Source organism: Mustelus asterias, chromosome 25 (assembly GCF_964213995.1).
Source record: "Mustelus asterias chromosome 25, sMusAst1.hap1.1, whole genome shotgun sequence".
Taxonomy (NCBI): Eukaryota; Metazoa; Chordata; class Chondrichthyes; order Carcharhiniformes; family Triakidae; genus Mustelus; species Mustelus asterias.
The window spans coordinates 11246448-11318279 of NC_135825.1; the positions used below are offsets into that span (position 1 = coordinate 11246448).

Sequence of the window (71832 nt, forward strand, 5' to 3'; positions counted from 1 at the left end):
GTGCAACAAACTACAAGTAATGGGCTTTATTTGAAACAGAGACTTCTATAGCTAGAGTACAGGCTCAACAGAGAGCTTCAGAAAATATGTTGGAACAGATTCTTACCAATTGCGCTCGATATGTCTTTTATTCTTTATGTCATCTCCTTTTGCACCCCAATGAGGTAAATAATCAGGTATCGTGGCAGTAATTAAGTCAAATATAAAATAAATGAAGGGCATAGATCAGCTGGATCATCAATATCTTTTCCCAAAGGTAGGGGAGTCAAAAACTAGAGGGCATAGGTTTAAGGTGAGAGGGGAGAAATACAAAAGGATCCAGAGGTGCAATTTTTTCACACAGAGAGGGTGGTGAGTGTCTGGAACAAGCTGCCAGAGGTAGTAGTAGAGGCAGGTAAAATTTTGTCTTTTAAAAAGAATTTAGACAGTTACATGGGTAAGATGGGTATAGAGGGATATGGGCCAAATGGGACTAGCGTAGGGGTTTTAAAAAAAGGGCGGCATGGACAAGTTGGGCCAAAGAGCCCGTTTCCATGCTGTAAACCTCTATGACTCTATAAATGCTGCCCTCAGTAAGCTAATCTTCTTACTAGTGTTTGAGATCAAACCTCAACTCCAACTGAAAACCAGTAACTTGCCTAAACTATACAAAACATTTTGCAATTGATTGAGAGAGAATATTTACCAGGGCACCAGACCACTGATCCTCAAGTAGCGCCATAGTATCTAATATCCACTGCAACTGCCAGACAACACAACAGTTGAACATCTCATAAGGATGATGCCAATTTAAGGCACTACCCAAGTCGTTGATTATAAAAGATACAAGAGCACAACCCTGCACATTGAAAATAAATGGAGGGGGGGGGGGGGGTATTGGTGACAGTGAACAAGGGTTAGGTATTGGTGACAATGAACAATTAAATTAAACCACTATCACTCAGTTTTGTACCTGCCCCAATGGAAAAAAGGGTACATCAGAAAAATTAATGGAATCATATTTAGAATCAACAGTGGCCTACTCCTGCTTCTATTTTCTATGTCATTGGTGATTAGATTCACTTAGTGCAATTCCAGACTTTCTGGCCAATTACTAGCCAAAAGAACCTGTTTGGCTTTCCACTATCCCAGTTAGCAGCACATTGGGACTCCAGCTTAAATTTCGTACTTACAATTATACAGCCTTCTATCCTCATGTTGACTTGTTCATATAACCACACTTGGATCCTGGATCGCTAGAGTAAAGAAAAAAGGTATTTTAAGCTAGGAATAAATTATTTAAAGATATTTGAATTCCTGCTTGAATAAAACAGCACCCCTAAACAATGCAGTGCCCCCTCAGAAATGAACTGAAGTCTAGATTTTGTGCTCAAGTCTCTGGAATGGAGTTTGAACTCATGACTCTAGAACTAGTGTAGCAAAGTCATTAATGAGCTGCATTTATTTATCAGGGCAACGATTAAATATCACTACGCAAGGCTTAATTATGGAAAAGATGAAAATAAAATGACATGTACTTACATTTTGAAGGTATCTGAAAATAAGATTCTGTTGCATTTCCAGTTAAGGAATGCAGACACATTCAAGTTATACAGTAAGCCTCTCTGCAGCAAAATCTGGATATACCTAACACATTCTCTACAACCAGTCCATGGCATGCTCACCACCCGAATGCAATTATATTAGTGCTACCTCAAATTGCTCACAAACACAGCATGTGACCCAACTTGCCTATAAACTTCCCCAGATGGATTTATTCACATACATCGAGTGAGTGGTGGGAACCTATTCAGCTACAAAGACCATCACAAACTCAATGCTATCCTAACCCAACATCCACAGACACACATTTCCAGAAGGCATTGCTGGGGATCAGGAAGAGTAACTCAGACCACTTTCCTCTCCTTACCCAGCTGAATTAAATTCAACAGTCATGTCTATGCCTGGCTCTGGTCAAAGTCAGCAAAGCAAGGTTGTTCCTGATTTGTATTGGACAGCCACTCCACCATCTGGGTGAGATTCTGCCCCAATAACTAAAACAATTATTGTCGGAACCTAATCTGGCTGACAGCTTTTGATTCTGTATGTCCGAATTCGGTATGCCCTAGTCCAAGCCCACATTTATCACAGAAACGGCCCAAGTAAATGTGTCACCAACATAGAAACTTCCTAAGTAAAGATATCAACACTGCACTGTCCTATCTCTTCTGATGCCTTCATTTTGAGGATTGAAGGATATGACTAAAACACTCTTACATGGGAAGTTGCCTGTATAAACATGGATCTAGGAACTTATAATGCTAATATTGCTGACTTTGAAACGATGCAATTACTTAAATCTGCATTCCCTGTTTCATTCACTCCATGGCATTTAACCTAATTTCACCAAAAGCACCACTTCTCTTGATGAAAGAGCAACGCTCCAAAAGCTTGTGATTTCAAATAAACCAGTTGGACTATAACCTGGTGTCGTGTGACCTCTCACCGTGTCCATTTCAGTCCAACATCTTCACCAAAAGCCTATGCACTTTATTCATCCATCAACTTTGGCTCCCAGTCAAGCAATGTCATAGAATCCCTACAGCGCAGGAGGCCATTCAGCCCATCGAGTCCACCTAACCCGCACATCTTTGGACTGTGGGAGGAAACTGGAGTACCTGGAGGAAACCCACGCAGACACAGAGAGAATGTGCAAACTCCAAGCAGACCGTCACCCAAGGCCAGAATTGAACTCGGGTCCCGAGTGCCGGCAGTGCTGACCACTGTGCCACCGTGCGCTATTTAAGTGCAAACTGGACTCGGTTGGGTCTTGCCACGTGCAACCCAATAGCTGAGTGGATATAAAATTAATTTAATACTGAAACCTGTCCAGGCCTCTCCTCACCGAACACGAAACGTAGTCACAGAGCAATACAGCACGGAAACAGGCCCTTCAGCCCAATCAGTCCATGCCGACCATGCTGCCCTCCCAGCTAGTCCCAATTGACCACGTTTGGCCCATATCCCTCTAATCCTTTCCCATCCATGTAGTTATTCAAATGCTTTTTAAATGCTGTTGTTGTACCTGCATCAACCACTTTCTCTGGCTGCTTATTCCATATACGCATCACCCTCTGCATGAAGAAGTTGCCCCTCAGGTCTCTTTCAAATCTTTCCCCATCTCATCTTAAACTTGCCCCCAGTTTTCAATTCCTCTTCCCTGGGAAAAGACTATGTGCGTTCATCCTATCCATGCTGATTTTATACATTTCCCACGCTGCAAACCAAGTTATTTAACGTTTCGACATCAATCCGCTTCTCAGCTTTAAGTGGAAAATGGAGAGGCTCTTTTTAAACAAAAGAATGTTTAAGGCCCCGGCTTCGAGCTGAATGATGATGGAGTTGGTGTGAGGGGCAAGGCTCACTCCATCAAGCAGCTGGTTAACACACATGGATGAACGCACATAGTCTTTTCCCAGGGAAGAGGAATTGAAAACTAGAGGGCATAGGTTTAAGATGAGAGGGGAAAGATTTAAAAGGGAGCTGAAGGACAACTTCTTCACGCAGAGGGTGATGCGTATATGGAATAAGCTACCAGAGAAAGTGGTTGATGCAGGTACAACAACAACATTTAAAAAGCATTTGAATAACTACATGAATGGGAAAGGATAAGAGGGATATGGGCCAAACGTGGTCAATTGGGACTAGCTGGGAGGGCAGCATGGACCTGTTGGGCTGAAGGGCCTGTTCCCGTGCTGTATTGCTCTGTGACTCTGTTTAGTGTGGGAGTGAGGAGAGGCCTGCACAGGTTTCAGTATTAAATTAATTTTATATCCACTCAGCTATTGGGTTGCACGTGGCAAATCCCAACCGAATAGACAGGGGCAGAGAGCGCGGCTCCGGCTAAAAACAGGGCCCGAAGGCCCGGACTCCCCGAGACCCGGGCTTCAGAGGCCCAGCTACAATCCAACCTCGCCGTCCGCCTCCCTCAGTCTCCGTCCCCATCTCCCCCGCCCCGCCGCCGGCTGAAGGATACGATGGGCTGCACCATCACTTTCTGCACTTTCTGAGCCTGCCCGCGGTACGCCATGTCGCCGGGCTCCGGGAAGGCAACGAGGAAACAAAATGGCGGCGGCGGCGCTGGCTTCCTCCCGCCGCCCGCGCGAGGGACCCTGGGAGCGGGGAGGCGGGGCCCCGCGACCTCTGACTCCCCCCGCGCGCCCGCTGCCATGCCAACCAGGTGGGGGCGGGGCCTGAGGGAGGCACCCTCCAGGTGGGGGCGGGGCCTGAGAGGGAGGCACTCTCCAGGTGGTTCCATTGATCTGGAGTTGCCAACCCGCCCAGGAATTGGAGCTCAATCTTTCAGACACTGCTAGCTGCAATCCTGGAGAAACATTAAAAAAATAGTGTGTTTTGGTGACTTTGAACATTTCTCCTCGCCCAGTAATGCAAATGGGAAAAAGGCTGTTTTACTAACAGTAATGATGTGGAGATGCCGGCGTTGGACTGGGGTAAACACAGTAAGAGCTTTAACAACACCAGGTTAAAGTCCAACAGGTTTATTTGGTAGCAAATGCCATTAGCTTTCGGAGCGCTGCTCCTTCATCAGATGGAGTGGATATCTGAGTGGATGGAGAGATATCCACTCCATCTGATGAAGGAGCAGCGCTCCGAAAGCTAATGGCATTTGCTACCAAATAAAGCTGTTGGATTTTAACCTGGTGTTGTTAAAACTCTTACTGTGTTTACTGATAGTAAGGCATCATCCAATTGGGTAATGAGTTTTTTTTTAATGGCCAGGGCAGCATTCAATGTCCATCCCCAAGTTTTAAGTTTATTTATTCGTGTCACAAGTAAGGCTTACATTAACACTGCAATGAAGTTAGTGTGAAAATCCCCTCGTCGCCACACTCCAGCACCAATTTGGGCACAGAGGGAGAATTCAGCACGGCCCATGCACCTGACTAGCACATCTTTCACACCGTGGGAGGAAACAGGAGCACCCAGAGGAAACCCACACAGAAGTGAGGAGAACATACAGACTCCGCACAGTGACCTAAGCCAGGAATCAAACCCCGGGCCCCCTTGAGGTGGTGTTGGTGTGCTGTCTTATTTAACTGCTGTCCATGCGCTGTAGGGAGCTCCAGGATCTTGACCCAGCAACAGTGAAGAAATGGTGATATGGTTCCAAGTTAGGATTGTACAAGACTTGGAAGGGAACTCATAGCCAGATGGTGTTTCCATACATCTGCTGCCCTTGTTCATCAAGGTGATAGAAGTTACAGGGTTGGAAGGTTGTATCTAAGGAGGCTTGGTGAGTTGCTGCAGTGCATCTTATAAATGGTCCACACTGCTGTCAGTGTTTTGATGGTGGATGTTGTCAATAAAGCAGGCTGCTTTGTCCTGAACGGTGTCTCAAGTGCTGTTGGAGCTGTACTCATCCAGTCAAGTGGAGGGTATTCCATTACACTCCTGCCTTGTGGTGGAAAGGCTTTCGGGAGTCAGGAGTGGAGAATTCTCAGCATCTCACCTTCTTTTGCAACTACTGTATTTATATGGCTTGTTTAGATTAACACCAGGATGTTAAAAGTGTGGAATTCAGCAATCGGAAAGCCATTGAATGTCAAGGGCATATGGTTAGATATTTTCTTGTTGGAGATGGTCATTGCCTGGCACTTGTGACACCGATGTTACTTGTCACTTTTCAGCCCAGGTCTTGCTGCATATGGACATGGACTAGTTCGGTATCTAAGGATTGCCAAATAGTGTTGAAAATTGTTCATGGATGATCATACATGCCTACCTCTGACCTTATGATGGAGGAAAGGTCATTGAAGAAACAGCTGAAGATGGTTGGCTTGGGATACTACCCTGAGGAACTCCTGCAGTAATGGCCCTGGACTAAGAGTATTCACCAGCAACAACCACAATCATCTTCCTTTCTGTTAGGTGTGGCTCCAAGCACTGGAGACATCCCCCATCCCGATTCCCATTGCCTTCCATTTTGTTAGAGCTCCTTAATGCCACACTTGATCAAATGCTGCCTTGATGTCAAGGGCATTCAGGAAAATGACATTGGGATAGCTCAAGTCTGGACTTCACAATGGCACAGCAGGCTCAGCAGTCATATAGTCTTCTCGTTTTAATGAGGAAATAGGGAAGAGGTTTAAAATTGGGTAAAAACTCAAATGTGTAGTTATGTTTCTCCTCAGGTACGATAGTTTAGTGTGACATTGTGATTTTCAAGTACAGTTAGGAAAAAGTGACTTGATCCGATTTGTCACTTGATCCGATTTCCCAAGAATGCAAGAGGGTAGTCATAAACTACACAAGTTGAACAATATAGTCATTTTATTACAAAGAAAATGTTACATATTCAGTGTTTACATACACTCATAAATAAAATCACCCAGTAGGATGGATCATGTCAAACAATAAACCGAAAGAAAAGTACAACAGGTAAGTCAAAGGGCACAAGAGCAGAAATATTAGAAACACAGACCATTTCTCTTAAGTTCTAAACACATAAATGATATTAGTCAACCTAAATGCAGACCATAATTGAACAAAAACAAATATTTTACAATGTTTCATAAAGAACAGGTTGATAGCATTGCCTCTGCAGAATACAGACAGAGATGCTGCTTTAAAGAAGCAACTTAAGTATTTTACAAGACAGCAACTGCTCTGGAACACATCGCTGCATTTTTGTATGGACACGCGCTTCAGTGAAGTAAAATACATAGGTGTTCCTCAATCATCTTTAAAATATTCGTTCCTTATCAGTCAGAGACAGGTGTGGAGTCCATCATATTAAAGGTATAGGAAGCCGAGGAAGAAAGTTCCACCAGCAAACTGACCTTCATTATCACAATGGTACAATGGTTTAGTGTATTACCAGCAGCTTAAAAAGGTCTGTTTTGAAGCAAATCAACCAACCAGCTCTTGCACTCTGAGGGGACTGCAATGTTAGCACTCTCGTACTGTTCGGTTTCTTCCCAGTCCCGTACAATGTTAACAGTGACCCTACAGTGCAGTAGCTGCTGCCTTTTGAGCAGTGTTTCAGAATTATTTCTGGAGTGCAAAGACCAGCAGCTGCAATGTTCTGGTCTCAAACTTGTAATTTGTTGCTGATTGGGGGCCGGGGAAAACAGAGAGAACGAGAGATGCGGGGAAAGGAATAATCCATTTGAACTAGACATCAAAAATTAAACTATTTCTGCTGAGCAGACAGTGAACAGTTTAACTTAAGGCACTACATATATACCAGGCTTGGTAACAACTCCTTGAAGTGGAGCGAACAACTTTTTCTAAACCGCTCTGACTGCAAAGCTCTTACACGCAGTGGACATGTATGCTTCAGTGTGAACAGTTCTTCACCAATGACCAAACTAACTTTCCTCCTTGCAAGTCTCTTCAAAGTTCACATCCAAAATCCCGCAGGGTTAGATTTTCTTCGGCTTTACCAACTCACCACACCGTGATCAGACAATCAAAGGTTGACTTTGGCACTCCACGCAATCTGATCAATTGGATTGGTATAGTAGATTATTGGCTTTATAGATAAACAACAGCACATTCCAATACAAAGCCTCATATTCTTAGGAGTCCTTAGGATGTTCATCTTTCAACATTATGTTGAAAACAACAGGTAGCCTGGCTACCCTTAAAGTTACCATATAAAAGCTTCACTTCCTTGGACACTGTTGGATTCTTCATTGGCAGCATTACTACATCCTTGACATATCTCCAAGTTATAAACTCTGGCTCTTCCAGCATATCCAGCCAAGGGTAACATACAAATGTGGCCTGTATCTCTTCATAGTCCAGCCAAACAACCAATGTGGCATCAAATGTTTTTGATCATTCTGTTAGAGAGATTATTTTCCCCCTCCCCAAGCCAAAACATCCAACTGCATTTGAGACTACATCTCCAATAAACACCGGTAACATATAGCGGTCTTCTGCTCATTTAGCTGGTTTATTACTTTAAGTTAACTTAAGAGTACCCGTGATTCCTCAAACTTGCTGTTGTACCAGTTACGATGTGAATGCAATGCATTATACAAAGTAAAACTAGCTGATCCACTTCCACGGAGAGAACAGAATGGTCTGCAAACACCCAATTATTCTATTCGAATACCCGTATGTTCGGGCTGGAGACTTCCACAATTTAAATCGGACACACGCGGTGTGGTACAAGATGAAACTTGGGGCAACGATGGAAATATCTTAACAGTGGACTATAAACTGCTGATCAAACGTATGTTAAGAGATAAACACCATCTATGCAACAGTGATGCAAATTAACATGGTGCTAAATGTTCAGAACCACCTGGGAACCAAAAACATACATGCTTCTCAAAGTGTTAGAATAAATTTGAAGCAGTCCCAGTAACATTCACACACTGCATCAAACAGGTAGTTTGCAATGGTGTCCGGGACTCAGACATAAAGTTTACCCCTCTTTCAAATATGTGTTGGAGTCCTGAAATGCTGATTGCTGTGTTACCCGACAATTTGATGTGGTTAAATGTTAAATTTGTGATCATCTTTGTTAAGCATACAACATCAGAACTCTTGCGATTACTCAGTCTAGTGTACAATCAATCCAAAGTCATTTTTTAATACAAATACCTAGGCAGCACCATATACTTTTCACTTAGCCTTAGGCTAGGAATGGCTCTGCATATAAAACAAACATGCAGAGAACTAGCCTTAATATCATTATTACTGTTGGCAGGTGAGATTGGGATAGGTGGATGTCCCAATGAAGGAGCCAAGACCGAGAATGCAAATATTACAAAATAAGAACCAACACCATTATCGCTGCTGCACTGTTGGTGGGTTATGGTCAAAGTCCTTACATCAAAGCTGACAGAAAAACATCTCCAGGCTGTATCACTGGGTTTTCTTCAACTGTAAATCCAAAGGCGGGATAATAATCGCAGCATTTTTTCCACTTGTTTTTGGGAGGGCTTGGGGAAAGTGTGGCCAGCGATCACAAGGTTGTAATTAATCAGTTAATTCAGTTGGTCATAATACCAGCATGTGTTTAAAAACAGATCTGGCTTCTGTCTGTACACGATATGCAGACATAGCTCTGGTTACAGCTTTAAAAATGTGGACAGCCCGAGTCGAATACGAAAACGTAGGTCCAAATTAGTCTCCGCTTATCATGTGGAAAATTCCGTTTGAATCAGTTTGAGCACGTCCAAAAAAAAGACGCTTGACAGGTCCTTCAGCTGTCAATCATCTCGGACAGTTCAAGCAACAAGGCATCCTCATCCTTCCCAGGGTCCAGGTCGATTTCTGCTTCAAGTTTATCATCTGAGAATTCTTTCATCAGCTCTTCAAAATCATCCTCTGATGGTAGAGTCTTGGATGCAGTAGAACTCAGCCTCCGAATTTTAGAAGGCACTCGGGGAGGAGAAAAGCTATGGAGCTCTGGTTCCGATGTACCAGTTGGCTTGCTTTGTCCGGCAAGATTAACATTCCTGGAAAGAAAGGAATCAAGTCAACTGGCCAGATATATATTTTGGCAACCATTAACTAAATTGCTCCTTAAATTTTAAAACTAGAACTATTGGCGTTAACCGTAGAAATGCAAGTCATTTGTTGCTACACAACTCTTCAGGGAGAGGTTAATTCTTCCCCATCAATCCCATCTAGAAGCTGCTAAATTATAATATACAGCATCTACATAGCCATTCTTCCAGTCTGACCCTTGACAGTAAGCAATAAGAATCAAGTCAGCTAGGAGATCGTTCTGCTGAATGTGCGCTGCATCCCTGCCAGTCAACATATTTATACTTAGTGTCTAGAACTGAGCGCAGTACTTCAAGGAAGGATTTGGCCAAGGCCTTGTGCAACTGAAGCATCGCTTCCTTTCTATTCCAGCTCCCTTGTGGAAAAAAAAGACACCATTCTGCTAACTCTTAATTATCTTCTGTATCTGTAAACTTGGGTGTTTGTGCCTCCACATCCAGCCCACTTTCAGCCTCCCCAGTTCCTGGTCTCTTTCCGGGAAGTAAATATTCAGACCTGCCTTTAATGGAGGCTACACTTCCCAAAATTGCACTCCATCTGCCTATTTAATCTATATCTCTTTGTAACTTCCTGGTCTTATCTATATAGCTCATTGTGCTGTTATGTGTGTTTGACTGTACTTATCATTGCCGTGCTTCTTCCACCATCTTTCCTCAATTCTACAGCTCCACTTTCACCATTTCATAAATAAGTGTCAGCTCTTCCCTCCCACATTTTTCCATTGCCTTCAATTGCAGTCTTGTTTGCAAATTGTCCGATTGTATTGATATGGATTCAGGAGTGTGCCTGGGTGCAGCCCAGGTATGTCTTTTTTTGCAGGATTATGGAAACTTGGGAGAAAGCTTGCAGCTTTGAAACCTTCTATGCAAAATAATGAGACTGAGACCTCACCTTTCCGTGGACCTTTCTGGCACCTGCAAAGTTGGAGAGGTTATCTCTTCTCTCTGAACTGGTGATGCTGTAGACTAGAGGACAGAAAACGTAAAGGTGTGTCCATAACATTCGCTTCAGACACAGAACAAACATTTACTAAATTGCCAAAGAAGGCTGATGGCAAGCTACCTTAATAAGAAATGACAGGAAAGCTACATACAAATCACACCATTGAAAAAACTCTGAACAAGGACCACCGCAGTTTATTAGATGTTGAGTATCCTGGAATTCAGAATGTGGTACAAGGGGAATAAATGGGATTGGCACAAGGAATAAGGTGCCTGCTAATCCTGAGTTATATAGCTCAAGGACTCAGTTTGCCCACAATGTGAGGCAGAGTAGTAGATAGACACCATTACATTGCACCCAAAAACCTTCCAGCTCTCCCAAAACTTTTGATTTGATTTATTTTTGTCACATGCATTGGTATTCAGTGAAATGTATTGTTTCTTGCGCATTATACAGACAAAGCATACTGTTCAAAGAGAAGGAAAGGAGGATGCAGAACGTAGTATTACAGTCATAACTTCTAGCAAATTCCTCTCATTTCCTAGGGTGCATACACTGGTAGATGATGTGACCATGCAGCCCTGATTGCCAAGTGGATGATTTTTAAAAGGGTGTAGAAATGATTTGGGGTGTGTGTTGGTGCGCACGTGTGTGTGTGGGCAAGTGCGTGGGCATGGCAGCGGAATACCCATCATCTGTGCCCGCATCCAGGAACATGAAAGTTAGCTGCGAACTAACCTCTCTCAGTTTCCCAGCCTACATCCAATGTTCAGTCACCCCAAGGTAGCAGGGGCAAGACTGGTAAATTATATTGCGCAGCAGAAATAAAACCAGAATTTCCCCCTCTGGCATTGTCATGATGCAGTAACCAGTGCAATCCATGACCCATAGATATTAAAATGCATTTCACATTGAGATGAGGAACGATTCTCTGAATCTACAAGAACTCTTGAGATGCTTGTTCATTTTTGATACAAGGGCAGGAGTGAAGATGCAGGGAGGGGAGAAAAAGGTCTTCCAATTGTCCAGTTAATTTAGAGTAATTCTTTAGCCTGCCACGTAAAAATGAACAGAAGTGTGGCTGCATCATGTAAATAAAAGGCATCAACAAGAGGGTCTTACTGTAATAATCTTCTCCGCTGCTGGCTGCTTCGTTAGATCAGTAGTTACAGTGTTGAGCGGTTTAACTGCCATAATGCTGGAAGGATGGATGTCAGGGGATTTGCGTTTCTGGCTGAGCCTCACAGGACAAGAGTTCTTCACAAATGATGGTTTCACATTTAACTTGGGTTTCACTGCAAAAAAGAGAGAGATTAGGGAGCCAATGGAGTCAGAATACAGGAACTAACCTAATGAAAATGAGTCATTAGAAACTAATATAACAGTCTCCAACCCTCCTATGTTCTTTTCAATAATCCATTGATATATTAAAAAATGCATTAACCCTTAGCAGGAACCAGTGTCCAGCTCCCAGCACAGCAAGAAGCTCAGCTTGCCTCAGGAGTCCAGTCTCTAGATACATTACTAGACATTCCCATTGTTTCCTCCCGATTCCCCATTGTACACACTCCATGATCCATCAACTTGCCAAGCCATCACCACCAATAAACACAAAAAAAAATGGAGGAAGCAGCAGAAGAGACTTAGAGAAGGAAGATTGTGTTCGTCTCGGGTTAAGAAAAAAATAAAGTAAGATTTCTTAATAGAAAAGAATTTCAGCAGAGCTGTGAAGTTCTGAATGTTAGATAGGATTTGACAGAGTGTCAGCAAGCAAATATAATTTCAATGAGCAGCTCAGTTCAGAAACTTTATTGGTTGCTGCTGTTGGTTAGTTTGCAGAGACACGATGGGGAATCTTCACCAGTAGCAACTCAACTAGTCACCAGCAACTGAGCAGCAAATAGTTGGCATGGACTCATCGCTAGTGCTTGGAGCCAGAACAATTTTTTTTTAGTGACAGGCTCAGAGGCATAGTCTCAATAAAACACCTGTTTCAGAATTAATGGCTGTTCAAGCTTGCTGTAAATGTCAGCCAGGTAAAAGGACACCGTGACTCAAGGTGAGGAACACTTCATAAGAGAAGTGCAGGCAAATGCTCCAACTCACCTGTGTGTTGAATCATCCAGCAATACTGGAAGGAAAGTTTGTGACAAAAAGAGGAATCTTCATCAATATCAACTCAACTAACCACCAGCTGCTCAGTTTCTTGCTGAGCTTCTTGCAATGCTGGGAACTGGACACTGGTTCCTGCTAAGGGCTAATGCATTTTTCTCAAGCGTCACGGAACAGTTGAGCTCTCATGATCTTTATTGAAGTGAGGGAGTAGAAGAGGAATAGATGGACACTTTTATTGTGTGCTTTGGCTTGAGCAAAAAGAACAGCATATCTACTAATATGCTAGAAATCAGCACGCTTCATCACTAGCAACTGGAAAAGGCATGAAGAACCAGGCCAAGAACACACAGAGGCAAGCAGCCACATGTAAATGAAAACGCAAGACATGTACCTTTCAGAGCAAGTGGGGGTTCAGCCACTTCAGGTTTGGCAGCAGCCAGCTTCTCTTCCGTCTTAACGGTCGACAGTTCGGTTATGAGATGACTGTTTGGTTTCAGTTCTGCCGAGGCTGCAGGCTGCTTGTCCTGCTCAGCAGCCTGGCTCTCACAGTTCGTTTTGTTTGCAATCACCTCTTCTCCCAGCAGGGTTTGACTCGGCTGTTTCTCGGTTTCCTGCAGCTGCCGAAGGTGTTTCTCCTTCAGTATTTCTTCAAAGCTTTTAACTTGCACGTTCTGCAATCTTGGACATTCCTTTCCATTTGCAGACTGCAAGAGAAGTTGACAGGAATTACAGGGAATGTATGGCACAGAAACAGGCCATTCGGCCCAACCAGTCCATGCCGTCACTTGTGCTTCAATCGAGCCTCCTCCCATCTTTCCTCATCTAAATTTACTATTGTAACCATCTCTCATACGCTTGTCTAGATTTCCCTGACATACATCTACCCTTCGTTTCAACCACTCCTCATGGTAGCGAATTGCCGGAGTGTGGTGACTAGGGGATTTTCACAGTAACTTCATTGAATTGTTAATGTAAGCCTTACTTGTGATACTAATAAATAAACGTTTTTCAAGAGCTAAGAGACCCAGCCTCTCAATCCTTTCCTGACATGTATACCCATGCACTTCTTGGAATCATCCTTGTAAATCTTCTCTGCAACCACTCCAGTCCCAATACATCTTTTTTATAATATGGTGACCAGATCTGTACACAGTAATTGTAAGTGTGATGTAACCAAAGTTTGATACAGGTTTAGCATAACTTTGCAATTTTATTCCTCCAGAAACAAAGCCCTGTGCTTGGTTTGCTTTTTTAGAGAAAGAAAATCACCTTAATAACCGGCAATGCTATTTTTACTGTTCCTTTGCTCCTCTACCCCATTTACATTCCTATTTTCCAAGTAATTCCCGGCCCCTATTTTCCTGATCAAAATCCAACATCTCTCAATTGCTGAAATTAATTTCCAGATATATTCAAGGTTACTTTTCAAACTGTGCTACACTCTTCTCTCTCAAAAGATTCACCTGTGCATGTTTTCTGTATTCAGGATAAAATCTATTTGCAATTTTCTCCATGATTAGAGTCCAGTCTCAATAGATGATGATGAGAATCTCTTTCCCCAAAATAATAAAATATTTTCAATAAACATTTACTTCAGCTGCTGTGAAGAAGAAATAACTTTTAAGGTCCATAGAATGCCCAGTGTTCTCATCAGTTGCACCGACCTTACTAGTTTCCACTGCGTCTCCCTGGATGGCAGCATCCATTGATTGCAAGTCTGTTGGTTCAACATCTGCCTTTTCTGGCTTGACAGCTTCTGCTTAAAAGATAATATAAAAGTTCTAAATTCTCCTGAACACACAGTCAAAGTTAAAAAAAAATACCATTTGATCCAAACAGACAAACTGGTGTTCATTCTTCACATTGGGATTCGTCCTAACTCCATTTCCCATATCCCTTTATCCAGTTTTCTTTCGACCACCTAGCTGACCTTTTTTTAAAATGTTGATACGGTCCCTACCTTAACCAGCAACTCCGACAGCAACAAAGGGATGTACTTCTGAGGTTGTATAAGGCTCTGGTCAAACCCCATTTGGAGTATTGTCAGCAGTTTTGGGCCCCACATCGAAGGAAGGATGTGCTGGCCTTGGAAAAGGTCCAGAAGAGGTTCACAAGAATTATCCCTAGAATGAAGAGCTTGTTGTATGAGGAAAGGTTGAGGACTCCGGGTCTGCACTCATTGGGAGTTTAGAAGGATGAAGGGGGATCTTATTGAAACTTACAGGATACTGCGAGGTCTGGATAGAGCGGACGCAGAGAGGATGTTTCCACTAGTAGGAAAAACTAGAACCAGAGGGAACAACCTCAGACTAAAGGGATAATCTTTTAAAACAGAGATGAGGAATTTCTTCAGCCAGAGTGGTGAATCTGTGGAACTCTTTGCCGCAGAAGGCAGTGGAGGCCGGGTCATTCAGTGTCTTTTAGACAGAGATAGGTTCTTGATTAATAAGGGGATCAGGGGTTATGGGGAAAAGGCAGGAGAATGGGGATGAAAAAAATATCAGCCATGATTGAATGGCGGAGCAGACTCGATGGGCCAAGTGGCCTAATTCTGCTCCTATGTCTTATGGTCTTATATAAAATGCTGGAAAATCTCAGCAGGTCTGGCAGCATTTGTAAGGAAAGGAGCTGACGTTGAGTCCAGATGACTCACTACGCAACCACTGAAACAGTCCGTTTCTATAGACTATCACATTTCTTCATTTCTCTAAATATCTCAAATCAAAACACCGGTAACTTTTGCTTCAACAACAGCTCCAATCTTTCCAAGTCTCCCTTTGCATTCCTTCATAACATGCAACATCTTAATGCTTGCTCGAATATACAACTCCAAATTGCACATATTCACAGATATATCTCACCATTTATATTACCACCCCATGCTATAAAACTCCTTCAATCCTGTCAGCTTGTTTTTTTAAAAAGAAACTGCTATTCACACTTGATGTTGCTATTAATGTCTGTTAAACCAGAATCATTTTGTCCTCCACATCATCCAACCACCCCAAAGTATAATTAATTATGTATAGTTTTGAAATTCTACTACATCAGCCATAGGGACATGAACATTTGCTAACTTGGCTGCTGCCCAGAAATATAAAACTACAAGATTATCAGAACCGGTAATATTTTGATAACTGAGGTTCAATTTCCTATTTGGAGTTAAAAGTTGGCTATTAGTTCGGAATAATGTCCATGTAATTTTAAATCAAGAGGAGTGTGGACTGAAATCTAGAGTTGTGATGGAGGGGATACAATAAATGATTACAAGACAGATGGTCTTGTCAATTATTGCCCTGCTCCACTGGAACGACATTTAAATTGGCAATTTTCATCCAACTCTCAGCTTCTCTTCAAGCTCCCAGAACAATTACAGCACAGGAGGCCATTGGACCGAATGTGTCTCTGTGACAGCTCTCTGCAACACTATTTCAGGTAGTCCCACTCTCTACCTTTCTCCAGTGTCTTTGCACATTTTTTCTTTTCAGAAAAGTATTCAATATCCTGTGAAAATTATGCTTGAATCTGTTTCAGATAGTGCATTCCAGATCTGTGTTAAAAAAAAAAGTTTTTGCTCTTGCCGCCTTTGGTTCTTTTGCCAATCCTTTGAATCAGTGTCCTCTGGTTCTCGACCCTTTTGCCAATGGGAACAGTTTCTCCCCATCTACAATACACAGACCCCCTAGTCATTTTGAACCATCAAACCCCCTCTCGCTTTCTCTTCTCTGAGAAACAGCAGTGCCATTAAGATGCAATTGGAGTGCTGGAATATAACTGCAGCGAGAAAGTTGATCCAAGGACAAGAAGCGAATGCATATTAAATCAAAGTTCAGCATCTTCACCTGTAGGTTTAGTGATTCTCAGCAGTCTCTTCCGGGTAGGCAGAGTCTCATTCTTTGGCTTCTCGCTCTCTTGAGGTGTTGAGAGACTCTCCTGGTTCTCCTGCCTCCGCAGGGCCTTCTCACGTCGAATCTCTTCGAGAGTTTTAACTCTTATTTTTTCCAGTGGCTTTGGCTCAGTTAGGGCTTCATCAGGGGATGCCTTCCGCGCTTTTGCTGTAGTAGACAACATGGATTGAAAAGAGAGTGAACTCGAGGAACTTTCAATGATCTATAACGACAATCTCAAAGAAGCAAAATATTCTAGGTGAAGCAGCATTGCATTCCTCAAAAACATTAAGTAAACATGAAAATATAATATCCAAGGAAAATGGAGTTTGAATTATAACATATTAACAGTGCACACAGCCAGACATGGGCAGCACGATGGCACAGTGGTTAGCACTGCTGCCTCAACAGCGCCAGGGACCCAGGTTCGACTCCTGGCTTGGGTCACTGTCTGTGTGGAGTTTGCACATTCTCCCCGTGTCTGTGTGGCTTTCCTACAAGTGCTCTGGTTTCCTCCCACAATCTAAAGACGTGCTGGTTAGGTGCATTGGTCATGCTAAATTCTCTGTGTAGCTGAACAGGGTAAGAAGTTTAACAACACCAGGTTAAAGTCCAACAGGTTTATTTGGTAGCAAAAGCCACACAAGCTTTCGGAGCCCCAAGCCCTTTCTTCAGGTGAGTGCCAGAGTGTGGTGACTAGGGGGGTTTTCACAGTAACTTCATTGCAGTGTTAATGTAAGCCTACTTGTGACTAATAAATAGACTTTACTTTACATAAGTTACAAGGTTGCAAAGGAAGTTCTACAAATTACATTTATACAGCATCTTATCAGATCGTAAAGTATCTAACATGTATTTATATAGTGCTCCAATGTGGTATAATGTTCTAAGGTGCTTCACAGCAGTGTTACCAAACAAAGTCTAATACTTAGCTACATAGGAAAATTACCAAAAGCTTGGTCAAAGAGGTGGGCTTTAAGGAGTGTCCCAAAGGAGGAGAGAGGTGGAAAGATTTAGAGAGTAAATTCCAGAGCTTGGAACCTTGATAGAAGTGATGGCTACCAATCATACAATGATTAAAACTGGAGATGCTCAAGAGGCCAGAATCGGAGGGCCATAGATATCTGAAGGTTATTGGATTGGAGGAGATTACAGAAAAGGGAACATGTGAGGCCACGGGTGGGTTTGAAAACAATGCAAATTCTAAAAATTGAGATGTTTATTAACTGGAAGTCTACGTAGGTCAGAACAGGCTTGATGAGTGACATGGACTTGGTGCAAAGTTAGGATACAGGCAGCAGAGTTTTAGATGTCCTCAAGGTTATGGAAGGTATTTTATATTCATTCGTGGGACATGGGCGTCGCTGGCTGGCCAGCATTTATTGCTCATCCCTAGTTGCTTGAGGGTGGTTGAGAATCAACCACATTGCTGTGGTTCTGGAGTCACATGTAGGCCAGACCGCGCAAGGACGGCAGATTTCCTTCCCTACAGGACATTAGTGAACCAGATGGGTTTTTCTGACAATCGACAATGGTTTCATGGTCATCAGTAAATTCTTAATTCCAGGTAATTTTTTAAAAATTGAATTCAAATTCCACCATCTGCCGTGGCGGGATTCGAACCCAGGTCTCCAGAACATTAGCCGAGTAGAAGGTGGGCTATTATTTGAGCATAAGGTCTAGAAATAGTAAAGCTATGGATGGTGGTTTCAGCAGCAGATGGACTGGTGCAGAAGCAGAATCAGACAATGCTATGGAGCTGGACAATCCTACTGATGTCATGGACACGTGGGCGGCGCAGCGACTAGCACTGTTGCCTCACAGCATCAGGGATCCGGGTTGGATTCCAGCCTTGGGTGGTGGTCTGTGCGGAGTTTGCCGATTCTCCCCGCGATGTGCGAGTTTCCTCCCGCTGCTCCGGTTTTCTCCCAAGTCCAAAGACATGTGGGTAAGGTGGATTGGCCAGGGTAAATTGCCCCTTAGGTGTCCCAAGATGTGTAGGTTAGAGGGATTAGCGGAGAAAATGGGGATAGGCGGCTTTCGAGGATAGGGCCTGGGTGGGATGCTGTGCGGGTGGGTCGGTGCAGACTTGATAGGCCGAGTGGCCTCCTTCTGCACTGCAGGGATTCCATAAAATGCAATCAGAAGCTCATCTTGCAGTGAGATTACGAACAGTCTCCCAAAGTCAGGCAGTTGCTAAGGAGAGGGATGGGAGAGTATGTAAGCACCGGAGTTTAAGATAGGGACCAAAGACAATGGCTTTAGTGGCAGGAAATTTCTGCCCACCCAGCATTTTATGTTGGGCAAGCAGTGTGACGATTTAGAGTTAGTGGAGCGGTTTGAGAAAGGCAATGGACACCAAGTAGGAAGCAGCAGAGAAGTTAGTGGAGGGGACCAAGAGGGTGATCAATGATGTGGAGACTTTTTATGGTGGGCAAGGTGAAAATACGACAGGGAATTGCAGAGAGGTCAGATGTAGTTGCCAGAGGATTGGAGGCAGCCAGCTTGTTGCACAGTGAACACAGACGACCTGGTGAGATCTCATTTCACCTGGGAAAACTGGAGGAAAAGATGCCAACTGCACAGATGAATACAGGCAGCCACCAACCCTAGCGATAATACCACTCAGCCGTTGTCTCCCCTCAGATTGCCTCCCCTAGTTGATTTGTTATATTCTGTACCATTCTACACCATTTTCAGCACCTCTTAATGGAAGGGGTAGAAAATTATTTGTTCATTTAGTTGTGTAAATGGCGTTTAAAGCAGGAAAACTACAGGGTGAAGCTAAATAGCGATGAACAGATTCTGTTTAAAATACTACTTGCTACTGGTTAGGCTACAATCAAAACGAACGGCATTCACCCTTGCCTTTTCCCATTCCAGGATTTTTTTCTTTTTTCGGAGCAGCTTCAGGATTCCTTTTGTATGGAGTTTCCTTTCCAGGTTCTTCCAGGAGCTGCCCCTGCTTCTTCAGTAGAGATTCAGAGGCTGTTTTCACCCGTACAGTCCTAATGATTTTAGATGCTTCCTCCAGCAAAGTGGAGGCCTGGATGGGTTTATAAAGACCAGTAACAGCGACTTTGAAATCTCCATTGCCATCACCGAGGTCCCGCTTGGCAGCCTTTTCCCTGCGAATCTCCTCCAGAGTTTTCACTCTTATTTCTCCAGAGCCTTCGGTTTTACTTACAGGCTTTTCTGCAAAGTGGAATGAATTTTGTTACTTACAATTCCCTTCAGAGCGTCAATCGGGAACTGGATTACAACAAAGCAGAGCATGCAATCCCCAGTGAAATCTAACATCATCAGGCAAATATCCTGTGGATTTCTACAATTGCCATGTGCAGTATCATTTGCTGCCTGGGATCTGTATGAGACAGACAGTGAAAAGGCAGTTTCTGTGGGGAGCAGAATATAACAAATCAACTAGGGGAGGCAATCTGAGGGGAGACAACGGCTGAGTGGTATTATCGCTAGACTATTAATCCAGAAACTCAGCTAATGTTCTGGGGGACCAGGTTCGAATCCCGCCACGGCAGATGGTGGAATTTGAATTCAATAAAAAACATCTGGAATTAAGAATCTACTGATGACCGTGAAACCATTGTCGATTGTTAGAAAAAAAACATCTGGTTCACTAATGTCCTTTAGGGAAGGAAATCTGCCATCCTTACCTGGTCTGGCCTACATGTGACTCCAGATCCATAGCAATATGGCTGATTCTCAACTGCCCTCTGATATGACCTAGCAAGCCACTCAGTTCAAGGGCAACTAGGGATGGGCAATAAATGCTGGCCAGCCAGTGAAGTCCATGTCCCATGAATGAACGTTGCCTCACAGCGCCAGGGATCCGGGTTTGATTCCCAGCTTGGGTCACTGTCTGCGCGCAGTCTGCACGTTCTCCCCATGTCTCTGTGGGTTTCCTCCCACATTTTGAAAAATGTGCTGGTTAGGTGCATTGGCCATACTAAATCCTCCCTCAGTGTACCCGAACAGGCACAGGTGAATTAGGGGATATGGGGATTTTCACAATAACTACATTGCAGTGTTAATGGAAACCGACTTGACTAATAAATGAACTTTAACTTAAAATCCAGCCTTATCTATAAAACAAGGTCACAGACTGGAACAAAGATTTGCCCAGCAAATAAGTAACCAGGTCAAATTGCTTGGCCATACTCCCACTGGAAGTCACGCATTCACTTAATACAGGTGTAATAAGACATGACAAAGCATGGCTTGCTGGGTTAGAGACTGCAGCGAGTGCAAAGTCCTATTTCTGATCCCCTGTTTAGGGTGGGGCCACTGAAAGGTGCCAAGATTAAACTGGAACTGACCCAAATAAATTGTTTCAATGTGAAACAGAAGAATCTCGATTTCAAGCTCAGTAGCTGGCACAGAAAAGATGCACACAATCGCTGATGAAATGGCTCACAGTGAAAGCCTGATCCACTGAGAGATCAGGATTAGATTCTAGACCAAGTTCCCAATAGAAAAGTCACATTTCCCAAATGACAGGTGTGAAAACAAAATGAAGATGTTTGCGCATATAAAAAGGTCTATTGATGTAAACTTGTACAGATCGACTAACGAGGGGCACTTGAGAAATTTAGGACTAGTCTGCTTTCTGGACAAAAGACAAATATACAAGGAAACTTAGAGAAATAAAAATGCCAGGTTGGCCAACCCACCTCAACAATGCTCCTATGATAGGCCTTTCAAGTGGAACAAACACTTAGATATGACTACGGCACAGTGGGTTAGCGCTGCTGCCTCACAGCGCCAGGGACCCGGGTTCGATTCCCGGCTTGGGTCACTGACTGTTCTCCCAGTGTCTGCATGAGTTTCCTCTGGATGTTCCGGTTCCCTCCCACAGTCCGAAAGACGTGCTGGTTAGGCGCATTGGCCATGCTAAATTCTCCCTCAGTTTACCCGAACAGGCGCCAGAGTATGGTGACTAGGGGATTTTCACAGTGGCTTCATTGCAGTGTTAACGTAAGTCTACTTGTGACACCATTAACTAAACTTTAAACATACACCGTTTTAAACTATTCAAGTGCATTTCAATTTTGATTACCTACCATTTTCTGTTGTGGAAACTTCTGCAGGAAGGCCAAGCCTCTCCCTTATGGACCTGGGAGCTTGAACTGAAACAGCAAAAAAAGAAACACAGGTATTTGAGTGTGACTTGGAGCACTGGTAATCAGTCATCTTTATAGTTAGAATGTACGGTAATATCCACAGTAGGCACATTTGATTTTATAATGACCCAAGGAGCAGCACAGAGCATTGACCAGACAGGTCCTTTCAATCTCAATCGTATTACCAACGCTGTTTATTTCAGAAAATGAAAAATAAATCCAAAGGCCACATCACTTAGCGCCACCTTCTAGTGGCTGCACAGTGCAAAAATAAAAGAGGACTGAAGAAGATCACCCACAATCTGAATTTTACACAGATGGTTAGGAAAGGAAAGTGGAAAGGCAATTTGTATACAGTCTTGAGTTCATTTTTTATGGCACTGCAACGTTTATATGGGTGGGTGGAAGGAAAAGGTAACACTCTGTGGATTTAACAAGATGTTTGGGAGTTCCACTTAAAAGCAGGCACTTGTCCTTCAATTAACTCCTACAAATGTTTTTCCTTACTTACTGCACATTGATGAATTTGTTCTCTCGGTTACATCGATAAATAAATCTCTACGTATTCTAATGGGAAAATAACTCATTTTCTTTCGGGTGTTGATCTTTGAGACAATTAAATACATTTTGAGATAAATTTCTTCCACCTCCAAAGATAACTCTGAAACAGTATTTAATGTTACGCTAAGATTTTAGTATCTCACAACCAAGCTGGAACAGTGGTAGTATATCTCTTTCAGCTAGAGCTACTAATACTAATTTTATGATTAAGATTTTATGATCGTTGGGACTTTATATAATTTTAACGTATTGGATGAAGTCAATTTTCTAAGTGGAAAGTTGCATTCAGCACAAATGTAATACATTATTTGCTAAACAAACGCACCCCCTTGAACAACTCATCAGGAAAGAGTCACAGGATCCACAGCTCATTTCATTTAAACACTTTATCCACACACAAAAAAAATCTTAATTATTTTCACTGTCAAAACTGGATGGACCATCCGACATCAACTGAGGAACGACCATAGCAAACTCAGCCCCGTCGACCCTGCAAGTCCTCCTTAGTAATATTGGGGGGGGGCAAGTGCTAAAATTGGGAGAGCAGGTTACAGACTGGTCAAACAACAGCCTGACATAACCATGCCTTGGAGAAAATGTCCCAGACACAATTTTCACCCTTCCTGGCTATGTCCTGTCCCACCGGCGGGACAGAACCAGCAGAGTTGGCGGCACAGGGACATATGATCAGGAGGGACCAGTAACTCTGCATGATATCAAGAAATCACTGAAGGCACTGGATTCTGCAAAGGCTTTGGGTCCTGACAACATTCCAGCAATAATACTGAAGACCTGTGCTCCAGAGCCTGCCACACCCCTAATTAAGATGTTCCAATACAGCCGCAACACTGCCCGGCAGCGTAGAAAATTTCCCAGGTACGTTACGTACACTAAAAGCAGGACAAATCCAACCTGACTAACCACCATCCTGACAGGTCTATTCTTGATCATCAGTAAAGTGATTGAAAGAGCATCAACAGCGCCATCTAGTGGAACCTGCTTGGCAATGACCTATTCGCTGCCACTCAGTTTGGGCTCTGCCAGGTTCACTCAGCTCCTCAATGCTTTGGTTCAAACATAGACAAAAAAGAGCTGAACTCCAGAAATGAGATGAGTGACTGTTCTTTAACATCAAGGCAGTATTTGACCAAATGTGGCATTGAGGAGTCCTAGCAAACCTTGAGTCAATGGGAATCAGGGAGAAAGCCCTCCACTAGCTGGAGTAAATACCTTAGTTTCAGGACATCACAGCAGGAGTTCCTCAGGGTAGTGTCCTTGGTCCAACCATCGTAGCTTCACCAATGACCTTTCTTCCATAAGGTCAGAAGTAGGGATGGATCCTGACGACTGCACAAGGTTCAGCACCATTTGTGACTCCTCAGATACTGAAGCAGTCCATGTTCAAATGCAGACAATGCCCACGCTTGGGCTGACAAATGGCAAGTAACATTTGCGCCACACAAGTGCCGGACAATGACCATCTCTAAGAGAGGCTAACCACCTTCACTTGACATTCAATGGCATTAGCATCACTGAATCCCCCACTATCGACATACTGGGGATTACCACTGACCAGAGGCTGAACTGGACTAGCTGCATAAATACAGTGGCTACGAGGGTAGATCAGAAGCTAGGAATCCTGCAATGAGTAACTCACCTCCTGACTTTACAAAGCCAGTCCACCAACATTCAAGAAGGTTGGCATCATCCAGGACAAAACTCGATTGTCCCTCGTGAAGGTGGTGCCAATTAGGGATTGCCAATAAGTGCTGGCTTAGCCAGCAACACCGAGATCCAAAGAATGAACATACAACTGGCCCTTTGGGTTTCTTGAATCTCTGACTGATTTGAGACTTTAGTCTGAAATTTCTACGGTTAGGGTTTCTGGTAAACAAAAAGGCAATAGATTTTTTCTATAAATGTGATTTTTTTTTGCATATAAATTACTCGGTATCTTTACTACTACAAACTGTTGTCAGTATTAAGTGTCTCAGTTCAGTGACATCCCAAGAAGATATCAAGATGATTTTCCAAAAATATCTGGGGCGATTTCAACGATTCGATTTTTTCTTAGATGAACAACTTCCGTCGATTCTTTATTCTGCGCCATTAATACATTGGAAAGACATGTCTCCATTTCGCTTGCTTTATTTTGGTGCGTTTCCCACCTGCTTAATTGCTGTGATTCTCTGAAACTTCAATTAGGAATCAGTGTGACACATTTACTGCATAAAATGTGATGGACAAAATGTTTTTTTTTTGACTCGATGCAGTGTTTATTAGGTTTTTAAAAAAAACATTATTTTGAGTAATTGCTCCTGACTCACAGACACAAACTGGCAACAGTCAAGGCCTGACGACTTGATAAACTCCGCGGGTGGAGTACTGAACAGAGGCCCGACTGTCACCCTGACCTCTGGGTTACTAAGACTACTCGTTATTCCAATTCTTCACCCACAGCGTCAACTTCAGGGTCAAACTGCAGCTAAGTATTAACTTGCAAAGTGATATCTGTACCTTTCTGTGCCAGCTCTTCTGCGCCATCCTCAGTCAGTAGTTTCCTTTTGCCAAGTCTCTCAGACAGGTTGCGTTTCAAAGTTGTTTCAATCTCCGCTTCAAAAATGAACAAAACCCTTATTCAAAATGGCATTTATGTAAAGCATACAATTAGCAACAATGACAGTTGAAGTACCCATTTTGCCTTACTGGGAATAGCAGCATGGGAGATGAAATAGATTGTATTGTTTTCACTGGAGATCAAGATTGATTGATTGCCACTTGTATTAGTATACAGTGAAAAGTATTGTTTCTTGCGCGCTATACAAACAAAACATACCGTTCATAGAGAAGGAGAGAGTGCAGAATGTAGTGTTACAGTCATAGCGAAGGTGTAGAGAAAGATCTACTTAATGCAAGGCAGGTCCATTCAAAGGTCCGACGGCAGCAGGGAAGAAGCTGTTCTTCAGTCGGATGTTGGGTGACCTCAGGCTTTTGCATCTTTTTCCCCGATGGAAGAAGGTGGAAGAGAGAATGTCCGGGGTGTGTGGGGTCCTTAATTATGCTGGCTGCCTTGCCGAGGCAGCGGGAAGTGTAGACAGAGTCAATGGATGGGAGGCTGGTTTGCGTGATGGATTGGGCTACATTCACGACCTTTTGTAGTTTTATTTGCAGTCTTGGGCAGAACAGGCGCCATATCAAGCTGTGATACAATCAGAAAGAATGCTTTCTATGGTGCATCTGCAAATGTTGGTGAGAGTCATAGCTGACATGCCAAATTTCTTTAGCCTTCTGAGAAAGTAGAGGCGTTGGTGTGCTTTCTTAACTATAGCATCGGCATGGGGGGTACCGGGACAGGTTATTGGTGATCTGGGCACCTAAAGATTTGAAGCTCTCGACCATTTCTACGTCGTCCCGGTTGACGTAGTGAGGGGCATGTTCTCCACTACGCTTCCTGAAGTCGATGACAATCTCCTTCGTTTTGTTGACATTGAGAGAGAGATTATTGTTGCCGTGCCAGTTTTTCTATCTCATCCCTGCACTCCGTCTAGGATGGCAGACTAAGCTGGAGGAACTGATCTGAAGATACAACATCTTCAGATAGACAAGTCAACTCATTCGGGTCTCGAATGACACAGCAATGAAGAACATCACGAAGAACCCAGAGGTTAACACTGCTACCCAGCAACTACAATAGAGGCCCAAAGATCAAACTATATGGCTGGTATGCAGATCAGCAGTGAAATATCCCAAGTCACAATAATGACTACATTTCAAAAATGTTTTTAGCCCTATGTATAAATGTGAGTCTTTATTTTTTATTCTCAGAGACGTGGAGGCATTTGAAAATTTTCAACCGCACAGCAAGTGCCTGCGATGAAACTGTGGAATGGAAGGTACCTTTGACTGGCAACTCCTCTGGGTTATCCTTTGGCAGCACTTTCTTTTTGCCAAGTCTTTCAGCAAGGCTGCGTTTAAAAGGTGGTTCAGCTTCATTTATGGTTACTGGAGGAGAAAATAAAATGAAAATAGATATTCTTTGTAAGAAACTGTGCAACCTACCCAATTTTAGGCAGTCTTTCAAAAAGGCTCAGCAGTAGCCCACATTTCACATCTCAGATTTTCCTCCCAGTGCCAATTATCTTTAATAGCTCCTTTATTACTCATCACATGACTTTATTCATCACTCAGAAAATACATAGGGGAATAGAGGTCCATGTCACTATTGGGCATCAGCACACAGGCTACTATATAATTTAGTCAGCATATTTTGATGAATCACGTCAGAATGACATGGGTGCAATATTCATTGCTCATCTGTTTACCACAGAAATCACTAGCTGTTAAACTAGTTTCCAAGGTACATTTATTCTCTTGCACAAAGAGCGATAACTTGCTGGACTTTCATCATATTCAAGTAGAACTGACAAAAGTACTTCTCCAGGAGGGATTGTTGACGTTGGATCACAGCATGTTTGGTTCATTGCCCTGCAATTATTTTCATTTCAAGTATTTATCCAATTCACGGCTGAAAGTTATTTTGAATCCACTTCCACCATCCTTTCAGGCAGCGCATTCCGGGTATTTCTTACGTATTCTTACGGGGCGGCACGGTAGCACAGTGGTTAGCACTGCTGCTTCACAGCTCCAGGGACCTGGGTTCGATTCCCGGCTTGGGTCACTGTCTGTGTGGAGTTTGCACATTCTCCTCGTGTCTGTGTGGGTTTCCTCCGGGTGCTCCGGTTTCCTCCCACAGTCCAAAGATGTGCGGGTTAGCTTGATTGGCCAGGTTAAAAATAGCCCCTTAGAGTCCGGAGATGCGTAGGTTAGAGGGATTAGCGGGTAAATATGTGGGGGTAGGGCCTGGGTGGGATTGTGGTCGGTGCAGACTCGAAGGACTGAATGGCCTCCTTCTGCACTGTAGGGTTTCTATGATTTCTATTTCAAGAAGGGAAGATTACAGTCAAACCTCCACAGCGACTGCTGGAGAGCTCACAAATTGGACAGCATGAATTCAATGACAACTCCAAGCTCCTAAAAGATTTTTTAAAAAGTCTTTTGATTGGATGTGACGTCATTGGCAAGGACGGCATTTGTTGCCCATCCCTGATCATTCTTGAACTGAATGGTTTGCTAGGCCATTTCAGAGGACAGTTAAGAGTCAACCACATTGCTGTGGGTCTGGAGTCACATATAGGCCAGACCAGCAATGGATGGCAGATTTCCCGTGGGGGAGGGCAGCACAGTGGTTGGCACTGCTGCCTCAGTGCCAGGGACCTGGGTTCAATTCTGGCCTTGGGTCACTGTTTGTGTGGAGTTTGTACATTCTCCCCATGTCTGTGTGGGTTTTCTCCGCAGTCCAAAGATGTGCAGGTTAGGTGGGATGGCCATGTTAAATTGCTCCTTAGTGTCAGGGGGATTAGCAAGGTTACAGGGATAGGGCCTGGGTGGGATTGTTGTTGGTGCAGGCTTGATGGGCCAAATGGCTTCCTTCTGTAGGGATTCTATAAAGGGCATCAGTGAAGCAGGTGGGTTTTATGACAATCGATGATAGTTTAACAGTCACCATTACTGAGACTAGCTCGCAATTCTAGATGTTATTAATTGAATTTAAATTCCACCAGCTGTTAGCCTGGGTATTTGGATTACCAGTCCAGTGGGATCACCGTTCCACCACCACCTCCCCAATTAAAATGTGACTGAAAAAAGTGATTGTTCTAGAATACAGGTTTATAGACACTATCAACTTGGAATTCCCTTTTGGTTGGCAAGAATACATAGACATGATATGGAGATGCCGGCGTTGGACTGGGGTGGGCACAGTAAGAAGTCTCTCAACACCAGGTTAAAGTCAAACGGGTTTATTTTGAATCACGAGCTTTCAGAGCGCTGCTCCTTCATCAGGTAGGAATATATAGAGGATGACAATAACTAATTAATTCAATGCAATCCTCTTCAATCTAGCTCGGGACAATATATATGAATTGCCATGAAATTCAATTTAATAATGAACTAAAATGCTCACATTTCTTTGGAGATAAGGTCACCATTCGGAAAACTGTCCTCACATTTTCTTTTTCAATGACTAAGCTTTCACGATTCTGCTCCACCTTTTGAGTCTGTGCCAGCAGATCCACCGAGGGATCATCTATGACTAGAAAGGAAAAGGGACAAGGTTGAAGCATTACGCACCGCCTCCAGCAACACTAGCGATGACCTCTGCCAAACTCCCAGAGGACACACAAAAACAGAGGCAACTAGCCAGACAAGCAAAAGGGACTTACTCATTCCCTCCTTCATGAATTTCTTCTGTTTAATCTGCTCCAGGGTTTTTATACCAAAATCCAAATTACCATCTGCTGACAGAAAACAGCAAAATTAATCACCATCCATTGAAACAAAAACCAGCCTGGCTATCAGAAATTGTATAGAGCAAGCCGGAGTGGATTGGGGACTGGGGAAGAGAGCGTGCGAGAGAGACCTTAGCAATTATCAATACACTTCCAAAAACTCCACTATTTTCAATACTCCCACTGCAAAAGATGCAGCTTTATTGATAAAACTGAACAGAACTTTCCTCATCTATATCTACTATTTTAACCCTCCATTTGTTTCTTGGGGCAGTGATGGAAAAAGTTAGTTATCAAAGCATTCGCACTTGCCTTCCATTAGTTGGGGTCCACATGTCACCAACTTGAGGTAAGCCCAAGACCTGGTCTGCTTTTCAACTGCATTGACAGGCTAGTAGATACTAGAACTGTCCTCTCAAATATTAACCCAGGAGGCCCTGGGTTACTAGTTATTGCTGGGATTCTCTCAGATTACCTTTCTTAACGGGGAAGGCCTGTCTCTTGGCTGAAGTGACGCGAATGCCATTCTGTTCCTCTGTGGCTGGAGGCTGAGTGTTTTTATTTTCCTCCCCTTCTTCAGAAAACTGATCTGAAATTAGAATGGAAACATTAGTGACTATTCAGGATGCAACCCTGTCCATCACACATCAAAGAAACCACGCAAAATATACCTGGGTCCCTTTATGACTCCCTTCACTGCCATGCAGCTTTTCTTACGCTCTGAGAGAGCCTTATAGGGCCATCCAATTTACCAGAATTGTAAAGAACAAAGAACAGTACAGCACAGGAAACAGGCCCTTCGGCCCTTCAAGCCTGCGCCGCTCCTTGGTCCAACTAGACCAATCGTTTGTATCCCTCCATTCCCAGGCTGCTCATCTGACTATCCAGGTAAGTCTTAAACGATGTCAGCGTGCCTGCCTCCACCACCCTACTTGGCAGCGCATTCCAGGCCCCCACCACCCTCTATGTAATAAACGTCCCTCTGATATCTGAGTTATACTTCGCCCCTCTCACCTTGAGCCCGTGACCCCTCGTGATCGTCACCTCCGACCTGGGAAAAAGCTTCCCACTATTCACCCTATCTATACCCTTCATAATCTTGTACACCTCTATTAGATCTCCCCTCATTCTCCGTCTTTCCAGGGAGAACAACCCCAGTTTACCCAATCTCTCCTCATAACTAAGACCTCACTGATCCTGAGGGGGCGGCACGGTGGTTAGCACTGCTGACTCACAGCACCAGGGACTCTGGTTCGATTCCCGGCTTGGGTCACTGCGTGTGTGGAGTTTGCACATTCTCCCCATGTCTGCGGGATTTCCTCCGGGTGCTCCGGTTTCCTCCCACAGTCTGAAAGATGTGCTGTTTAAGCTCATTGACCCGAACAGACACCGGAGTGTGGCGACTAGGGGAATTTCACAGTAACTTCATTGGAGTGTTAATGTAAGCCTTATTTGTGACTAATAAATAAACTTTATTTTTAAAGACCCACTAACCGATGAAGACTATTTTTTAACCATCGTATCGAAGAGTTGAGTGATCTACAAAACAGGGCCATTAGAGTACTGCATTTGCAAAGAACTAAAATAATATAAATAGTAATTTCTGAAAAACATGTAAAATAAAATTAGCTACAAATCTGAAATTAAAAATGATGCACCTGTCCTGACATGAAACATAATGGTTTCTATTGTTAATTTTAAACTCTGACATTCAAAACACTTGAAGACCACAGCGTAGCCATGGAAGAGACATGATTGTTGCTAACCAACTACTGAGGTTACAGAAAACTGCTGAATAAAGTAAAACTAGATTTAAGTGTTGTTTTGACGAACAGGCACACAAAAAACACATTAGATTCGATATTTAAGTAACATACGATGTTTTAGAAGGGAGAAGGAGCCACATTGGAACTCCCTAATTGACATTTTTCTCCCAAATGATTCTGAGAAGATGGCAGCTAATTTATCCCGACCGACGACTTGATTTCCACCTGTCAACCCGACTTCCTTTGTAATCAGATTTGTGGAAATGAACAGCAGTTTCTCAGAAAATTTTTTATGAATGGTGACGAGCCATCAGTAGTTTATACACCTACATTTATAGCTAGGACACGAGATGAGGAGTTAAAGGATATACAGAACCAAGTAGGCGGACCAGGTAGGTCAAACAACAAAACTAAAATGCACAGATTTAAGGACAACTCAACAATGGGTAATTAATTTACATCTGCTGGAGCCTCGCCTTGCCATCTCCTTAATCTCAAAGAGTTGCTCAAAGGCAAAGAGCACCTGTAGACTCGTTGTACAAGCAGCAATGGGCAGGTCTTCCTTATCAAGAGGGGGGTGGGGGGGGGGTGGGTGGGTTGGTGGTGGTCCCAAAACTAATTGCATCATTGAATAACAGAATCAGATATTTGTTCTGACACTCAATTCCTAAACTGCCAAGGAAAATGGTTCAGGATGAAGGACCAACAGACAATAAACCAAGGATACTTGGGGTGGCACAGTGGTTAGTACTGCTGCTTTACAGCACAAGGGACCATTTCCAGCTTTGAGTGACTGTGTAGTTTGCACGTTCTCCCCGTGTCTGTGTGGGTTTTCTCCGGGTGCTCTGGTTTCCTCCCACAGTCCAGAGATGTGTAGATTCGGTGGATTGGCCATGGTAAATCGCCCCTCAGTGTACCAAGATGTAGAGGTTAGGGGAATTAGCAGGGTCAATATGTAGGGTTACAGGGATAGGGCTGGGTAAGATGCTCTGTCGGAGAGTTGGTGCAGACCAGAGGGGCCGAATGGCTTTCTTCTGCACTGCAGGAATTCTATGATTCTATGAACCTCTGCACAGCACTCATGGAAAAGAACGGGACTGAACCAGGAAACCTTCATCAAGACTCTAAGTTACCCTGGGGAGGACAACAGAAATTCTGTTTCGAAATAAACCAGAAATCAGTTTCACTTCTCATGTTAATTAAAGACATGCCTGGTCATTTCCTGAGTTTGGACTGCGCATGACTGCTATAACCTCTTTAGAGTCTATAAATTCTGCAAAGAGAAGGTGAACACGGGATCAAGAGACAATACTTTTGAAAAGGGGAAGAGGAAAGAAGTTCTCTGAAGGAGGAAAAGACAGGCACATTACACCAGAAGAATCTAATCCAACCCACCATCATCATCTTCATCATCATCAGCAGCATTGATCACCACGGGAGGGTGAGTGGGGCTTGGGACGTTCTCTGTTGCCTCGAGTTTCATTACCCCGCGAACTTGAGGGGATGGGTTAGATTGGATGGGGATCTTGGGCTGTTGTAACTGGTTGACAGGTAACTGTGGTAACATGGGCTCCTCAGCTGCTTCAGCTACCTCCTGTTTGGTTTGGACACCTGAGGAGACGAGGGAACAGATCTTTGTGACAAACAGAGTTGTGACTGAACATTAATCAGCAAATGCACAAGAAATTCACTGGTGGCGTGCATCCATAGCACAGACACACAAGATTTTAATTGGTAACAACGCACTTTAGAAAACTACAGCATACGAGTACTATATATATATATATTATAGGATATATATATATTTTATATATATATATATATATATATGGAACTATAGCAAGTGCTGGAAAATGGGATTGGAATAGATGGTACTTGATGGCCAGTACAGACATGATGGGCCGAAGGGTGTTTTTGTGTGGCAAAGCTCTATGACTAATTAAAAGCAGCAAAAATACAGCATCAACTTAAAATATTAACCAGACATTTCAGGGATGCAAATAATGAGACACAGCTAAACAACTTCCCAATAGATCAGAAAACAAAACTAAACACCAAGCATAAAAAGAGGGCAATCACAATGCAAGTTTTTGCATATGAAAATGTAAAATTTCAGATCAGTTTGCTGATATTCAGAGTTCAGAACTCCCCAAAGCTAATTAACAACCCCCGTGCTTTGCAAATTGCTGCTGCGCACTGGCTGATTTACAAACATACTAATTAGGAGCAGGCCTTGGCCAATCCGTCCCTCGAACACGCTCCACCATAAGACCCTGACTTTAAAAAATTCATTCATGGGGTATGTGCGTCGCCGGCTGGCCCGCATTTATTGCCCATCCCTAGTTGCCCTCGAGGTGGTGGTGGTGAGCTGCTTTCTTGAATCGCTGCAGTCCATGTGCTGTGTGTTGTCCCACAATGCCGCTAGGGAGGGAATTCCAGGATTTTGACCCAGCGACTGCGAAGGAATGGCGATATATTTCCAAGTCAGGACAGTGAGTGGCCTGGAGAGGAACTTGCGGGTGATGCTGTTCTCACGTTATCTGCTGCGCTTTGTCCTTCTAGGTGGAAGTGGTGGTGGGTTTGGAAGGTGCTGTCTAAGGATCCTTGGTGAATTGCTGCAGTGCATCTTGTAGATAGTAGCAGCAATGTGTACTGAGTGTCGGTGGTGGAGGGAGTGAATGTTTGTAGATGTGGTGCCAATCAAGCGGGTTGCTTTGTCCTGGGTAGTGTCAACCTTCTAGAGTGTTGTTGGAGTTGCACCCATCCAGGCAATTGGGAAGTATTCCATCACACTCCTGACTTGTGCCTTGTAGATGGTGGACAGGCTTTGGGGAGTCAGGAGGTACGTTACTCGCCGCAGTATTCCTAGCCTAATCTGATTTAACCTCAACCCCACATTCCTGCCCAACCCCAATAACCTTCCACCTCCTTGCTGATCAAGAAACCATCCACCTCTTAAAAATAGTCAAATACTCTGCCGGCTAGAGATGCGATTGCAAAGAAAGAAAAAAAATGATATGCAGATTGTGCAGTAGAGTACGTAGAAACAGCCAAGGGCTCAGAGTCTCAGCACAGATTTCTCCAGCACCAAGGCACTTAGATATACACCTTTGAAAGTTTTACTATTTTCTATCTTAAAAGATACTGGAGGCTGGTGGAAGAGATTACATTTCTGACCTCGAATGCAAGTTTCTGTTGAGGGTCACTTCCATAACTCAAGTGATTCTGTCACACAACTCACCAAATGAACCCCATTTGCAGCTTCACAAGGAAGCTGTACAATGGCAGCTCACAACATCAAATATTTTAAAAAAACAGCTTGCAGCATAAATTCTCAAGGTTACCATCCTCAAGGTCACCCACACTAGTGGAACACAAAGATTTGATGCGTTTCTTAGCCTGTAAAACGCAAGGGTTTCCTGACACCCGTCTTCATATTCTGCTACCGTACGTGTGTCAATTGCATGAAGAAGCCCTTATAAAAAGAGTGACCAGCACAAAAGGACCTGATTTCTAATCAAACATGGGAAACACGTCAGAAAGGAACAATCCAGACGCACGTACCTTTTGTAGCAGGGAAGAAGACTCCTTCGATGAAGCGAGGCATGCTGTGGCGGAAAGCACAGTTCAACTTTGTACAACCAGTGGGTTGCTTCTCCCAGTAGCAGGGAATTTCACTCCGCCTCTTCTACAGGGAAAAGAAAATAGACACCATCTTTTACTCTACTCTGCACAGTACGGGGACATCACACACAATCTTAGTACAAATCACATGCTGACAACAGTCTAAACAGCACAGCTGACGGTGTACATCTTCAGAGAAACAAGACAAGAAAGTTCAATAGGAGTAAAATTGTACAAATCGAAACACCAGGAGTATTACGGTGAACACATGCACACACGTTTTAAATCTGTACGGGTGCTCGGAAAAGTATTTCTATAGGTGCACAGAACCTATAATCTATATGTCTTGACGGAAGCTTCTCAACTGACCACTTACATCAATCTCCATGTGACGGAACTTGCAGACCTGCCGAAAGCAACGACCTTCCTGCCATAAGGTACAGATGGTCTCACTGCCAAGGGCTGCTTCACAATGACGAAAAAGGCAGTTGTCTCCCTGTAAATCAAAAATAAATTTAACACATAAAAACCATTCCTGGGCCTCATCTTTACTTAATACAAGCAAGCTGAGCTAATACTCCCTGTTTCACTGATACTAACAATACAGGTACAGCTATATAACAAGATATCAATGAAGAATAGGCTGTCAGTACACTTTCTTAATAGCACTCAAACAGAAAAAAAAAATTCTATGAAGTTGCTGTTGCGTGCAGCAGTAAAATTAGGTCAAATATATTTTTGTGGCACCATCTGTTTAAACAAAACTCTGCTCTGGGTCATTCTGAAGTTCATCAGAAAATATTCTGTATTACTGACGTCCAATTCTTGGAGATAAACATGCGACCATGCTCATAACCATAATGCGTGTGTTCAATTTATTCAGTAGATTACGGTAAATAGTCAATGGTCAGACTACCAGCCAATTGGAAGGTTGCTATTTGAGAAAGATACCAAAACAGAGTTTTGGACTGACCTGATTGGAACAATAGATTCTTTCAGCTTTCTTCTGGTATATCTCATTGAAAATGGTCTGCTAATTCCTGAAAATTCACTCAAAATACTGCATACCAACCTTGGCACACGTAGAATAAAAATAAAAGTAGCAATCGTCTCCTTGTTGAGTCATGGCTGGAGTATAACAGCTCCTCCAAAATCAAGCAAAGACTTTTCACTGTTACTTTGTCCACACTCTTATCTGTTGAGTCGCAGACCAAGATACTCTGTCTAGGCGAGATGACAAGACGCTAATCTTCTGCAACCTTCTTCACTCTTTGTCTGAACCAAAAGAAAAACAAGATTGCAAAGTGAGTGAATTGCACAATGCCGTTATACGTAGTTACAAATAGTGTTCAAGTTGCACTAACTTCTTCAATAAAGTAACCCAAGATCAAGTGCGACGGGATACTAAAAGGAATTTGGCAAAAGGGTCGGGTCATCCGAGCCAACCCCATGCAAGTTTGCATCCATTTTCTTTCTGAAGACACTTTGTCTTGCTGCAAAAAAATACATGGTGTGTTTTAAACAGGAGCTCAGAGGGAAACAACAGAATCAAAACCCCAGGCTCTTACAAGATGGATGGAGGAATCCTCAGCAGGACTTTGAACTGTTATACGTTGAGAGAGAAAAAAAAATCAAGTGGCATCTCACAATAAAAGATTTAAAAATCGCAACACGATTTTAAACTACAACACGGCAATGGTAGCACAGTGGTTAGCACTGGTGCTTCACAGCTCCAGGGTCCCGGGTTCGATTCCCGGCTCGGGTCACTGTCTGTGTGGAGTTTGCACATTCTCCTTGTGTTTGCGTGGGTTTCCTCCGGGTGCTCCGGTTTCCTCCCACAGTCCAAAGATGTGGTTAGGTTGATTGGCCAGGTTAAAATTGCCCCTGAGATGCGTAGGTTAGAGGGATTAGCGGGTAAATATGTGGGGGGTAGGGCCTGGGTGGGATTGTGGTCGGTGCAGACTCGATGGGCCGAATGGCCTCCTTCTGCACTGTAGGGTTTCTATGATTTCTATGAAAATGCAGAATATTCAGGAAGCCTAACTGAAGAAAAATGTATTTAATGTGCCTTAGAGTAGGAGGAGTAGAATAGGAATGTAACACGTGGATTAGTATTTTACATGCAGCATTTCAAATGTGATGGTTAAATGCCTCAGTGGAAAACAGGCACAAAGGTACCAGCTCCAAATTCCCATTGTGAATTAATCTCAACCACCAGCCCAAATCACTTACTGCAAGGATACGCCAACACTTGGGTTGAGTAGCTATTTGAATAACGTGAACCAATAACAAAGTGACTACTTTTATTTATTAATTACAATTAGGCTTACATTAACACTGCAATGAAGTTACTGTGAAAATCCCCTAGTCACCACCCTCCAGCGCCTGATCAGGTACACGGAGGAGGAATTTAGCATGACCAATTCACCTAACCTGCATGTCTTTGGACTGTGTGTGTGTGTGTGTGTGTGTGTGTGTGTGTGTGTGTGTGTGTGTGTGGAGCACCCAGAGGAAACCCATGCAGACTTGGGAAGAATGTACAAATCCAACAGACAGTGACCCTAGCCAGGAATCGAACCCGGGTCCCTGGCGCTGTGAGGCAGCAGTGCTAACCACTGTGCCACCCTTGGGAGGGTGCCTTTAATAGACATTATTTTTATTTATTTATATTAGTGTCATAAGTGGGCTTACATTAACACTGCAATGACTTTACTGTGAAAATCCCCTAGTCGCCACACTCCGGCGCCTGCTCAGATACACTGAGGAAGAATTCAGCATGGCCAATGCACCTAACCAGCACGTCTTTCAAACTGTGGGAGGAAACCCAGAGCACCCGGAGGCACAGGGAGAACGTGCAGACTCCGCACAGACGGTGACCTAAGCCGGGAATCGAACCTGTGTCCCTGGAGCTGTGAGGCAGCAGTGCTAACCACTGTGCCACCGTGAATAAAAGCCAGCATGTGCTTACTGCGCTTCACTAGTGAAACAGTTACCCTATTAGAAGGGAGCAGTGAGATGTACCTTCGAATGGTCAGCAATATGGGTGCTCTTCTTCAGGCTTCCAGCTAACGTGTCCCCGCAGGCAAAACCAACACTGAATCCGTCAATTATAAATGGCTCAGTATCACCTCCATCTTCACACTGGGTAGAAATGTTTGCGATCTGCATGCACAAAGTGCCTTAGAAATACTCTACTTGAGGGTGCTAGAATGAGTCCATCTTCTGCTCTGTTGAACTGCAGGAAGCCAGGGATTAAAAATCAACTCCGCCGATAAAGTTCATAATCATGTAGCCAGGTTGCTGCTACACTTACAGCCGATGGGAAATATCCCATTCTTTTTAAAATCTTCCAAGAGATTCCGCAGCCTTGACTGGCCTTGGATTACGGATTTTTTTTTTTGTGTGACGACAAATGGCTAACTTAATTAATTTTAAAAAACACACGGGTCCAACTCTGCTTCTCCAGGACATCTGCACCTATTGGAGAAAAGCACAAACAACCTCCCCAAATTTGTAAGCAGCATCCCCGGCATGCTTTGACACCCAACCCTCAGATACATTTTGGATTTTCACTGGAGTATCCCGATTTGCAAACAGATTCGGTTTAACACGCCCTGCAGTAGGGGTATATACCACCACCGTCTGGACAACTCCTCTGAAATGTGATCAAAGGTTGGTAATCCCAAGCAGTGCCAGGTAACGTGAGCGCTGGGCTCAATCAAAACAGGCACCGCAAATATTTGGCCAGGATTCAGTGCCCACAGGCTTGCCATCTTGGAGAGAATTAGAACTTAGAGGAGCTTACTCAGAGAGAACTCCTCTACCTTGTTCGGTATACCCAAGATGTCCATCAGAATGCAGTGGGAAGCCTGACTTGATGAGAAGTCGCTGCAGCTTTCAAGTGAAGACAGTACAGGTCTCTGGGCATAGCACCACTTCTGCAGGAATGTAGCTGCGTTCATTTTTGGCAGACAACAGAGTAGAACATTGGGTTCCACTTGATAATAGAATCAAATATTCTCCCCAGTGACCTCAGCTCACAATCAACAGAGCAGTGGATAGAGAAACACATGATATGCAAAAGGAGATACTGCAGCTTTGACATTTGGAAGCTTCAATACTTCCACTGCTAATACCCAGAGTTAGCTACAACCAGTTAGTTTTCAAACACAACAAACAAAGCAAAACCAAATCGAAAATTAGGAGTTACTAACATTGCATTCAGAAGGAACACTGGACTATGACTCCAAGCTGGAATTCAAACCAAATTGTGCTGGGTCCAAAGAGAGGGATTTGGTTAAGTTGTGCCAAATGATTGGGTTACGAATTCTGCTGATTGTAGTTGCACCCATTGACAAGAACAAAAAAAAACTTTCAATTGCATCAACACGTTGTTCACCTCAGGAAATGTTGCGTTAAAGGGTGATTTGAGTGCTGAAAGCTGATCAGTCATGACATCTATGTACCGGGGCACAGAAATGACAGGCCTGGGACATTGGCACAAATCAACCAAAGTTACGCAGCAACTCATTGCACTGAGAAGTCTCAAAGTGCTTTACTCAATGCATTACTTTGACTTTTGGGGATGATTGCAAACGGAGAGATTGGTGTCCCGGGTCTCCATCTGAAGACAAGATATATTTACAAAAGATGCATCACCTGGTTAATGACTTGACATTCTGAAAATAGACCACGCTCATATTGTGGTTCCCACAAGAATAGCTCCAATGCAGAGATTCTCCCAGGTCTATTACCAGATTGAGGATTGGGCATGAGTGCAGGTGTACTATTTTGATCAGAATCAGTAAAACATCAATTTTGGAAGTCACAGGCATAAGAGGCACAATGCTCCTCTACTGTTCACTGGCAATTAAGTTCATCAACTGCCCATTGCGTTTTACTTTTCGTTTAGTTTTGTGCAATTTTGTGTTAAAGCTTTTTACACGCAGTTTGCAGAGTCCTACAGACAAGGTTATATATTAACAGATTGGGATGACACAGAGAAAGGGTTTTTAAATCACAAATCAAGGCTGATGTTGCCCTGTTTTCTGCAGACAATCATGCAAATCCTAAACGTAGCTTGGGGAGGAGCAGGGGGGACAAAAATTAGTAAAACGCAATGAGAAGATGTTTCTCCAGTGCCAATTAAGTATTCTCTCAACTTGAAAACTGTGTCATCTCATCCATGTAGCTCTATAATGTCAACCAAGAGGGGAACATACTTTTTCCAGTCAAGTACTGAGCTTCCATTAAAAAAAGGGACAAGTAATCAAAGGGAATTCTGATCTGAGTATTCTGGTTAAGAATTCCTCTTCAACAGAAACAAATTTAGTTGGCACTCAACATAGGTCTTGAGAAAAATAATTAGTGGCATAAATTTCAAATAAGGCATTCGGAATGTGTGGCATTGCAACCAACTCTGTTTAACTCAAACAGATGAAGTATCAAGATTTGTCATCCCACCCCAAATTACTTGAGCTTGCTCCATTTACTTTTACCCAACAGCTAGATCATGATACACTCGCTGCATGTTCTCTGCCATGCAATCTCACTTGGCAGGATTGTGAAGAAAAGGAGAGTCTCATTGGAGCCAATTGAAGTGTCAGCAATAAGAAAGGTTGCCTTCCATATTATACTGCACAATTCAGAACAGGAACACCACCAAGTGGGTCTCCATCGGGCAGCAAAAAATATTAGGTAGTCCAGAACGTGTCCATTTTGTTAATAATATGGGCCAAAACACTGGGTCAATTCTCTTTGGCTCCCAACAACTCATTTCTCAAAAAAAGGGCAGGGTTGCTTTATTTTGCAGATCCACCTTTTCCACAGCAGCTCTTTGGCAAAAGGGAGTCAGGTTATCCCAGCGAGGAATTCCAAAGGCAGAAACATCTCAAGTGTGACCATGAAGGGGGAACCTCCCATTGAGGAAGTGGCCACAAAATGAGCATCTGTGAGCTCCCAAGGCCAGAATTGCACCCGGGTGACTGTGTGGGTGGAATTTGCACATTCTCCCCGTGTCTGTGTGGGTTTCCACCGGCACTCCGGTTTCCTCCCACACTCCAAAGATGTGTGGGTTAGGCGGACTGGCCATGTTAAATTGCCCTTTACTGTCACAGGGATTAACAGGGTAAATATGCGGGGTTACGGGGATGGGGCCTGGGTGGGATTGTTGTCGGTACAGACTCAAATGGGTCGAATGGCCTCCTTCTGTACTGTAGGGATTCTATGAAACTCCTGTCAGCTACCAAAGAGCCAGCAGCCAGGCTGGACATTTATAAACAGTGGCTGTCAACATGACCCAGGATTAATACCCAAAAAGGGCATGGATGCCACGTCAGGTCCGAGTCAAGGTGGACCTCCTGGTCCCATCAGGCTCATGTTGTGGGGTTTTAAAAAAAAACAAATAGTTGATTTAAAATTCCCCCTCCCCCCCAAAAAAAACCACCTGATGCTGCAGACAGAAATGATAAACAATCACTTTAATATGATTTTAAAAGAGATTGAAGATCCTCTGGTTAAATATTACCCCTAATTTCTGCAGCACAACGGCCTTCCCCCTCTCTCTTGTCTGAGCCGGCTCAGGTGGCCCCCTGCTCCGGGTAACCGCTTCAGGCGAGTCCGAGGCTTCTCTCCGACCGCCCGCGGCCTACCCGCTCCTCCATTCCGCTCAAACTAAAAGGACGTCTTAAACCCCGACCTTGCGCCGCCCTACGCGCTCGCACCTCACTGCCCTTTTAACGATGCAATAACGGTAAAACCAGTACCGAGAGCGGGTTTTAGAGCCGGCAATCGGGGCGGCTAGTCAAACCTTTCGTCGACCGAATCGCCGCGATGCCGCCACCTGCCGCCGGGCCGCCAGCAATAAACATGGCGCCTGCCGGATGCGGGTGGGTCGTGCCTGCCAGCAGGAAAGATGGCGTCCGCCGGATGTCCTCCTTGTGTGCGCGCCAGCAACAAACATGGCGTCCAGCGGCGCTGCTCCGTGCACTTACTTGCCAGCAACAAACATGGCAACGCTCGAATTGTCACAGGGAGCTTACCGACAGAATTTTATTTTAACGGTGCAATAATAATATTTGGTACTTTCGATATTTGGTTAAAATTAGAATTTAGTTCTTTTGACACCCTGTAGTTTTGGTGGTTTGGAACTTCTCACACAAATCACCCATATAAAAACAACCATGTCGTGTTATAGCCTCTAATAGCCAGTGGGCGCCTCCTTTCTCAGGGCCCGGATAGCTCAGTCGGTAGAGCATCAGACTTTTAATCTGAGGGTCCAGGGTTCAAGTCCCTGTTCGGGCGTTCACTTTTTTTTTCCTTCACCCCATTGAATTGAATTTATTGAAGACTAGTTGCAAATGTGGAACTTCTCAAAACAGCACTGCATTGATACAATAATTTATTCCAAATTAATATTCATCAATAATTGTTTAAATTCAGTTAACTTCATATTTCCACATCTAATCCACAGCCCAGGTTGCATGCACTTCATTTGGTTGAAGACAGGCTTGCATTTATTTACCTGGCGGCACCTTTCATGACCGGAGAACCTTACAGCCAATAATGTGCTACTGAAGTCCCATGCTAAATTATTGCCCCTTAGTGCCCCAAAGTGCGTAGGTTAGGGTGATTAGCGGGGTAAATACGTGGGGTTACGGGGATAGGGCCTGGGTGGGATTGTTTTCGGCCCGATGGGCCGAATGGTCTCCTTCTGCACTGTAAGGATTCTACGATTCTATGTGCGGGTTGGGTGGATTGATCGTGCTAAATTGTCCCTTAGTGTCCATAGACGCGCAGGTTAGGTAAATTAGGTGGATTGGCCATGGTAAATTTCCCCTCAGTGTCCAAAGATGTGTAGGTTAGGTGGATTGGCCATGCTAAATTGTCCCTTAGTGTCCCAAGATATGCAGGTTAGGTAGATTGGCCATGCTAAATTGTCCCTTAGTGTCCCAGGATGTTCAGGTTAGGTGTATGGCTGTGCTAAATTATCCCTTCGTGGCCAAAGATGTGTAGGTAAGGTAGAATGGCCATGCTAAATTGCCCCTAGTGTCCAAGATGTGTATTTTGGGTAGATTGGCCCTGCTAAATTGCCCCTTAGTGTCCAAGATGTGCAGGCTAGGTAGGTTGGCTGTGCTAAATTGCCCCTTAGTGTTCCCAAGACGTGTAGGTTCGATAGAATTAGCCATGGAAAATAGGAACATAGGAATTAGGAACAGAAGTAGGCAAATTCAGCCCTCTGAGCCTGCTCCGCCATTCAATCACATCATGGCTGATCTCTCTCTGGTCTCAAATCTAGTTCCTTACCAATTCTCCATGTCCCTTTAAGCCTTCTTGTTTTTATCAGAAATATATCTATCTCCTTCTTGAAACCATTCAATGATTCAGATTCCATCGTGCTATGGGGCAGCGAGTTCCACAAATTCAACACCCTCTGCGTGAAGTAGTTCCTCCTCTCAGTTTTAAATCGACTGTCTCTCAACCTATACCTGGATTTAATCAATTGTGTGAGGTTAGGGGGATAGGGCAGGGGAGAGGGCCTGGGTAAGATGCTCTGTCAGAGAGTCAATGCAGACTTGATGGGCAGAATGGCCTCCTTCTGCACTGCAGGGATTCTCTGATTCCATGATGATTCTATGAAGTGTAACCATTGTTGTAACTTGTATCCATTGGAGTTTAGATGAATGAGAGGCAATCTTAATGAAACATATAAGATCCCAAGGGGACTCGACAGGGTGGATGTCGAAGGGGTGTTTCCCTTTGTGGGAGAGACTAGAACTAGGGGACACAGTTTAAAAATAAGGGGCCTCCCTACTCAGATGGGAAGAATCTTTTCTCTCAGAGGGTTTTGAGTCTTTGGAACTCTCTTCCCCTAAGTGAGGTAGAGAATATTTTTAAAGTTTTGATTTGATTTGATTTATTATTGTCACATGTATTATCATACAGTGAAAAGTATTGTATCTTGCGTGCAGACAAAGCATACTATTCAAAGAGAAATTGATTAACGGGTGGCATGGTGGCACAGTGGTTAGCGCTGCTGCCTCACAGCGCCACAGACCCGGGTTCGATTCCGACCTTGGGTCACTGTGTGTGTGGCATGTTCTCCCTGTGTCTGCGTGGGTTTCCTCCAGGTGCTCCGGCTTCCTCCCACAGTCCCAAAGATGTGCAGGTTAGGTGGATTGGCCATGCTAAATTGCCCCTTAGTGTCAAGGGGATTAGGAGGGTAAATATGTGGGATTACGGAGATAGGACCTGGGTGGGATTGTTGTTGGTGCAGGCTCGATGGGCCAAAAAAGCCTCCTTCTACATTGTAGATTCCCTGAGTTAGATAGCTCCTGGACTAACAAAGGAGTCAAAGGTTATTGAGAGCAGATAGAATGTAGTGCTAAAGCCACAATCAGATCAGCCATGATCTTGCTTCAGTGGTGGAGCAGGCTCAACAGAATGAATGGCCTCCTCCTTTTCCTGATTTGCGCACAAGCTCTGACAAACGGCAATGTGATAAAGATCAGATAATCTGTTTTTGTGATCTTGATTGAGGGATAAATATGGATCAAGACACTGGGGATCTTTGCTGATAGGCCTCAACCTTTCCACCACTCTTCCAACTGTTAAGATGCAGGCCAGAAACTCCAAAGTGTTTTGAAAAGTTAATCTGGACCCTAAGTTTTATATTTAATTATGGCATTAGGGTGAGCATAAGGTGTTTCACTCCAGGTATGATTCAAGTGATCCACTAGGAAGCATTTATCAAACAAAGTTTATTTAAGAACACAGAATATAACAAAATAAATTGCATAACTTTTACCAATTACAAGTCTTAAACATGACACCGTATAATTCTTAACAGCTAGCTATCTCTGTTGTTCCAATTTCAAAGCAATAGCCCACAGACATACACCCTTTTTTAGAATTAGCACAAAAAGAAGCATTCTCATGTGATGCTCGATTTTCAGTTTTATAACACATCCAGACAGAAGTCCAAGCAGCAATTTTCAGAGAAGGATATATCCTCAAAACAGCAAACCCTTAGAGAAGCAAACCCAGCCTCTGGCAGTTCCCAGTCTCCAACCTCAGAGAGGCGAAAAGCAAGAGACTGCTCTCCCCCAACTCTAAAAGCAACAACTAAGCTTGAATATTCTGTGAAAAGCCCAGTTTCCCCATCAGATGACCATGCTTGCCAATCATCCCAATGAAGCCCCACTCTGCAAAATCCCAGGGGGAAATAGCAGAACAGCATTAGTTCAGATTAAAACCAACATTCTTGCCATTAGAAACAATCAGGCTGCTGCAACAACAATACAGACTATCGCTCCGAGTGCATAAGAAACTGCTACAACAACTGCACAAGAACATGGCTCAAATACATTTCTTAAAGACACAGTATCGTCACATATCCCACATGGTTGTCTCCCCCAGGATTGAATTAGGCGATGCAGTGATTGCAGTCACAATATGACAATATAGGGCGGCACAGTGGTTAACACTGCTGCCTCACAGTGCCAGGGATCCAGGTTCAATTCCCGGCTTGGGTCACTGTCTATGTGGAGTTTGCACATTCTCCCCGTGTCTGCATGGGTTTCCCCCAGGTGCCCTGGCTTCCTCCCACAGTCCAAAGATGTGCTGGTTAGGTGGGTTGGCCATGCTAAATTGCCCCTTAGTGCCAGGAGGACTAGCAGAGTAAATATGTGGGGTTATGGGGATAGGGCCTCGGTGGGAGTGTGGTCGGTGCAGACGTGATGGGCTGAATGGCCTCATTCTGCACTGTAGGGATTCTATGATATCCACCAAAACTTCACAAGTCCAACTGCCCAATTATTTCTCCCCATCTACGATGCATTTTGTACAAATAACAGTAGTTAGCACTGCTGCCTCACAGTGCCAAGGACCCGGATCGATTCCCGGCTTGGATGACTGTCTGTGTAGAGTTTGTATATTCTCCCCGTGTCTGCGTGGGTTTCCTCCAGGTGCTCCGGTTTCCTCCCACAGTCCAAAGATGTGCGGGTAAAGTTAATTAGACGTGTAAAATTGCCCTTAGTGTCAGGGGGATTAGCAGGGTAAATATGTGGGGTTAAGGGGATAGGGCCTGGCTGGGATTGTTGTCGGTGCAGACTCAATGGGCCGAATGGCCTCCTTCTGCACTGTAGAGATTTTATGATTCTATGAACAACGACGTTTAAAGAAAACATTTTAAAAAAACATATATTTTTTAATACTCCATTAATTTTCCCTCCCGTTTCATCCAGGGAAGACTTTTGTCCAGGAGAATCTCAGAAAATCCTGGAGGATTGGCAATCATAATCAGCAGTCTGAAAACGGGGAGAATTGATGTAATTTGTTCTAAAGGCTGAGGGGGATGGACAGGTGTTGGGATCATTTTCACCGAGATCAATCGTGGGAGAGAGGAAGAGAGAGACATCAGAATAGGAACCAGGAAGACTGATCGAGAGAGTAAAATTCACAGAATTCAAGCAGTAAGCATGGGGAAAGCAGGGGCAGAAATTCAAAACAATTCAGCAACAGGTATTTGTATGAAAGTGGAAGGCATTTTTGAGGCAGAGTAATAACAAGGAAGTGTAGGGGTGAGTACAGAGTAATTGAAGTATAGTCATTGTTGTAGGGGTGGAATAGCAGCCAGGCACCCAGGTTCAATTCCCAGCTTGGGTCACTGTCTGTGTGGAGTCTGCACATTCTCCCCATGTCTGCGTGGGTTTCCTCTGGGTGCTCTGGTTTCCTCCCACAGTCCAAAGAAGTGCGGGTTAGGTGGATTGGCCATGCTAAATTGTCCCTTAGTGTCAGGGGTCTAGCTAGGGTAAAGACATGGGGTTATGGGGATAGGGCCTGGATGGGATTGTGGTCGGTGCAGACCGATGGGCCGAATGGCCTCTTTCTGCACTGTAGGATTCTATGATTCTATGATTTCTATGATTGTCATTTAGACATACTTGGAAACAAATTAGCCTAGAGCCAACAGCCACAAGATAAGAAGGTCAGGCTATGGGAGTGTTTTCTCCCGACTCCATTCTTATCTGTTGAATTGTAGTCCGTGAATGGCTTCTCTTCCTGATGCTACACTATTTCCTCTGGTATCCTTGGCCCATGCACTCCCCTTTCTCATCTGCTGATTCTCGTCAATGTCATCCGGAAAGACAGCATTGGTTTTCAAATATATGCTGACAGCACGCAACTATATATCACCACCACTCTCTCTCTTTCCACCTCCATAACATCACTCAACTTCAACCTTGGCTCCCCTGATGCTGAAACACTCATTCCGGCCGCCTCTAAACTTGACTAGTCTCTCACATGCTCTCCTCTGTAAACTTGAAGTCAGCCAATACACTGTGGCTCATGTCTTTTTATAGAATCATTGAATCCCTACAGTGCAGAAGGAGGCCATTTGGCCCATCCAGCCTGCACCAACAATCCTCACACTAAGACGTCCATGCTCGCATTGCATCGATTTTGAAGTTCTCATCCATCTTTACAAGTGTCTCCTTGCCCCTGCTCCTCCCTACCTCTGTAATCTCCTGCAGTCCCACAACTCTCTGAGATACTTGTGCTCATCGAATTCTAGCCTTTGAGTATCACCAATTTTAATCACTTCACCATTGGTGGCTGCGCCTACCACTAGGCCCTAAGCTCCGGAATGTCTCCTTTCGGCCTCTCTAACACTCTTTTTTCCTTAAAGACATTCACTTAAACCTACCTCTTTGATCGAAGCAAAATACTGCAGATGCTGGAATCTGAAACAAGAATAGAAAATGCTAGAAAATCTCAGCGGGTCTGACAGCATCTGTGGAGAGAGAATAGAGCTGACATTTCAAGTCTGGATGACCCTTTGTCAGAACGTCTTTGACCTAACTTTTCATTATCTGCCCTAATATTGTTTTAAGTATGTTGATTACTGTCACAAGTGGGTTTACATTAACACTGCAATGAAGTTACTGTGAAAATCCCCTAGTCGCCACACTCCGGCGCCTGTTCGGGTACACTGAGGGAGAATTTAGCATGGCCAATGCATCTAATCAGCACTTCTTTCAGACTGTGGGAGGAAACCTGAGCACCCGGAGGAAACCCACGCAGACATGGGGAGAATGTACAGACTCCACACAGACAGTGGCCCAAGGCTGGGAATCGAAACCGGGTCCCTGGCGCTGTGAGGCGGCAGTGCTAACCACTGTGCCACCGTGCCGTTTTACGTGGCACGGGGTCAAATCTTGTTCCTGTGAAGCACCTTGGGATTTTTGTTACATTAAAGGTGCAATGGAAATACAAATTAATGCAAGATTAATTAATTTGTTCTGAGCAAGGAAGATGAAATATTGGGCCAGGTATTACAGTCAAATGCAGTGCTGCCCACATCACTGGTGACTGTGGAGATCATTGTGCACTGAACGTTCTGCACCCCCCCAAGCTGGGTTTTCCAAATCCCGGCTGGAAAAATGAACTCTTGGAACAACCATCCTTGGAGAGCACTGGCAGTGAGGAGCAGTGGAGGCACCATGGCACATTTCTAACCCTTCAGCTGCTGTATTCGGGTAAGTCTTTAAATGCTTCAATCTTTTTGTTGGGTCAGTTGGTTAGTGTGTGAAAGTCAAAGATTATTTATTTCTTTGTCACAAGTAGTCTTACATTAACACTGCAATGAAGTTACTGTGAAAATCCCCTAGTCGCCACACTCCGGCCCCTGTTTGGGTACACTGAGGGAGAATTTGGCATGGCCAATGTACCCTAACAAGCACATCTTTGGACTGTGGGAGGAAACGGGAGCACCCAGAGGGAACCCACACAGACATGGGGAGAACATGCAAACTCCACACAGACAGTGACCAAAGCCGGAAATCAAACTCGGGGCCCTAGCGCTGTGAGGCAGCAGTGCTAACCACTGTGCCACCAGGCCACCCTAAGTGAATGACTGAGTGAATGCAGGGTGGATGTGAGTGGGTGAGTGAGTGGGGTGATGGGAGTGGGTGTTAAATTGGGGGGGGGGGTCAGGGAGTGGACAGGTCAGGGGTTTGTGAGTAATCGGTTCAGAGGTCGGCGGTTTGTGAGTAATCGGTTCAGAGGTCGGGGGTACATGGGAAATTGAGTGTGCAGAGGCTGTGGGTAGTCAGGTCTGTCGGGTTGGATGGAGGGATAGTGTTGTAGGGTGTTGGCTACAGTTCAGTAAGTCTGAAGAAGCCTTTCTTGCCATACATAGATTAACTGTAAGACTTCATTGAGCTACTTAAAAATATCCAATAAAGGATACAAGCTGGGAGCTGTCCCCACGCTCGCTGACATACACAGCTGTGACCAATACTCAGCTGAGCCTAGCTGCAGGTCATGTGTTCTCTTAAATCACCATGTGGGTGGTACTGTACTCAGTGCCACATTAACCCTACATGTGTCAGAACCTAATATGGCCCAGGTTCAGTTCCAACCTCAGGTCACTGTCTGGGTGGAGTTTGCACGTTCTCCCCATGTCTGCATGGGTTTCCTCCGGGTGCTCCGGTTTCCTCCCAAGTCCAAGGATGTGCAGGTTAAGTTGATTGGCCGTGCTAAGTGAACATTTAGTGTCAGGGGAATTTGCAGGGTAAAGACGTGGGGTTACGGGGATAGGGCCTGGGTGGAATTGTTGTTGGTGCTGGCTTGATGGGCCAAATGGCCGCCTTCTTCACTGTAGGGATTCTATGATTTTATGTATAAATGAAGAATAGGGACGGTGCTAGTAAAATGGCGGGACGGGCAAAGTTTCTTACATGTTTATCAAGAGGGAGCTGGATGTGGCTCTTGTGACTAAAGGGATCAAGGATTATGGAGAGAAAGTGGGAGTGGGGTACTGAAAGTGCATGATCACCCATGATCATATTGAATGGTGGTGCAGGCTTGAAGGACCGAATGGCCTACTCCTACACCTATGTTCTATGTTTCTATGCCCCCCCCCCCACCAAGTCTTTAGCCAACTATATTCAATGACTGTGTTTGCCTTATGCCTGACATTGTTATTACTATTATCCACTTACATTGTTACCACTACATCCCTACTACCCCATCTCCCATTCAAGTTCTTGAATTCAAAGGTTCAGGCGATCTGGAGGTCTTATAAGCATTCCATATTTCATTTGCACTGCTGTCGGAGGGGAGCAGTAGACTCTGCCAGTGCCGGTCCCACCTCTAGGTTTGGAGATAAAAGCAAAATACTGCAGATGCTGGAATCTGGAACAAAAACAGAACTTGCTGGAAAAACTCAGTAGGTCTCTCTGTGGAGAGAGAATAGAACCAACATTTCCCCAGCTCTGACAAAGCGTCATCCTGACTCGAAAAGTTGGCACTATTCTCTCTTCACAAATGCTGGCAGGCCTATGGAGATTTTCCAGCAGTTTCTGTTTTTGTTCGCGGTTTGGATGTCGTTCTGGCAGCTGTGTATCCTTTCCTTACAATCCTTCGTGTTGAAGAACACTTGGCCAGTTTGGCTGTTGCGCTGGTTGCTACCCTAGTGGGTTAGGTGAACATTATATTCATCTCCTTGTCATTACTTTTGCTTCTTGCGCCATCATGTGGCAGTGTCCCTCTGTGGCAGAAGATGAGCATCCCTGTGACCAGAATGAGGTTCAGTGGTAATGCCGCTTCGCAGTGGACGGCAGCGACCGGGTGCCAGTGTCTTTTCTGGCCTGGCTGGGAATTGGAGCGTATGTTTGATGGTTTCAGCGTCGATCTGCTGTCAGATCCAGAGATCGAAGCCCATCGGTTGCTGGTTGCTCTGTTAACGTCCTCCACTGGATGTGTCATGGTTACCTCTTGGCTGGTCTGACTATTGAAGGTTTTCTGGTACCTGCAGCAAGAATGGACAAACCTGCTCCACAAAGAAAGGAGACAGTTCAGAACCGAACTCCCAATCAGGATACTCATTCTTAATTTGGGTACTTGGGAACTTGCAGTTCGATATGAGTAACAACAGTGGTTAGAATCATAGAATCCCTATAGTGCAGAAGGAGGCATCAAACCTGCACTGACAACAATCCCAACCAGGACCTATCCCCGTAACCCCACATATTTACCCTGCTAATCCCCCGGACACTAAGAGCGGGATTTTTGGCCAGCATTTATTGCCCATCCCTAGTTGCCCTTGAGAAGGTGGTGGTGAGCTGCCTTCTTGAATCGCTGCAGTCCATGTTCTGTGGGTTGACCCAGAGTGCCACAATTAACCCACTTCTGTCATTTTAAGGAGATCCAAGGTTATAAAGGATCTCCGCTTAAGAGAGACAAAGGTTGATTATGGATGACATACATCAGTTTGAGGATTTGTTTGCTGTCATAACTTAGTGGTTCCAGGATCATGCCTATGACTGGAAGACAGATTTCTCCTGATGTATAGAGTGGTGTCTCTGTTTTTCGAAGCCAACGGTTATTAGCCACAGTTTTTCTATCTGAGAGGAAGTTACGCTGGTTTCTGTTGTTAGGAATGGGTTAACAGTCACCTTCCACTTCAGTTCTAAATTGAATACTAATCATTTAATCACAGAATCCCTACAGTGGAGAAGGAGGCTATTCGGCCCATCGAGTCTGCACCGACAACAATCCCACCCAGGCCCGATCTCTGTAACTTCGCATATTTACCCCACTAATCCCTCTAATCTAATACTAAGGGGCAATTTTGCATGGCCAATCAACCCAACCCACATATCTTTGGACTGTGGGAGGAAACCGGAGCACCCGGAGGAAACCCACGCAGACGCAGGGAGAACATGCAAACTCCACACAGACAGTGACCCAAGCCGGGAATTGAACCCAGGTCCCTGGAGCTGTGAGGCAGCAATGCTAACCACTGTGCCACCGTGCACTGGGATATATAAAGAGGCGGCACTGGGTGTTGGATGTGTGTGTGGAGTTTAACCAGAAAATAACTGATGCATTATAGAATCCTACAGTGCAGAAGGAGGCCATTCAACCCATCGAGTCTGCACCAGCCACAACCCCACCCAGGCCCTATCCCCATAACCCCAGGCGATTACCCCAGCTAGTCCCCCTGATAGTAAGTGGCAATTTATCAGGGCCAATCCACCTAACCCGCACATCTTTGGACTGTGGGAGGAAACCAGAGCACCCGGAGGAAACCCACGCAGACACGGGGAGCATGTGCAAACTCCACACAGTCACCCAAGCCTGGAATCGAACTCGGGTCCCTGGCGCTGTGAGGCAGCAGTGCTATGCACTGTGCCACGCACTGTGCCACTGTGCTGCCCCAAGTGAATGAGTAAGTGAGTTAACAAAGAAGCAGGACTTGTGTTTCCTTTATTGGACGGTGACTGAGGGGCTTTAACACCTGTAACTAATTTAAAATTTGTTGGGTGGCCTTTGACAGAAACGTCCACGTTCAAAAATGAGAAACCAGGTTCTTTAACCTCGCCCAAGAGGCACGGCTGTAACTCTCACACTTGCAGTCTCCATCTCATGGGTGATCGTTGGGCCTTCTGTGCTTTTGAGAGTTTTTGCCTTGCGCGATTTGCCATAGTGTCCAATGCTGTTTCACTTGAAAGCATTGGGTGAAATTGCAGGATGTTGATCTCACCTGCGGGGGACGCTTTGCTCCACAGCACTGGCCTGGTGCCCTGCTGGCCAGTTCAGATATTGTTTTCCCTCGGCTGGAGTGTCCCTGTAGTTTGGCTGCTTAACCAGCTGCACTGTGGACTGGCCTCCGCACCACAACTTATCTTCCGATCCCAGTGATGGCACACCCCTGCCATGGGTTTCCTGGTGGCATGGTGTCGATTTAATGGGAAATCCCATTGACAGTGGTGGGACCAGGAGAGATCCCGTCACCAGCAAATGGCGCACCAGGAAGGTCAGACAACCTTGCCTTCTGTTTCAGATGCATTCTGATTTTAAATCTCTGTACTCACAACCTTCCACCGTCTTGTACGGATCATTGATAAATTAACAGGTTTCCCTGGCTATTGGACTCTCTCACTGACTTGAGATTTTTTGAGTATTTTTTTGCTTCTCACATTCAAATAAATGTGGAATGATTTTTTAAAATCACATCTTCAAATTTTGCAGACAAATCATTAATTTCCTGACTTGTAATATCGTCTTCTACAATCTACAGATGCGCCATAGAAAGCATCCTTTCCAGTTGTAACACAGCTTGGTATGGCTCCTGCTCTGTCCAAGACCGCAAGGAACGACAAAGGGTCATTTGGAGTACTGCGTCCAGTTCTGGTCGCCGCACTACCAGAAGGACGTGGAGGCTTGAGAGAGAGTGCAGAGAAGGTTTACCAGGATGTTGCCTGGTTTGGAGGGTCTTAGCTATGAGGAGAGATTGGGTAAACTGGGCTTGTTCTCCCTGGAAAGACGGAGAATGAGGGGAGACCTAATAGAGGTGTACAAAATTATGAAGGGTATAGATAGGGTGAACAGTGGGAAGCTTTTCCCCAGGTCGGAGGTGACGATCACGAGGGGTCACAGGCTCAAGGTGAGAGGGGCGAGGCATAACTCAGATATCAGAGGGATGTTTTTTACACAGAGAGTGGTGGGGTCCTGGAATGCGCTGCCAAGTAGGGTGGTGGAGGCAGACACGCTGGCATCGTTCAAGACTTACCTGGATAGTCACATGAGCAGTCCGGGAATGGAGGGATACAAACGAATGGTCTAGTTGGACCAATGAGCGGCACAGGCTTGGAGGGCCGAAGGGCCTGTTTCCTGTGCTGTACTGTTCTTTGTTCTTTGTGAACGTAGCCCAGTCTATCACGCAAACCAGCCTCCCACGCATTAACATTGTCTACACGTCCCGCTGCCTCGGAAAAGCAGCCAGCATGATCAAGGACCCCACGCACCCCGTCCACCTTCTTCCATCGGGAAAAAGATATATAAATCTGAGATCACGTAATATCTGACTCAAAAACAGCTTCTTCCCTGCTGCCATCAGACTTGTGAATGGACCTACCTCCATTAAGTTCATCTTTCTCCACACCCTAGCTACGACTGTAACACTACGTTCTGCACTCTCTACTTTCCTTCTCTATGTATGATACGCTTTGTCTGTATAACATGCAAGAAACAATACTGTATACTAATACATCTGACAACAATGAATCAAATCAGAATCAGAATCAGACCTACCGAGAAAAGCAGCATGTTCACCTGCTCTTCTTCTGACTTTTTATTGAAACCTGAAGCAATGCTGCACATTAAGAATTTGTTTATCCAGTCTTGTAATTGATCTAGGCCTTGGATTAGCCTGAATTGATTTCAACATGCGGAATTCCGATCCAAGTTCAAAATTTTAAGAAGTATATTCTGCTTTAAGACCTTTCTGGATTTCAAGATAATGTTGGCATTCACTCAGAGACAAAGGGACTTCCTGTGCCCAACATCCCCAGTGGGATTTGATACAATGGTGACAGCGTTCAACCCGAAAAAACCCCTCAACAAAGGCTGCTTGGATCAGCTGCTCGCTACCCTCTCTCACCCAGCACCCCCCTTTTTTAACTTGCATTTTACTGGCAAGTGAATTTGTGATGCAGAGCGACACCAGCAGCATGGGTTCAATTCCCGTACCGGCCGAGGTTATTCATGAAGGCCCCACCTTCTCAACCTTGCCCCTCGCCTGAGGTGTGGTGACTCTCAGGTTAAATCACCATCTGACAATTCTCCCCCTCCAAGTGGAGAGCAGCCTATGGTCAGCTGGGATTATGGCAACTTTACCTTTTACCTCACAGTACTCAGTCCCCCATTAACCCCTATATGGGCCAGACCCTTATAAGTAACACATCTCCGACACTGAAACACTCACGGAGGCTCCCGGGCAGTACAAGTTAGCCTACCTCTTCCCAGGCAATTGCAGTGCAGATGCCTCAGGACTTTCTCAGTATCTAGACACGATCAGCAGCTTAAATTAAATACTTCACCATTCCCAATACTGGAAGATCCGGACCTGTATGTTTAACAGCCACACTAAAAATCATTAACATCACACAGTGAGTGCAAAAGATTTCACTCACAACATGTGGTGAACCATCGTTGGTTCCCACCAGGTAGTGCTGAGCCAGGGTCTGGCCAGTACTATGAGTCTGTATATATGTTACTGTTGGGGTTAGGGTTGGGCTGTTCTACATGTTACTGTTGGGGTTAGGGTTGGGCTGTTCTACCTGTATTATAGTTATTATGGTACATCCCAGTCGGGCTCCGCCTCCTGGGAGAGGCATAAAGGTCACTGCTCTGTCTGGGACCCCTCAGTCTGGGATCGTGTATTATATATGGTAGCTCTATTGTAGTAGTTAATAAAAGCCTTTATTTCCTCGAGCATCTCTAGCCTCGTGAGTTATATTGCGCATCACAACACCAGATGGAAGATAAAATATTTGATATCTCAGAATTCAAGGCCTCTTTCTGGCTTCTTGACCCAAGGGTTGTGAATCTGTGGAATTCCCTGCCCAGTGATGTAGTTGAGACTTCCTCATTGAATGTTTTTAAGGCAGAGATAGATAAATTTTTGAACTGTAAGGGAATTAAGGGTTATGATGAGCGGGCGGGTAAGTGGAGCTGAGTCCACGAAAAGATCAGCCATGATCTTATTGAATGGCGGAGCAGGCTCGAGGGGCCAGATAGTCTACTCATGCTGCTAGTTCTTCTGTTCTCATGTTCAACCCAAATCTCCATTCACTGCAGCGGGAATCCCACCCCTCATCTTGTTGCAAATATTCTGGTATTTTTCCTCACACTGGCATCCCACTGATTGGTCTTTGCCACATTGAATAAAAGTAGTAAATGCTCAGCCGCTGCTGTGCAGAGCGAAACAGCTGGAATTTTACCATCCCTTCCCCAATGGGAATCGGAGCAGGCGAGGGGCGGAGCACGGGAATGTCCGTTGACCTAGGATGGGGATTTTATGGTTTGGAGATGAGCGAGGCCATAAAATCCCAGCACACATCCCAAAGTCTCTTTGCTGCTTCCTCATCAACAGCTATGCAATGCCCACAACTGGCAAGGTGGTGAATCATTCCATGCACTTTAAAGAAGCTACCTTGAGCTGTTGAGGGGATAGGTTGATGTCTGTAGGAGAAACTAGATGAGCTACATGAGGGAGATAGGATGGGTATGTCAGTGGAGTCCGATCAATTAGAATGATGGCCTTTTACCTTACTGTACTCGTGTCCTTGTGTAAATTCCATCTAACTAGTATGTAGAGAATCCAAAAAACCGACAAAATTTATAACTAAGACAATCCACACAAAACCGATGCCAGAAAGAGGCCTTGAATTCTGATGTTGTCTCTTATCTGCCGCACAGTCTGTTTTAACCCTTATACGGTGGACAAATAACTACGAGTAGACGTCTTATTAGTACAACCAATATTTATTTAAACCCACACAATCAATAATCACCCACCCAACCAACAATAAGTTATCTTACAGGAAAATACTGAAGTTCAAGTCCAATATAAGACCTTAACTTAACTTTGCGTGACTGGCAAGTACCCAAGCAGATATTGGCCTTTATCTGTGCGCTGGTGTCGGTCGTCCTCTGCGTAGTCCGGTCCTTTGGTCTGGTCTGGCACTCTGGCTCTGGTCTTCCTTCCTTCCTTCTCGGGTGTGGTGGCTCCCCTCGTGCTGGTCGTCACTGGTGATGTTCACCGTTGTTGTAGCTCATTCGTGGGGTCAGAGAGAGAGAGAGATTCCTGGTTGCGCAGCACCCTTTATACCCTGTTGGGTTTTGCGCCCCTTTTGGCCATTGCCAATCAATCGATCAGGACTTGATCACCCTGATCGACGAAGCCCAATCGGGTGCTGATCTCTGGGTGCGTCCCCAACGGCCATGTCTGTAGGTGCTGGAGGCACATAGGTCGCATACCTCCCTCCTAAATAAGGGGTCACGGTGCCCTTATGTCAGGTAAACAACCCAGTGTGACCAGAAAGTCTCTTTCATCCTGGAGCTGAAACAACCCAGTGTGACCAGAAAGTCTCTTTCATCCTGGAGCTGAAACAACCCAGTGTGACCAGAAAGTCTCTTTCATCCTGGAGCTGAAACAACCCAGTGTGACCAGAAAGTCTCTTTCATCCTGGAGATGAAACATATCCTGTTTATTTACTCGTCAGGGTTGCAGCCTGTTTGTCTCTTTTAAACTGAAGCCTGTCATTTTAGTTCTTGCCCAATTGTCCCAGAGTGCTTTACAAATCGCCATTTTAGATGGCCCGTTTGGCCACACTGAGATATCAAATATTTTATCTTCCATCTGGTGTTGTGAGTGAAATCGTTTGCGCTCACTGTGTAATGTTAAATCTGCTTCCCCTTATTTTGAGGTTATGCTCGCTAGTTCTGGTTTGACCTGCCAGTGGAAACAACCTCCCTACTTCTATCTTATCTATTTCCTTCATAATTTTTTATGTTTCTATAAGATCCCTCCTCATTCTTTAAATTCCACTGAGTATAGCCCCAGTCTACTCAGTCTCTCCTCATAAGCCAACCCTCTCAACTCCGGAATCAACCTAGTGAATCTCCTCTGCACCCCCTACAGTATATGGTTTCTCAAGTAAGGAGACCAAAACTGCACATAGTACTCCAGGTGTGGCCTCACCAGCACCATATACAGCTGCAACATAACCTCGCTGTTTTTAAACTCCGTCCCTCTAGCAATGAAGGACAAAATTCCATTTGCCTTCTTAATTACCTGCTGAATCTGCAAACCAACTTTTTGTGATTCATGCACAAGGACACCCTCTGCAGAGCAGCATGCTGCAATTTCTTTACCATTTAAATAATAGTCCATTTTGCTGTTATTCCAACCAAAATGGATGACCTCACATTTACCAACATTGTTCTCCATCTGCCAGACCCTTGCCCACTCACTTAGACTATCTATATCCCTTTGCAGACTTTCAGCATCCTCTGCACACTTTGCTTTGCCACCCATTTTAGTGTCATCTGCGAATTTTGACACACTAAACTTGGTCCCCAACTCCAAATCATCTATGTAAATTGTAAACAATTGCGGTCCCAACAATGATCCCTGAAGTACACCACTAGTCACTGATCACCAACCAGAAAAACACCCATTTACCCCACTTTATGCTTTCTGTTATTAATCAATTCTCTATCCATGCTGAGTGCCAAATTCTCCATCAGCGCTGACAACAGCAGCAGGGTGTTAACAGCTGGAGAATTCTTGCTCTGATAGCGAAAGAACTGGAGATATTTTTGATTTGGTTTGATTTATTATTGTCACATGTATTAGTATACAGTGAAAAGTATTGATTCTTGCGCGCTATACAGCCAAAGCATACTATACTTAAAGAAGGAAAGGAGAGGGTGTAGAATGTAGTGTTACAGTCATAGCTAGGGTGCAGAAAAAGACCAACATAATATGAAGTGTTGCTCTTGGGAACCGGTGTCTGAAGTTTTACTGCAGCCGTGTAAGACCTTGGTGAGATCAGATCAAGATAACTGTGTACAGTTTTGGTCAGCTTATTTGAAAAAGCCTATAATTAGTTCAGGGAGGGTCCACTTGACTCATTCCTGGGATGAGGGGCTTTTCTTATGAAGAGAGGTTTAACAGGTTGAGCCTATACCCATTGGAGTTTAGAAGAATATGAAGTGACCTTATTGGAATGTAAGATCCTGAGGGGACTGGGATACTGGGAGGACGTTTTCCCTTATGCGGGAGACTGGAACCGAGGACACAGTTTAAGAATAAAAGAGACCTCCTTTTTGAGACTGAGATGAAGAGGATTTTTTTTCTCTCAGAGGGTCAACAACTTTCAGAGGAATTCTCTTACACCAGAAAGCAATGGAGGCTGGGTCATTGAATTGACTCAGGGCTGAGTTAGGTCAATTTTTGATTGATAAATGAGTCAGGGTTATGGGGGGCCAGCAGGAAAGTGGAATCAAGTCCACCATTAGATCGGCATGGATTTTATTGAATGGCAGAGTGGGCTTGAAGGGCTGAATGGCCTATTTCTGCTCCTAAATCCCTATGTTCTTGAAGATCCATGGTGGCGCACTACTGTTCCCCAAATGGACAAATGATTATTTGGATTCAGCAACTGAATCCAAATAATCATTTGCCCATTTGGGGAGCAAGGGACAAGGATTTGGGTACTTGGATCATTGGGACCTCTTTAGGGGCAGGTGTGACCTGTTTAAAAAAGACGGGTGGCACTTGAATCCCAGGGGGACCAATATCCTGGCGGGAAGGTTGGCTAAGGCTACTGGAGAGACTTTAAACTAGAAAGGTTGGGGGGAGGGAATCGAAATGAGGGGACTGAGAGCGAGGAGGTTAGCTCGCAAATAGATAAGGAATGTAAACAGGGTAAGAGGGAGGTTAGACGAGTGATGGAGAAGGGAAGTGCTCAGGCTGAAGGTCTGAGATGTGTCTATTTTAATGCCAGGAGTGTAGTGAATAAAGTGGATGAGCTTAGAGCGTGGATTGCTGCTTCGAATTGTGATGTGGTGGCCATTACGGAGACTTGGATGTCTCAGGGACAGGACTGGGTGCTTCAGGTGCCGGGTTTTAGATGTTTCAGGAAGGACAGGGAGGGAGGCAAGAGAGGGGGGGGAGTGGCACTGTTGATCAGGGATAGTGTCACGGCTGTAGAGAAGGTGGACGCCATGGAGGGATTGACTACGGAGTCTCTGTGGGTGGAGGTTAGGAACAGGAAGGGGTCGGTAACGTTGCTGGGTGTTTTCTATAGGCCGCCCAATAGTAACAGAGATGTTGAGGAGCAGATGGGGAAACAGATCCTGGAGAGATGTAGGAATAACAGAGTTGTCGTGATGGGAGATTTTAATTTCCCAAACATAGATTGGAATATCCCTAGGGCTAGGGGTTTGGATGGAGAGGAGTTTGTTAGGTGTGTCCAGGAGAGTTTCCTGACACAGTATGTGGATAAGCCTACTAGAGGAGAGGCTGTACTTGATCTGGTGCTGGCTAATGAACCTGGACAGGTGGAGGATCTCTCGGTGGGTGAGCATCTTGGGGATAGCGATCATAATTCTATCTCCTTCACGATAGCATTGGAAAGAGATAGGATCAGGCAGGCTAGGAAAGTGTTTCTCTGGAGTAAAGGGAAATACAGTGTCATCAGGGAGGAAATTAGACGGGTAAATTGGAAGGAGGCATTCTTGGGGAAAAGTACCGAAGGAAAGTGGAGGATTTTCAAGGAATGTTTGTCTGGAGCTCTGCATGACAACGTTCCGATGAGACAGGGGGGTGTTGGTAGGGTACGGGAACCGTGGTGCACGAAGGTTGTGATGAACCTGGTGAATAAGAAAAGAGAGGCGTACAGAAGGTTCAGAGAGCTAGGAGGTGTTAAGGATTTAGAGGAGTATACGGGATGTAGGAAGGAGCTTAAGAAGGAAATTAGGAGAGCGAGAAGGGGTCATGAGAAGGCCTTGGCGGGTAAGATTAAGGAGAATCCCAAGGCTTTCTACAAATATGTCAAGAGTAAAAGGATGAGATGTGAAGGCATAGGACCCTTAAAAGGTGAAGGGGGAAAAGTTTGTGCGGAACCGTTAGAAATGGCGGAGCTGCTTAATGAATACTTTACCTCGGTATTCACGGTGGAAAGGGATCTGGGTGGTTGTACTGCTGGTTTGCGGTGGACAGAAAGGATCGAACATGTGGACATAAAGAAAGAGGATGTGTTGGAACTATTGAATGGCATCAAGGTTGGTAAGTCGCCGGGACCGGATGGGATGTACCCCAGGTTACTGTGGGAGGCGAGGGAGGAGATTGCGGAGCCTTTGGCGATGATCTTTGCATCGTCGATGGAGACGGGAGAGGTTCCGGAGGATTGGAGGATTGCAGATGTGGTCCCTATATTCAAGAAAGGGAACAGGGACAGCCCGGGAAATTACCGACCGGTGAGTCTAACCTCAGTGGTTGGTAAGTTGATGGAGAGGATCCTGAGAGACAGGATTTATGATCATCTAGAGAAGTTTAGTATGATCAAAAGTAGTCAGCATGGCTTTGTCAAGGGCAGGTCGTGCCTTACGAGCCTGGTTGAGTTCTTTGACCAAACACATTGACGAAGGAAGAGCGGTGGATGTGGTCTATATGGACTTCAGCAAGGCGCTCGATAAGGTCCCCCATGCAAGACTTCTTGAGAAAGTGAGAGGGCATGGGATCCAAGGGGCTGTTGCCTTGTGGATCCAGAACTGGCTTGCCTGCAGAAGGCAGAGAGTGGCTGTGGAGGGGTCTTTCTCTGCATGGAGGTCAGTGACCAGTGGAGTGCCCCAGGGATCTGTTCTGGGACCCTTGCTGTTTGTCATTTTCATAAATGACCTGGATGAGGAAGTGGAGGGATGGGTTGGTAAGTTTGCTGACGACACCAAGGTAGGTGGTGTTGTGGATAGTTTGGAGGGATGTCAGAAGTTGCAGCGAGACATAGATAGAATGCAAGACTGGGCGGAGAAGTGGCAGATGGACTTCAACCCGGATAAGTGTGTGGTGATCCATTTTGGCAGATCCAATGGGATGAAGCAGCAGTATAATATGAAGGGTACCATTCTTAGCAGTGTAGAGGATCAGAAGGACCTTGGGGTCCGGGTCCATAGGACTCTTAAATCGGCCTCGCAGGTGGAGGATGCGGTCAAGAAGGCGTACGGCGTACTGGCCTTCATTAATCGAGGGATTGAGTTTAGGAGTCGGGAGATAATGCTGCAGCTTTATAGGACCCTGGTTAGACCCCACTTGGAGTACTGCGCGCAGTTCTGGTCACCTCATTACAGGAAAGATGTTGAAGCCATTGAAAGGGTGCAGAGGAGATTTACAAGGATGTTGCCTGGATTGGGGGGCATGCCTTATGAGGATAGGTTGAGGGAGCTTGGTCTCTTCTCCCTGGAGAGACGAAGGATGAGAGGTGACCTGATAGAGGTTTACAAGATGTTGAGAGGTCTGGATAGGGTAGACTCTCAGAGGCTATTTCCAAGGGCTGAAATGGTTGCTACGAGAGGACACAGGTTTAAGGTGCTGGGGGGTAGGTACAGAGGAGATGTCAGGGGTAAGTTTTTCACTCAGAGGGTGGTGGGTGAGTGGAATCGGCTGACGTCGGTGGTGGTGGAGGCAAACTCGTTGGGGTCTTTTAAGAGACTTCTGGATGAGTACATGGGATTTAATGGGATTGAGGGCTATAGATAGGCCTAGAGGTGGGGATGTGATCGGCGCAACTTGTGGGCCGAAGGGCCTGTTTGTGCTGTGGCTTTCTATGTTCTATGTTCTATGAAAGCACATTGTTGAAACCAATTACTGTGAGGCTGGAAATGTCTGAGATTCAACTTCCAAAGCTGGAGTGTGCCACCCTAGTGCCAAAGATTCAGGATTAGAAATAGTTTCTCTTTTTAAGCCTCTTATTCTGAGGTGATCCTTATTTCAGCCAAACTGGAAGGCAAAATTGGACAGCGGAAGATTCACCATCTTTCTCAATGTTCTTATCTCAGAATTGCTAAAATGGAAAAAAGATGTTGTACCTATGGCACAGTGGTTAGCACTGCTGCCTCAAAGAGCCAGGACCCGGGTTCGATTCCAGCTTTGGGCAACTGTCTGGGGTTTGCACGTTCTCTCCGTGTCTGCGTGGGTTTCCTCCGGGTGCTCCGGTTTCCTCCAAGGATGTGCGGGTTGGGTGGATTGGCCATGATATTTTGTCCCTTAGTGTCCAAGATGTGTAGGTTAGGGGGATTAATGGGATGATATACATGAAGTTACAGGGATAGAGCAGGAGGATGGGTCTGGGTAAGATGCTCTGTGGGAGAATCAGTACAGACTCGATGGATCAAATAGCCTCCTTCTGCACTGTAGGGATTCTGTGGTTCTATTCTATGAATGAGTGCAGAGACTGATGTCAGAAAGTTCAACATCTGGCACTCAGCAACTGACCAAACACATGACCTCTACCATCCAGAAGGATAAGGGCAGCAGACACATGGGAACACCACCACTTGCAAGTTCCCCTCCAAGGCACTCACCATCCTGACTCGGAAATATGTCACCGTTCCTTCACTGTCGCTGGGTCAAAATCCTGGAACTCCCTCCCTAACAACACTGTGGGTGAAGACCTACAACACACAGACTGCAGCCATTGAAGAAGGCAGCTCACCATCACATTCTCAAAGGCAATTAGGGATGGGCAATAAATGCTGGTCGAGCCAGCAATGCCCACATCCCATGAAAGTATAAAAATAAAAAGACTGACCGTGGGAAGTGGCCTGTCTCATCATAAACTGAGAAGAAAGGAGAATCTTGTGGTGGTGGTGGGGGGAGGTGTGGCGGGGAGGGGGTGGAGGGAGGGTGGGATGTAGATATTCAGAGAAAGGAAGTGATGTAAATTGACACACATCTCATAAGGAAGACGGAGGATGTGGGGTTGTAGTTTGGGTATAATGAACCTAAGTGAAAGCTTCGGTGAGGTCAGCCTTTGTGTATTTAGCTTTCACACCGTTTTAAAAATATTCTTTCATGTGGGTGTCACTGGTAAGGCCAGTATTTGTTACCAATCCCTAATCACCCTTGAATTGAGTGACTCGCTATGCCAGTTCAGAGGGCTGTGGAGGGTCAACCACATTACTCTGGGCCTGGAGTCACAAGTAGACAAGACCAGTAAGGTGGTAGATTTTCCTCCATGTAGGACATTTGTGAACAAGATGGGTTTTTACAGCGGGTCGATGATAGTTTCAAGGTAACCATTACTTTAAAAAAATTCATTCAGGGGATGCTGGATGGGCCAGCATTTATTGCCCATTCCTAATTGCCACTGCGATGGTGCTGGTGTGCTGCCTTCTTGAACCGCTGCAGTCTATGTTTTTTTATTCATTTGTAGGACATGGGCGTCGCTGGCTAGGCCAGCATTTATTGCCCATCCCTATTTGCCCTTGAGAAGGTGGTGGTGAGCTGCCTTCTTGAATCACTGAAGTCCACATTCTGTGAGTTGACCCACAATGCCGTTGACCCAGTGACTACGAAGGAACGGCGATATATTTCCAAGTCAGGATGGTGAGTGGCTTAGAGGGGAACTTGCAGGTGGCGGTGTTCCCATGTGTCTGCTGCCCTTGTCCTTCTAGCTGGAAGTGGTCGTGGGTTTGGAAGGTGCTGTTTAAGGATCTTTAATGAATTGCTGCAGTGCATCTTGTAGATAGTACACACTGCTGCCACTGAGCGTCGGTGGTGGAGAGATTGAATGTTTGTAGATGTGGTGCCAATCAAGCGGACTGCTTTGTCCTGGGTGGTGTCAAGTTTCTTGAGTGTTGTTGGGGCTGCACCCATCCAGGCAAGTGGGGAGTATTCCATCACACTCCTGATTTGTGCCTTGTAGATTATGGACAGTCTTTGGACAGTCGGGAGGTGATTTATTCGCTGCAGGATTCCAAGGCTCTGACCTGCTCTTGTAGCTAGTCCAATTCAGTTTCTGGTCAATGATAACCCCCAGGATGTTGATAGTGGGGGATTCAGCGTCAAGGGACAATGGTTAGATTCTCTTTTGCTGGAGATGGTCATTGCCTAGCAGCGGTGTGGCTTAAATGTACCTTGCCACATGTCAGCCCAAGCCTGGATATTATCCAGGTCTCGCTGCATTTGGACATGAACTGATTCGGTATCTGAGGAGTCACGACTGGTGCTGAACATCAATGATCAGCGAAAAGCCCACTTCTGACCTTTTGATTGATGATTACTGAGATTCCAGATTTTTATTAATTGATTGAATTTAAATTCAACCAGTGGCACAGTGGTTAGAACTGCTGCCCCACATCGCCAGGGATCCAGGTTCAATTCCGGCCTCGGGTGACTGTCTGTGTGGAGTCTGCACATTCTCCCCGTGTCTGCGTGGGTTTCCTCCGGGTTCTCCGGTTTCCTCCCACAGTCCAAAGAGTGCAGAAAAGATTTACTAGGATGCTACCGGGACTTGATGGTTTGTGTTATAAGGAGAGGCTGGATAGACTGGGACTTTTTTCCCTGGAGCGTAGGAGTCTTAGGGGTGATCTTATAGAGGTCTATAAAATAATGAGGGGCATCAATAAGGTAGATAGTCAACATCTTTTCCCAAAGGTAGGGGAGTCTAAAACTAGAGGACACAGATTTAAGGTGAGTGGTAGAGATACAAAAGGGTCTAGAGGGGCAATTATTTTCACACAGAGGGTGGTGAGTGTTTGGAACGAGCTGCCAGAGGTAATAGTAGAGATGGGTACAATTTTGTCTTTTAAAAAGCATTTAGACAATTATATGGGTAAGATGGGTATAGAGGGATATGGGCCAAACACAGGCAATTGGGACTAGCTTAATGGTAAAAACTGGGCGGCATGAACAAGTTGGGCCAAAGGGCGTGTTTCCATGCTGAAAACCTCTATGACTCTGATGCGCGATTAAATCACTCGGGAGGCTGGATCGTACCCGGGAAATAAAAGCTTTTATTAGTAACAAGAATGGAGCATACTGCTTAACAATACAATCCCAGACTAAAGGGTCACCAGGCAGTGCAGTGACCTTTATACTCCTACAGGTAGGCGGAGCCAACCGGAGTGTACCACAGAACAATACCAACAGGTAGAAACCGGAGTGTACCACAGAACAATACCAACAGGTAGAACACCCCAACCCTAACCCCAACAGTGACAACAGTAACATATGTACAAGTACCCATAGTGCTCACCATCTATGGTTCAGTACCCATAGTGGTAACCATCTATGGTTCACCACAGACTCTATGTGCAGGTTAAGTGGATTGGCCATGCTAAATTGTCCCTTAGTGTCAGGGGGATTCGCAGGTTAATGTGGGGTTACAGAGATAGGGCCCGGGTGGGCCTGTTATCGATGCAGATTCAATGGGCTGAATGGCCTCCTTCTGCACTGTAATTATTCTATGATTCTATGATTCGAGTCCATATCCCCAATTTGTCTGCGACCTCTGCGGATTACAAGCACAGTGATATTACCACCAATCCACCATCACTCCCAATCACCCTGATCTTTGGAATCCGCAATGAGAATGTGAATGCTGAAGAGAACATCAGAAATGCTTCAATTATTTACAGGGCTATCCATCAGTTAACAGGAAGAGTGATAGAGTTCGACATCACCCTTTGTGGCACTATCTGACGGAGCCTCTCTATGATGGAGAGCACCATGGAATTGAGTGGCAGGAAGCTTCAGGAACACAAGTACATGATTCATGTAGCATAGGGACCTTCTGATGCATGACATCTTGGATATGTTGAGCAATACCTTCTGCGGCGGGGGGTGGGGAGGGGGGGGGGGGGTCTCTGGTGGGGTCAATCAAGACAGTTGGTTGTCTGTCAGAAGGTCCGGATCTCCAGGGATGCTGCTTTGTGAGTCAGGTTTCATGGGTTGCCAGCTGTTCCTCTGCTTGAAGCTCTGACAATGTGAATGATGGAGAGAAACCACTGTGGGGCAGGAGGGGGAAATGAGAATTGCAGCTAATTTCAAGGAAATTCTCTAAACAGGAAATGATCCCAAGCAACATTTCAAAATAAGGCCAAGAACCTTCAAAACTGAATAAAAGTAAAAGGGTTTTTCCAAAATTCAAAAATAAGTACCTATTGAACACTGCGATACTCCTTAAGATTCTAGTAATGTTCCTGGTGATGTTAAATGGACATTTTATAATTAGATCTTAGAGGACTTGGCAGGGTAGAGTCTTGATCTGAATGTAGAACTCAGGGTCATTGTCTCAGGATAAGAGGGTCAGTCATTTAGAACTGAGACTCAGAAAACTTTATTTGCTGAAAGTGTTGTGAAGCTTTAGATATCTCAAATCTAAGAGGTCTTAGAAATAGAAACCCTACAGTACAGAAGGAGGCCATTCGGCCCATCGAGTCTGCACCGACCACAATCCCACCCAGGCCCTACCCCCATATCCCTACATATTTACCCACTAATCCCTCTAACCTACGCATCTCATAACACTAAGGGGCAATTTTAGCATGGCCAATCAACCTAACCCGCACATCTTTGGACTCTTATGAGGGAAGGTTGGAGACATTAGGTTTGTTTTGATTTGATTTAATTTGATTTGATTTATTATTGTCACATGTGCATTAACATGCAGTGAAAAGTATTGTTTCTTGCGCGCTATACAGACAAAGCATACCGTTCATAGAGAAGGAAAGGAGAGAGTGCAGAATGTAGTGTTGCAGTCATAGCTGGGCTGCACAGTGGCACAGTGGTTAGCACTGCTGCCTTGCAGTGCCAGGGACACAGGTTTGATTCCTGGCTTGGGTCACTGTCTGTGTCGAGTTTGCATGTTCTCCCCATGTTTGCGTGGATTTTCTCCGGGTGCTCCAGTTTCCTTCCACAGTCTGAAAGACGTGCTGGTTAGGTACATTGACCTGAACAGGCACTGGAGTGTGGTGACTAGGGGAATTTCAAAGTAACTTCATTGCAGTGTTACTGTAAGCCTTACTTGTGACTAATAAATAAACATTACCTTTATAGCTAGGGTGTAGAGAAAGATCAGCTTAATGCAAGGTAAGTCCATTTAAAAGCCTGATGGCAGCAGGGAAGAAGCTGTTCTTGAATTGGTTGGTACGTGACCTCAGACTTTTGTATCTTTTGTATCCACTTGAGTTTAGAAGAGTAAGAGGTGAAACTTTTAAGATCCTGAAAGATATTGGCAGGAACAGTAAGTAGTCACACATCACCAGCTTAAAGTCCAACAGGTTTATTTGGTAACACGAGCTTTCGGAGTGTTGCTCCTTCCACTCACCTGATGAAGGGGCAATACTCCGAAAGCTTGTGCTACCAAATAAACCTGTTGGACTTTAACCTGGTGTTGTGAGACTACTAACTGTGCCTACCCCAATCCAACACCAGCAACTCCACAGTATGGACAGGATGGCTGTGGAAATGATTTTCCCTCTTGCCAGAGGGTGTAGAACCAGGGATCACTGTTTAAAAGAAGGGATCACTCATTTAGGACAGAGATGAGGAGAAATGTTTTTTTTCTGTGGTTCGTGAGTCTCTTCCTCAAAAGGCAAGGGAAACAGACACGGAATTTTCCTGTCCCACCTGCCACGGGAATCGGAGCGGGAGGGGAGCAGACCATGCAAGGGTCTGTTGACCTCAGGTGGAATTTTCCGGTTTTGGGATGAGTGATGCCGGAAAATCCAGCCCCAAGTCTTTGAATATTCTAAAGGCAGAGCTGGGTAGATTCTTGATTAACACGGGGGTGAAAGGTTATCAGGGGTAGGTAGGAATGTGGGATTAAGGTGCAGGCTCGAGGAGCCGCGTGGCCTACTCTTGCTCCTCACGGAATCCCTACAGTGCAGAAAGAGGCCATTCAGCCCATTGAGTCTGCACTGACTCTCCAACGGAGCATCCTACCCAGGCCCTTTTCCTATAACTTCATGTATTTACCCCACTAATCCCCCTAAGCTACGAAGGGGCATGTTAGCATGGCCAATCCACCTAAACTGCACATCTTTGGAGTGTGGGAGGAAATCGGAGCACCCGGAGGAAACCCACACAGTCATCTGAGACCGGGATTGAACCACGGGTCCCTGTGAAGCAGCAGTGCTAACCACAGTGCCAGCCTCCTAATTCATACATATGTTTGTATGTCTCTGGATGCTCAGTCATTGAGTGTGATCAAGTCTGCGATTGATAGATTTTCAGGAACTAAGGAAATCAATGGATTTGGAGATGGGTTGGGGAAGTGTAGCTCATGTAGAAGATCAACAATGATCTTACTGAAGGGCTGAGCAGGCTGGAGGGTCCAAGGGGTTTGATTCCCGGCTTGGGTCACTGTCTGTGCAGAGTCTGCACATTCTCCCCGTATCTGCGTGGGTTTCCTCTGGGTGCTCTGGTTTCCTTCCACAGTCCAAAGATGTGCAGGTTAGGTGCACTGGCCATGCTAAATTACCCCTCAGTGTCCTGGGATGCGTAGGTTAGAGGGATTAGTGGGGTAAATATGTGGGGTAACGGGGATAGGGCCTAGGTGGGATTGTTGTCGGTGCAGATTCGATGGGCTGAATGGCCTCCTTCTGCACTGTAGGAATTCTATCATTCTATGATAAACACATCCTTTGCAGTGCTGCCCTCACACCAGGGATGCATGCTCTTTATCCTATGCTTCATTCAACAGAATTTAGGATGGAAGTTCATGTGAAACTGTAAAACTGCTCCTTCCTCACATTCTGATCCCACTCCAAATCGATCAATTGGGTTTGGGACCTATCACGGGATCCGAATGTCATATCTACAGCACCAGGGACCCGGGTTCGATTCCCAGCTTGGGTCACTGTCTTTGCGGAGTCTGCGCGTTCTCCCCGTGTCTGCGTGGGTTTCCTCCGGGTGCTCCGGTTTCCTCCCACAGTCCGAAAGACGTGCTGGTTAGGTGCATTGGCCAGGTTAAATTCTCCCTCAGTGTTACCCGAACAGGCGCCGGAGTGAGGCGACTAGGGGATTTTCACAGAAACTTCGCTGCAGTGTTAATGTAAGCCTACTTGTGACGCTAATAAATAAACTTTAAACTATTGCCTCTGGAACGAATGGGCTTTGTGCACCAAATAGTATCTTCTTATTCGCTGCGTTATTACATTACCATGAAAGAAATCAGTTACAGAAACCCTGACTATTTATATAGCTCAAATTGCAAACTCTAAGCTTTAACCGAAACAGGCAACAAAATTAACTGGTGTTCACCAGAACAACCGCAATCATAGAAACATAGGACGGGATTTTATGGCCTTGCTTGTCCTGAAACCATAAAATCCTTCCTGAGGTCAATGGACCTTCCCGTGCTCCGCCCCTCTCCCACTCCGATTTCCATGGTGCGAGGGCCGGTAAAGTTCTGGCCATAGAAACTAGAAGCAAGAATAGGCCATTCGGCCCTTCGAGCCTGCTCCGCCATTCATTTTGATCGTGGCTGATCATCAAATTCAATATCCTGATCCCCCCCTTCCTCCCACATCCCTTGATCCCTTTATCCCCAAGAGCTATATCTAATTTCTTCTTGAAATCAGACAACGTTTTGGCCTCAACTACATTCTGTGGTGGTGAATTCCACACTTTCACCCCCTCTGAGTGAAGAAATTTCTCTTCACCTCAGACCTAAAAAGTTTATCCCTTATCCTGAAACTATGACCCCTAGTTCTGGACTTGTCCCACCATCGGGAACATTCTTTCTGAATCTACCCTGTCTAACCCGGTTGTAATTTTATCAGTTTCTATGAGATCCCCTCTCTGTCCTGTATGATAACCAACAACTGTAGCTCAGCCAGTTATAATATTAAAACTGGATGGAAGTTTATCAACCCTTAACTCTCTCTTTCCACAGATGCTGCCTGATCTTCTAAATATTTCCAACTTCTTCAGTCTTTATGTTACATGATATAAAAGGGCTTTGTTTCTCTCAAGTTCGGCAAGGACTTCATTTTATGATGGGGAAGAATTTTGCAATCGTAAGCAAAACATACTTTGATGTAAGATAATAATTTGCCAATCTGTTGAATCTCTGCGATTAAGATGCTATCCGCCTCCCAAATTAAATGATGGGCCTAAGTTGTGGCACCCAGGGCAAATCTTTAAGGGCAACATTTATGCGACAATGGGGTTAAAAGTCACAAAATAAAACCCTGAGTGAAAACACAACCGAAAGCAAAAACTTACCGCATTTCTTATAATTGTACCTCGAAACTTAAGTGAAAACCAAAAAGAGGATTCTCTGTAATGACCACAAGTAGGTCGGTATTTCTGAGAACCAGAGCCTTTGTTCATTCGCTCCTTATCGTGTGTGAAAAACAAAGTGTGACCAGACAGAAGAGATGAAAGATAGTGCAGACCTATCTTTTACCAAAGGCAGTGTAAGCTCAGGTCTGTCCATTCAGCTGTTTCGCAGTTTTGAGTCTACAGAAAAACCATGAGTAGAATCATAGAGGCATTACAGTGCAGAAGGAGACCATTCGGCCCATCGGGTCTGCACAGACCACAATCCCATCCAGGCCCTATCCCCATAACCCCACTTACTTACCCTGCTCATCCTCCTGACACTAAGGGCAATTTACTATGGACAATCAACCTAACCCACACATCTTTGGACTGTGGGGGGAAACCGGAGCACCTGGAGGAAACCCACGCAGACATGGGGAGAATGTGCAAACTCCACACAGTCACCTGTGGCCGGAATTGAGCCTGGGTCCCTGGCACTGTGAGGCAGCAGTGCTAACCACTGTGCCGCCAACTTTGTGGATACACTCCTGTTATGTGTCATCACATGACCCTCTGCCTCCATCTCTGCTTCCCACACATTTTAAGCAAAGAAGGCACCGGAGTGTGGCGACTTCTTGCCAGCTGCCCCCAGCTTACTCTTTCATTCTATCATTTACCCTTGGAAAATCATGGAAATTCCATGAAACTGAAGATTCAGTCAAGGAATGGGGTATAATCAAATTGTCTCAGGTTTCAGATGCAGTAGTAGGAAATTCCAGCAAAGCGTTGGAATATTTCCATTGAGATTAGATGTGACAGATGGGATTTGTTTTTGCTGACAGTGGTAGGAAACGTTCCCGACGGGAGACAGCTTTGTTACTTGCAAAATCCATTCTGGAGATTTATCTAATCAGATCTAAAAGTGAAACTGGGAAGATTTCTTCAAAGAGTTGCAAGCAATTGGAAAGGGCGGCACGGTAGCACAGTGGTTAGCACTGCTGCTTCACAGCTCCAGGGACCTGGGTTCGATTCCCGGCTTGGGTCACTGTCTGTGTGGAGTTTGCACATTCTCCTCGTGTCTGCGTGGGTTTCCTCCGGGTGCTCCGGTTTCCTCCCACAGTCCAAAGATGTGCAGGTTAGGTTGATTGGCCATGCTAAAAATTGCCTTAGTGTCCTGAGATGTGTAGGTTGGAGGGATTAGTGGGTAGATATAGGGGTTGGGATTGTGGTCGGTGCAGACTCGATGGGCCGAATGGCCTCTTTCTGTACTGTAGGGTTTCTATGATTTCTATGATTTCTATGAAAGAAAACAGCTACTAAAGATCTAGGGCGGGATTTTCCGGCCACGTTCGCTCCAAGACTGGAAATTCCGGCCGAGGTCAACTGACCTTTGCATGGTTTTGTCCCATCCGTACGATTCCCGTGGTGGGCGGGACAGAGATTCCGGAAAAACCGGGGAAAGGACATTAAAAATAAAGGAAAGGCGACAAGCTGAAACTGGCCGATAAAATGGTAGAAGAGAGTTAGTGGGCCAAATGGTCTATTTTAGGTTAGGTTGATTGGCCGTATTGTCAGGGGTATTAGCAGGGTAAATGTGTGGGGTTACGGGAATAGGTCCTGGATGAGATTGTGGTCGATGCAGACTTGATGGGCCGAATGGCCTCTTTTCATACTGTAGGGATTCAATTATTTTTTAAAAATAAATGCCTCTTTTGTCCATGTCAATCCTCCAATTTGTGTGACCTAGGTTTTCTTCACCATTCAGGTGGAAGGCAGTAAGGGAATGATAAACAACAAAGTAACACTTTGAATGGAGGAAAGTTGGGTAGTGTGGAAGAGCAGAGGGATTTATTTTTATTCATTGGATGTGGCCTTTGCTGGCTTAGCTAACATTTATTGTCTATCTCTAATTGCCCTTGAGAAGGTGGTGGCGAGCTACCTTCTTGAACCGCTGCTGTCCCTGTGGTGTAGGCATGCCCACAATGCTTTAAGGAAGGGAGTTGCAGGATTTTAACCCAGCAACATTGAAGGAATGGCGATATATTTCCAAGTCAGGATGGTGAATGGTTTGAAGGGGGAGCATCCAGTTGATGGTTTCCCATGTGTCTGTTGCCCTTGTCCTCCTAGATGGCAGTGGTCTTGGGACTGGAATATGCTGTCTAAAGAACCTTCCTGAGCTCCTGCAGCGCATCTTGAAAAATGTTTATGGATGGGGTGTCAATCAAGCGGCTGCTTTGCCCTGGATAGTGTCAAGCTTCTTGAGTGTTGTTGGAGCTGCATTCATCCAGCCAATGG

At 44.9% G+C, this 71832-nt stretch overlaps 2 protein-coding genes and 1 non-coding gene across 35 annotated transcripts in view; 1 reads left to right on the top strand and 2 right to left on the bottom strand.

The window, feature by feature from the left end:
* Positions 1-4164, bottom strand: part of snrpe (small nuclear ribonucleoprotein polypeptide E) — an 8998-nt gene extending 4834 nt beyond the window's left edge. The window contains exons 1-3 of the mRNA XM_078242058.1: positions 4016-4164; positions 1522-1548; positions 1173-1235 (exon numbers count right to left, since the gene is read on the bottom strand). Coding sequence (XP_078098184.1) covers positions 1173-1235; positions 1522-1548; positions 4016-4069 — 144 coding nt within the window. The 5' untranslated portion in view covers positions 4070-4164. The remainder of the gene's footprint in view (positions 1-1172; positions 1236-1521; positions 1549-4015) is intronic.
* A 2154-nt stretch (positions 4165-6318) lies between these two features.
* Positions 6319-40791, bottom strand: zc3h11a (zinc finger CCCH-type containing 11A). 33 transcript variants are annotated; one of them, XM_078242083.1, is made up of 20 exons: positions 40717-40791; positions 36930-37143; positions 35273-35401; positions 34981-35183; positions 34285-34404; positions 33849-33972; positions 31680-31895; positions 28994-29107; positions 28453-28524; positions 28194-28322; positions 26069-26173; positions 24689-24784; positions 21551-21616; positions 19335-19667; positions 16428-16640; positions 14178-14344; positions 12977-13289; positions 11593-11765; positions 10420-10493; positions 6319-9476 (listed from the first exon to the last, which is right to left on the bottom strand). In XM_078242083.1, exons 4-20 carry the CDS (start codon positions 35032-35034, stop codon positions 9221-9223), a joined length of 2625 nt encoding a protein of 874 aa, XP_078098209.1. In that variant the 5' UTR covers positions 35035-35183; positions 35273-35401; positions 36930-37143; positions 40717-40791; the 3' UTR covers positions 6319-9220. The 33 variants fall into 33 exon arrangements, with proteins under 33 accessions (XP_078098209.1, XP_078098202.1, XP_078098213.1 ...); XM_078242076.1 differs by lacking the exon at positions 35273-35401 and having other exon boundaries at positions 28453-28527; positions 40673-40784; XM_078242087.1 differs by lacking the exon at positions 35273-35401 and having other exon boundaries at positions 14178-14341; positions 19341-19667; positions 40717-40775.
* Positions 40792-41137: 346 nt separating this feature from the next.
* trnak-uuu (transfer RNA lysine (anticodon UUU)) lies at positions 41138-41210 on the top strand. Its single transcript has one exon. It is a non-coding gene; the product is annotated as a tRNA-Lys (tRNA).
* Positions 41211-71832: the final 30622 nt, after the last annotated feature.

Bases quoted from the DNA above. Each gene is read 5' to 3' on its own strand.
- zc3h11a (XM_078242076.1), bottom strand. From the start codon at position 35,034: ATGACTCAACAAGGAGACGATTGCTACTTTTATTTTTATTCTACGTGT. The intron at 34,405-34,980 runs GTTGGTATGCAG...TTTGATTTACAG, and splicing joins TTTATTCTACGTGTGCCAAG to GGAGACAACTGCCTTTTTCG. The intron at 10,494-11,592 runs GTAAGACCCTCT...TCTGTCCTCTAG, and splicing joins CAGCGGAGAAGATTATTACA to TCTACAGCATCACCAGTTCA.